At 44.8% G+C, this 67,693-nt stretch overlaps 1 protein-coding gene across 2 annotated transcripts; it reads left to right on the top strand.

Moving 5' to 3' along the window:
• The first annotated feature begins 16,367 nt into the window (after window positions 1-16,367).
• GAD1 (glutamate decarboxylase 1) lies at window positions 16,368-57,934 on the top strand. Of its 2 annotated transcripts, XM_036254151.1 has the most exons (17): window positions 16,368-16,531; window positions 17,962-18,106; window positions 21,568-21,630; window positions 26,634-26,792; window positions 28,158-28,400; window positions 35,606-35,696; window positions 42,988-43,100; window positions 44,457-44,572; window positions 44,657-44,736; window positions 44,960-45,014; window positions 46,705-46,821; window positions 48,449-48,513; window positions 51,470-51,548; window positions 52,577-52,726; window positions 55,180-55,287; window positions 56,596-56,685; window positions 57,517-57,934. In XM_036254151.1, exons 2-17 carry the CDS (start codon window positions 18,025-18,027, stop codon window positions 57,688-57,690), a joined length of 1,785 nt encoding a protein of 594 aa, XP_036110044.1. In that variant the 5' UTR covers window positions 16,368-16,531; window positions 17,962-18,024; the 3' UTR covers window positions 57,691-57,934. The 2 variants fall into 2 exon arrangements, with proteins under 2 accessions (XP_036110044.1, XP_036110045.1); XM_036254152.1 differs by lacking the exons at window positions 16,368-16,531; window positions 42,988-43,100; window positions 44,457-44,572; ... (7 more) ...; window positions 56,596-56,685; window positions 57,517-57,934 and adding an exon at window positions 41,566-41,753 and having other exon boundaries at window positions 17,967-18,106.
• The last annotated feature ends 9,759 nt before the right edge of the window (window positions 57,935-67,693 follow it).

The following is a 67,693-nucleotide window of genomic DNA, read 5'->3' as shown; positions in this document are numbered from 1 at the left end:
CCAGAATCACTCTTAGTCCCTCCATGACCATCTTCAGGTATTTTTATATCATTTGTTTTATGTTCTTTATAGCATATATCAGTACCTGACATTCTTATTTAATTGCTTTTTTTTTTTTTTACCTTCTCCCTTCCTGTTAGAAAATGTAACCTCCCTGAAGCAGGACTTTGACTTTTTCACTATTATATCCCTAGCAACTGCACAAGTACCTGGCAAATAATGGGATGTATATACTGAGTGAATGAATGAAGTGAAAATTAATGAAATGTTTACATTCTTTTATAAAAGACAAATTTATTAAACCTTTGATTTATCAATCTACATTACTTTGCTGATTCTGTATTCCTGGATGAATTTCTGCCACCTTCAAAATAGGTTGTAGGGTAACTGAGGTAAGAGGCAGAAAAATATTCCGAAGCAATTTGTTTTTCAATGTGCCAGTCTGATTTGTGGGTAGGCATTTTTTTTTCTTATATCAGCACATTATTATGTTATAGCCAGAATATTTCCAGCACAGTTTATTCTTTGAGCATGTTGTAGCCTGCTAACATTTAGAGGAAGAAATTCTGCACCATTTGATAGGAGTGACTGCAAGAAATGAAGACAGATAGGTATAATCCTCTAATTATATAAGTAGTTAGATAGCATTGGAGGGCTGGCTAACACAGGCCTCATGGATGGCTGTTCTTTTTATTGTGGGGGGGGGGGGAGTTATTCCTCCCCACCATAGCAAAACCACCATATGTCAGTCTGATGATGCTTACCTGAGTATGGAGATCCCCTTTTCCCACCAAGAAGTTAATAAAATGCCCTACAACTGATATTTCAGACTAAATTAGTTACCCTAATGAGATTTTACTTTTCTTTTAAAGGAATAGGAAAGTTCTGAGGAAGAAACTCTCTGAATAAAAAGTCAAAATATGACAGGCTGTGTTATAGCTAAATCTAAGAATTTACGAGGTTTGCTCATACAGGATGATCATACCCCACTCTTCCCATTTTTCATCCTGCTTGCTCTCTTTAACCAATGTAACTTAGGGTGTTGGCATAACCTGACATAGGTTTGTGTCTGTATGTAGCAATAGCTAAAAGTAATCTGCAAAGTATTGTTTTATTATTTAACCACTGGCTTCTCACAGTAGTTCTAAAATCATGCTGTTATCCCTATATGTTACACGAATTGAATTTGGGATGCTTGGGGATATCCAAGGGTAAAAGTTAACTGGGATATTGGAATTCAGATGAGGAAATTAAGACTCAGGGATGCTAGGTTATGTCCCAGTACAAGGGCTGTAGTGAATCTGTAGCCCAGCATTCCATTCTGCTCCACACATCGCTAAACTCTGGAAATCTTTACATACAGCTAAACTCTAGAAACTGTTTAATATTCCAAACCTGTTCCTCCTTTAAAATTTTATCACATGTTACATTGATGTAAAAGAACCAAAAGTCTGCCCTGGCTGGGTGGTCAATTGGTTGAAGCATCATCCCATACACCAAAAAATTAAAAGGTTGTGGGTTCCATTCGTGGTCAGGGCACGTACCTAGGTTTCGAGTTTGAACCTCAGTTGGGGTGTGTATGGGAGGCAGCCAGTTGGTGTTTCTTTCTCACATCGATGTTTCTCTGTCTCTCTCTCCCTTCCTCCCTCTCTCTCAAATTAATTTTTTTTAAATGTCTTTGAGTGAGGATTGAAAACAAATTTGTTTTTAAACAAAAAATATCCAATAACATGGGAATGTATTACAATGTCCACTTAATTGACTTAAGATGGGAATCTACTAAAATAGTTTCACATATTTATTCAATAAATATTTACTGAAGGCCTACTAGGTATACTATGGAGAACAGAATTCATAAATAACACTTAAATAGTAGTCTTACAATAGCACTGTTGTAGTTGAAATACAGGGTGATCAACGTTGCCATTGAGGAAGTCCACTGTGCTAAGAAAGTACAAGGGAGGGGCACCTAACCCAGGCCAGGCATCCAAGGAAAGCATTCAAGGATTCAGAGAGCGGTGAAGTCTAAACTGAGAAGGTACAGTGAGCAGAACTTAGCTACAAGACAATGTGGGGGAAGTGTTGTGGCACTAGATACACATTCTGAGTCCTGAAAGTAAGTAGGTAAGATTGGATTGCAAAATGAAAATGAACCAGTTAGAGTAGAAACAGATGAAGCTACAATAATAAAAGAGCTGGATAATGAAGGATCATAAGCCTTTATCCTTAGAGTAGTGGGAGGCCATTGAAGGATTTTAAGGAAAATAATGATTATATTTTAGAAAAAATATTCTAGTAGCCAGGTAGAAAAATGTTTTCTCAAACTACAGGTCATGATCCATTGATTAGTTATGAAATCATTATAGTGAGTCATGAGTAGCTGGGTTTTTTTAAAATTAAATTACATAGAATAGAAAATAACACACAGTACAAAAGAATATGGGAGTTACGGTTTTGTGAAACTTTTGCTTTGAGTGTATGTGTGTCCTAGATCTTGATGTGAAATGTAGTTCTTCCTATGGATTTCAATGAAATGTGTGTGTGTGTGTGTGTATCTGAAAGTATAGAGAATAGGCTTGGAGTACAAAACTCCACTGGTACATAGTAATCCTAGCAGTTCATAATTGTAGCCCAGAAAGAGTCAGTCTCAGAGAGATGCGGTGGAATTGGGGGAGTTATTTTATTTTTATTTTTTTTATCCTCACCCAAGGACATTTTTTCCATTTTTTGTTCAGGTAGAGTGGGAGGGAGAGAGAAAGAGAGAGAGAGAGAAACATTGACGTGAAAGGGACACATCGAGTGGCTGCCACCCGCACAACCAACCAGGGCCAGGGACAAACTGCAACCGAGGTACGTGCCCTTAGTGGGAACCGAACCCAGGTCTCTCTGGACCACAGGCTGATGCTCTAACCGCTGAGCCAGACCGGCCAGGGCGGGGGGAGTTATTTTAGAGGTAGAAAGAACTGACAGGAATTTGTGATGAATCAAATATGGAAGAGAGGTAGAGGTCAGGGATGTCTCCCATTTGGATAACTGAGTATATATATGGTGGTGTTATCCCTTAAAAAAGGGAAAACAGAAAGATTTGCTGGAGATGTTGGCAGTTAACTTATACAAGTTGAGCATGGGAAGTATATTAGTTTGCTATCACTGCTGTAACAAGTTACAACAAACTTAGTGATTTAAAACAACACAGATTTATCATCTTACAGTTCTGGAGGTTAGAAATTTAAAATGGGTTTCACATGGTCAAAATCAAGGTGTTAGCAAGACTGCAGTCTTTCTGGAGGCTCTAAGAGAGAACCTGTTTCCTTGCCTTTTCCAGCTTCGAGAGCCTGCCTGCATTTCCTGGCTCGTGGCCCCATTCCTCCACTTTCAAAACCAGCAGTGTCTGACTGAATGTTCTCACAGTGCAGTCTCTCTAGCTCTCTCTCCCGTCTTGTGCTTTTCGTTAAATTAACATGTGTTAAGACTTCCAGTCAAGATGGCGGGTAGGTAAACACGGTATCGTGTCCTCCCACAACCACATCAAAGTTACAACTAAACTACAGAACAACCATCATTCAAAACCACCTGAAATCGAGCTGAATGGAAGTCCTACAACTACGGAATTAAAGAAGCAGCCACATGGAGACTGTAGGAGGGATGGAGGCAGACGGGCTGGTCCCACACCCACGTGTGGTGGATAAAAATCAGGAGGACCTCGGCTGGGAATGTCCTCTCTGAGGACTGAGGGGTCCCTGTCCCACACCAGACGTCCTGCTCAGGGTTCCAGTGCCAGGAAGAGAATCCCCATAACTTCTGGCTGGAAAAACCAGCGGGAACTGAGGCTCAGGGAAGCTGACACGGCTGGAGCTCCAGGCAGCTCCTTAAAGGGCCCGCGCACGGACTTATCAGACTCTCTCCCTCTAAGCTTGGAGGGGAGGCAGCTCGAGGGGCGCCAGAGACACACAGGGAAGAACTGAGCTGTTTGGCTTTGGAGCAAGGGCTGGAGAGAGGGCTTTCTCCTGGGACAAACGTGCTGTCAGAGGCCTTTGTTCCTTTGGTGAGCCCTTCCCTGGAGTGGCAGACAGCCGCCATATCTGGGACTCCAGCAACCTGGCTCACACTGGTAGCCCCGCCCTGGGACTCCCTGAGGCCCCGCCCCACCCAACTTTCAGGCCCACCCAAGCTGTTGCCATAGGATTGGCCTGTCTTGGATCCTGCTTCAGGTTTTTCCTAAATTCTTTCAAACGAGCAGCATCTGGTCTCAGCTAGCCCCATACCTCTCATTAAGTAATACACAGAAACAAACACGGAGGCAGCCAAAATGAGGAGACAAAGTAACAGGTCCCAAATGAAAGAACAGAACAAAACCCCAAGAAAAGAACTAAGTGAAATGGAGATAAGCAACCTAACAGATGCTGAGTTCAAAATACTGCTTATAAGGATGCTCAGTGAACTTAGTGAGGGCCTCAAGAGCATAAAAAAGGACCAGTCAGAAATGATGGATGCACAGTTAGAAATGGAGGAGGCTTTAACTGAAATAAAGAATAATTTACAAAGATTCAATAGTAGAGTACATAAATCCAAGAAGTAAACCATCGATTTGGGATATAAGGAAGCAAAAAATCCCCAATCAGAACAGCAAAAAGAAAAAGGAATCCAAAAAAATGAGGATAGTGTAAGGAGCCTCGGGGACAACTTCAAGTGTGCCAACATTTGCATCTTGGGGGTGCTGGAAGGAGAAGAGCGAGAACAAGAAATCAAAAACCTGTTTGAAACAATAATGGCAGAAAACTTTCCTAACTTGGTGAAGGAAAGAGACATACAAGTCCAGGAAGCACAGAGAGTCCCAAACAAGATGAACCCCAAGAGGCCCACACCAAGACACATCATCATCAAAATGCAAAAGGTTCAAGACAAAGAGAGAATCTTAAAAGCAGCAAGAGAAAAGCGGTTAGTTACCTACAAGGGAATTCCCATAAAGCTGTCAGCTGATTTCTCAAAAGAAACTTTGCAGGCCAGAAGGGAGTGACAAGAAATATTCAGAGTGATGAAAAGCAAGAACCTACAACCAAGATTACTCTATCCCGCAAAGCTGTCATTTAGAATCGATGGCCATATAAAGAGTTTCCCAGACAAGAAAAAGTTAAAAGTTAACCGTTATTATATGAACTGATGAAGGGTCTTTTTGAAGAAAAAGATATGTGAACAAACAAAATGGCAATGAATACATATGTATCGACAATGGAATCTACAAACAAAATGAACAGGCAGAACAGAAACATTCTCACAGATACAGAGAACATTTTGTTGGTTGCCAGATGGGAGGGGGGTTGGGGGAATGGGTGAAAAAGGTGAAGGGATTAAGAAGTACAAATTCATTGCTAGACTGACAAACCTCAAAGGGAAAGGGGTTGGTGGGGTGGGAAGAAATAAACCAAAGAACTTATATGCATAATCAATGGACACAGACAATAGTGTGGGAAAAGGTAGGAGGGGAGTGGGACAGGGGAGGAGGGGGTCAATGGGGGGAAAATGAGGAACATCTGTAATACATACAATAATAAAGATTCTTAAAAAGAAAAAAAAATTAACATGTGTTAAAGAGAACCCTGGGGTATTGATCCAGAGTTTAACAAAGATCCCAAGGGAAAGTGAAATAGGAAAGTTTATTACCCACAGGTCCTGGAGGAGGTATAGCTTATGACGGGAGATCAAGGTGCAGGCAGAGAGTGAGAGGCAGGACCTGGGGTACATGTCTTTGTTAGGGTGTGCAAGTAGAATGCTTTTGGGGTTCCCAAACTAAGGCCAGATTGGTTAATTCAAACCAAAAAGATGAGAGTTTTGGTAAGCCCCGTGAGGGTATTAGTCAAGGGGGTACACAAAGGAAATAGTTGGGAAGCAGGAGAGACTGTTTATCATCAGGGGCTTTGAGAAATCATACCAGAAACTTACCTGTGTGACTCTTCAAATTCACTGATTAGCAACCTTAATTCCATCTATAACCTTAATTGCCCTTTGCCATGTAACCTAACATATTCACAGGATCTGGGGATTAGAGCATAAACATCTTTGGTGGGGAGGGGGAGCATTACTCTTCCTACCCCAGGAAGTATTGGATGTTAAGTTTTTTTGGAATTCATGGTATGCATCTTAGAACAGATACTTTGGCTAGAGATATACTCCTTAATTGAGTCATTAGTTTAGACTCAATTAGGTAACACATAACAGAGATATCTCTTTGATTAGAGATAGTAATCAACAATAAGGCAGAGGTGGCCCACAGAGAAAGTGTAGTCTGAATAGAAGAGGACTGAAAATAGAATCATCTTAAATTATGAACATTTAAGTTATGGTCGGAGGAAGAAAAATTCACAAAAGAGACTGAGAAGTATAGTTAGGAGGAAAATCTGGAAAGTGGACATAGTGGACACCATTGGTTGTCTACTCAACATCCACCCCTCCCTGCTTCTTTGCTAACAGAGCCCTGATTTTGTCCAGATAGTCACTCCCCACACACATAGCCATGGGATTCAGGAAAGACACCTTCAGCCAACCAGTACATGGCTTTTCTGTGATGACTGTTATTGTTCCAAAGGTGGACATGTGACCGACGTTGGCCCAACCAAATTAAGGACTTTATTTCATGATTGGGAAGAGCAGTTCCTCCATTCCTCTGGTTAAGAACCAGGAAACACACTGCCTTACTTGCTGCTGGCAGAGATTTTATGGTGTGGATAGTAAAGCAAAAAGAACCCAGGTTTCAGCCCTGGAATCAGGTGCTCTGGAAGCCAGCCCTCTGAGCTTTACTGTTATGTGAAATAAATTCACTATTGTCTAAACCAATCTGGAATGAGGTTTCTTTTAACTGATGCTAAAAACCTCCTGACAGTGCGTATACCACAGAAACCCAGAAAAGAGTTTCAAGGTCTAGAAAGATCATCTTTGCCAAAAGTTATAGAGAGGACAAATGAGATAAAAACTAAAATTATGCTAAGTGAAATAAGCCAATCAGAGAAAGACAAATACCACATAATCTCACTTATTTGTGGAATATAATGAACAAGGTGGGCTGATGAATGAAATAGACCCAGAGACATAGAAAGGAGTATGGTTCAGCCCTGGCCGGTTTGACTCAGCGGTTAGAGCATCGGCCTGCAGTCCTGAGAGACCTGGGTTCGGTTCCTGCTAAGGGCACGTACCTCGGTTGCAGTTTGTCCCCGGCCCTGGTCGGTTGTGCGGGTGGCAGCCACTCGATGTGTCCCTTTCACATCGATGTTTCTCTCTCTCTTCCTCTCTCTCCCTCCCACTCTACCTGAACAAAAAATGGAAAAATGTCCTCTGGTGAGGATAAAAAATAAAATAAAAAATAAAAAGGAGTATGGTTCAGACTGACAGACCTCAGAGGAGGGGGAACGGAGGCTGGATGAAATAAACCAAAGAACTTATATGCATGTACTAACCAATGGACATAGGCTAGGGGGGTAGGGGACAGGATGGGCAGGAGAGTATCTAGGGGGGGAAAGGAGGAACATCTGTAACAAAAATAAATTAAATAAAAATTGGGGAAAAAAAGACAAAAACTAAAAAGGGTGATTGGATATCAACAAAGAGATGGCTATATATTGGTGACTGAGTGCATTTGAGGTGAGGAAAAGAACAAGGAATTTGACTATGAATGAAAGGAAGCCTTGTTGGAGGACATAAGCACAAGCATATTATGTTTATGATGAGCATGTTTAGGAAGGATGATAATTACATGTATTGATAGGTTATTATGTGTTAGGCATTATGCTAAGCATTCCATATCTTAATGTACTCATAACACCAGTGTAGAATAGACATTATTATCTCCATTTATGTATAAAGAAATTGAGGCCTAGAGAGACACAGCAACTTTCTAAAAATCACATGCTTGGAAATTGGCAGATTCAAATCTAGCTCGTGTGTGTGTGTGTGTGTGTGTGTGTGTGTGTGTGTGTGTCTTTGTCTTTGACAGTCAGTAATCAGTTCTCATCCACAATGACTGACTAGATTTTTGAAAGTGGTAGCACATACATAGGTAACCAATATGTAGAGTTTGTTTGGAAAATCTTCATTCTCATTACGTTTTCTGGAATATAGTATGGGACATTAACCATACAATCTTAATAGTTGGGTAACTTTCATGAGTTTCTTTTGCTCTTTTTAAAAATACTTTAGCTTGTTCCTCTTTCGTCTGAAACTAGGCTTTTGATGTTTCATTCCCTCAAGTCCCTAAATGTATCTTCATCAATAATAAAATTATTCTAAATGTCTTTCCACAGAAAGCATTATTTGAAAATTATCATTCTGTAACGATGATAAATTTCAGTTTCCTGGGTAGTATGTTAGGAGAAAAATCTCTTCCCCATCATGACAGGCACCGAATTCAGTGTCTTCCTGTTGGTATCAGCAGAGGTCAACCAGCGGTGGGGCAGAATACTTAGATCAGCAGACATCATCATCATCCTAACGCTACCTGCTCTTAGCTTGCAACCCACCAATGAAAGAAAATATTAAAAATTATATGTAGTAAATGGAATTAAAAGAATACTTTAAGAAACTTGTCTCAATCTAAAACTTGCTGAATTAAGATCCTTTACAGCCTGTTAAAGCAATGGTTTGAATCTCACATAACTGGCTGCTCCCTTTTAGGCTAACTGAGGACTCCTAGGTGGTTCGGACTCTTTGGGACTTACATTTCATTGTCAACTTATCTGAATCCAGATGCAGAAAAGAAACTGGTGCAAAACGACTGCCAATACTCATTCTGCAGTTGCTAGGTGACTTCCAGATGGCCAGCCGAAGAGGTTACACTGTCTATTCAGCTGCACAAAATAAAAACCAGCGAAACATGCACTGGGGGGTCATAGTGTTCCAGGAACCATTACATGCTGGGAATACATTGGTTTGAAAAATCCCTGCCCTCATGAAGCTTACCTTGTAGTGGGAAAAAAGAAGCAATAAATAACTAAAATATATAATATGTCAAGTGGTATAAGAAAAAACAAATGGATAGGAAGGAAGTATTATGGGAGGGGAGAATGCCATTTCATTTATTTATTTATTTATGTTACAAGAATTACCATTTTAAATAGGATAAAGCAGGTCTCCCTGAGAAAATAACATTTGAACATTTGCACAAAGACCAGAATAAGGAGGAACAAATCCTATGTATCCTTAGGAGAAGAGCTCCCCCCCCCAGTAGAGGAACAATAATTGCAAAGTCCCTGCAGTGGGAGCATGCCTCAAATGTTCAAGAAGCAGCAAGTTTCACTGGGGCAGAATGAGGCCTTTGTCACAAAACCTGCTCCCTTTTACCCCTTCGCAGGTGAATCTGAATATCCCATCAGAAAGTTTTCTCCTCTTGAAATCAAAACTTCTCCATGGGTTAGAAAACCTCTAACTCACTAGAGAAGAGGGCCTCAAGTCCATGTTGGGATGATCAAGCTCTGCTGACACAAATGGGCAACAAAATAAAACACTTATTAGGTTTAGCTTACACATCCATGGAAAAATTTAAATGGGTCAAAGTCGTTGAACTGAAAGGGAGGAACAGAGGCTAGAATTAACATTTATTGAACACCATAAACCAGACACACTTGGACTTGCTGAGTTTTATGGGCATCAGATAAGATAGCCCATAAATCTGATATTAGCCCCCATTTTACAGGTGAGAAAATTTGGAGAAGTAAATAATAGCTGATAAGTAGAATCAAGATTTGAATTTGGATGACTGACTTTAAAGTTTTTGCTTTTCCTCCTGTAATAAGCTGCCTGGAAGACCTCAAGAGGTCCTTGAAAGGAGTTCTTAGTATTCACAACACAAGAAGATTCCCCAATGAGAAGAGTCACAAAACAGTATTACTAAATTATTTCAGATAGATGAAGCCTTATCTGGTCTCATCTGATACCCTACCCTTCCCATTATGGGAGTCCAGAGAGATTAAGTGATTTTTCAAGGTCAACTGGTTATGTGGCAGAGTTGGGAGGCCTCACTGAGCAGTGTGCAGGGCACTGGGACCAAAGGAAGAAGAGTTTTCAGCCCACTTCCCACTAAGTGTGTGGTCTGAGAGGTCCTGAAAACTCTCTGCATTTCATTTTCCTCATCAGTAAAATAGAGGTGATAGTTAAGTGAGAATTCATAGAATAAACACCACATAATTTCCACAAGATTTATTTCTCACCTCTATATTACAAATAACTTCTGTTAGTCATGTTTTGAAGTAAGAGAAACATACACACAGAGAAAGACAGGTCTCTAATACACTCCACTTCTCTCCACTACTACCACCATTAGGCCAGACTGGGCCCCACAGTAAGCAATCCCGTGCAGCCTATGCCAAGACATTTCTCTGGGTCCCACCTTAACTCTCTGGTCGCCTTGGTGTATCCATCAACTACTACCACAAAAATGATGCATAACACATCACCCCGAAACTCATGGGTTTGTAGTTCAGCTCCATTCCACTGGCCAAAGCAAATCACATGGCCTCGCCTGACATCAAGGGGAGGGAGAAGTGGAGTATAAAGTTCTGATCTAGGGAAGAGGAAAGAAAGTTTTAACCAACTCAATTCTCTCCATTCTCTGATGCTTGTCTGTGCCCTGTCCCTGGCTACAAAGTTGAGAAAATATGCCTATAGCCCCAATAAGAAGATATTTAGGGACCACTTGAGATTTCAGCTTGTGCAGATCTAAAGGATCCCTGATGCACCCAAAAGCAAAGAAAACAGGACCTCAGCCTTGGGACTGAGGAGGACAGAAACAATGAGCTCCAGCTGGCTAACTGCTCTGGGAAAGCCCATGGTGGGGAGTTCATATGATACCGGTGAGATTCTGCGGTAAAATTCCAGCAAGGTTACATGTAAGTTCTTACATGAAGGGGACTGTGCTAGAGCAGCAAAGATGAAGACTCCCCTCCCTTTAAGGTTCCAGTTTTCTCCTCTGAGTAACTGGCCAGGATTAGGGCATGGATGCTATCTGAAATAGAAGTTTGTTATCAGATTCTCCAAAACTAAATCAGAACCGTCCAGAACTTTCACAAACAGCAGTCCCATACATCTAAGTCTGAAATAAGGGCTAAATACCTCTGTTTTTGTTGTTCTTTGTTCTTTAATTCTCACCTGAGCATATTTTTCCATTGATTTTTAGATAGAATGGAAGGAAGGGGGAAAGAGAGACATTGATGTGTAGAAAGATACATTGATTGGTTGCCTCCCACATGACCCCAACTGGGATGGGGATCAAACCTGCAACTCAGGTATGTGCCCTTGACCAGAAATCGAACCCATGACCCTTCAGTCTGAGGGCCAACGCTCTAACAATTGAGCCAAACCAGCCTGAACTAAATACCTCTTATTCTTAATAGTCCAAGAGCTTTTACACTGAAAAAAAAAAAAATGGGTAAAATATTCCTATGCCTAGTATACCATTTCGTACTGTTTCACTGAAAGCATCTCGTGGGAAATCATTTTTCTTGCATCCCACTTTGGAAAAGGACTGAATTTGCCTTAGTTTATGTTGAACAAATAATTGAAAAAAAATAGATGCATCCTAAAAGCTTTCTGTCAGAATTGTAATCCAGGTCTGTTATTTCCTTGGTCCCCAATTTTGCAGTGAAACACCTTGCCTCATATCAAAGGGTTCCCTTCTTAAGATTCTCTCTGAGGAGCAGCTCTGTGGGAAATGGATACTCTGCATCCCCTTCTCTTTCACCAACGAGACAGAGACTTTGGATGTTTCAGGTCACTTCCAGTAGCATCTCTCAGCATTTACAAGGAAAAAAAAAAAAAAAGAAAGCCCTGCTTTGTGAAATCTGGCAGGGAATGAATGTGAACTGGTTTAAAGGGCCTGCGGTTTTCCTTGAGGAACTGCTCCATTGTGGGGCCCCTTTCTTCTCAGAATTGTAATCTATCGCCACCTGGTGGTCCCTTTGTCTTCATGTTTGCAATAACCAGAACCGGGTGTCTTGAAATTTGTAGATTTGCCCTAATACAAATCACTCTCCCCCTTGATTAATTTCTTTAATATTATAATATTTTTATCTTCTGATTATCAAGGGGGAAGGGACCGTTTGACTATTATCTGAGCAATTCAGCTCTCTCGGAGAAAAGGTTGCAATTTCCGGAGTCCTTCCCAGCGTTCTGCCCGGAATTCTGCCTCCCTCACCACCCTTTTAACCCTTCCCTGTCTCCGAGGAGTGCAGTGTGGTTTGCTGGGGTAGGGGTGTCGATTTAGCTATGGTCTCCAAAGTCCAGAGCGATTTATCTTTCAAGTACACAAACACACTGAAAGACTTCAGCTCCGACCCAAGAACAGCCGAGTAGAAAGTTAACAACGATTCCCACAGTTCTGGTCTCGGGGGACAGACGTTTAAAACGCGAGCACTGTCTCTCTCTCTCTCTCTCTCTCTCCTTAAAATAGACCTTAGAGAGTCAGCTGAAATGAACCAACACCGTGGCTCTAAATTTACCTTTCCCGTAGGCTAAAAGATGCTAAATACGTCAAAAAAAAAAAAAAAATCAAAATTGACGTTCTTGTTTACTCACCTTGACGCGGACCATATTTTACGCATAAAAATCTCCCCCGCAGCCCGTGTGGGCGCCCCTTTCACGCCTTGCCCTCTTCCCACCCCCTCCTTTTTTCCTTGGCTGAAAGGCTGGCTCCAAATCCGGTTGGAATATCTTTGAACCTCCCGGGGAAAGGTTACTGTGGGCGGATGGTCACGTCCAGGTCACAGCCCACGCTGACCTGAAGGAAGGCTGTGCTCTCAGGACTGAGTAGCCGGGGCTGCAGGGTAGCAAACCCGAGAGTCCGGAGGGGCCGCACTCGCCCACTCCTTCTGCCTCTGGGCGTCGCGCTCCCATTTCTTCAAAGCGCTCAACCTGAGATCAAATGGAAACGAAACAGCTGGGCGGATGCCACTCCCTTCCGGGCTACCCCTCCCAGCCGGTTCGAGTCCCCAGAGAGGATATCATTTTTCCACCCCCCCCCCCCATTGTCAGAGCATCTTCCCCCGGTAGTAATAACAGATCAAAAGAAAAGAGGAAAACACAAACAAAAATATAGATTCCAAATGTTCTAAAGAGCCAAAAGACGATCACAACCACCCTCAGTACGAGTTCTTATGGGGAGGTGGAGGGGGGCAAAGCACTCCCCTACCACCACCTCCGCCGCCTACCAGGGGGAACACCGGCGGTCGTGCCGGAAGGCAGGCGGGCGCCAGCGGTGGGTGGGCCAAGGCTGGAGACTAAAGCGGACCGAAGGCAGGCGCGGGGGACTGGATCTCTGGGCGCTGTCCTCGGTGCTGAAAGGACCGGGCCCTGCCTCCGAACTCGATGGGCTGGAACTGGATGGGATTCCAGACCTTAAATTCCTTACCATCTCCGCTGAGCCCAAGATTCTGGGTTAGGATGAGAGATAACTGGAAAATAAATCAAAGTTCCTAAGTCTGTTACTCTCCCCGCCTAGCTGGAATGCCAACTCCTTGAGTGCAAGGATAATATAAGTTGCTGGGACAGTGTAAGCTCCGTGAGAAGAGTGTCTGGCACATAGTAAGTGATAAATATTCGTTTAATTTCTAATATTTAATTAAGCGTTTTTAAATTAAGGACGAGCCCTTATCCCTCCCCCTCCATAAAGGAGAAAGGGAGCCCTGCCTGGTGTGGCTCAGTTGGTTGGAGCGGTGCCCCATACATCAAACAGTGGTGGGTTCGATTCCCGGTCAGAGCACATACCCAGGTTGTGGGTTCCATCCCTGGTCGGTGTGTGTAGAACTGATCGTTGTTTCTCTCTAAAATCTTTTTTTTTTTTTTTTTAATGGAAAGGGAGGAATGTACTCGGAGCTGGACCGACCCATCTTTAATTTGTGATACTTAGTCTTGTAGACTTCTCTTTCCAACGAGGTAATTTTTTTGGCTAAAACGTTAGGGGTGAGCAGTTTGGACATAGGTCAGAAGAGGGAGTGGTTGGAAATGTATCAGTCTGATGCCACAGGTGAAGGTAAACGAATCTTCCTTTAGGACTATCTCGGGTCAAGGAAGAAGGTTGGGGAGACAGAGAGTGAGCGGGCATCTTCCCATGACAGCTAACCCCCGAGGGGAGTCAAGATCTGTTGTCTGTTCCCTCCTGTCGTCTCGCATAATTGAGCACAGGCACCTGGCTCCAGGACTGGCACAACCATCTTTTAGGGAGTCTCGAGGAGGGGGCGTGGGTGGAATTCCGAGCGTGAACTTCGCATTTCCAGCGTGGCCGAGAAGCTGCTCGGAGGGTGGTTCAGAGGGACGTTTCCTGCACGAAGTGGGCACGCCCACCCTTCCTGGCCCCAAGCTCTGGCCTGGAGCCGCGGTTACCCCCGGCCCGCCGTTCCGAAAGTTTTTGTACCTTTAAAAAGCGCCCAAGCTCTTATTGTAAGGCGGAGAGAGGGCGACAATATTTTCTTTAGTATCAAGGACAACGCGGTTATTTCAAACCCCACAGCAAGATCTCTCTTACTGATCGGACTATATCTTCTCAGGGCGAATCTTCCATCTCCTTTATGGAATTTTCAGTGACTTGTACGATTTTCTGCGTTTCCACTGTGCCGTGGTGAAAAGTGATAAGCCATTAAGAGGGGAGGGGCAGGCCTCGGATGGACCAGCAAGGCCGCAGACGTGTCCATAAATAACCTTTGCCTGGTGCGCCGCAACAGGAAAAAAAAATGGTGTCATCCAGACACACACAAAGATCAACTTTGATTTGCCCTAAATAAAAAGAAGTTGAAGTAAAGGAAAGAGGAGACCATAATTTAGCGTTGAGGGTAGCTGAGGGATGGCTTGAAGGCACAGGAGAGCACAGCCAGCCCCAGCAGGTGTTGGCTCTGGCGCGTCAGTAAAGACCCGGCTAGCACACAGCCTCTCATTTTCTGGGTATCTGGCGCCCTCTGGTGGAAGTTTTCCGTGAACGCCTTTTTTGTGGTGAGGGGCTTTCTGAACCCGGCAATTCATTAAATATGCTTACCTATTGCAAAAGAATTCTAAAAAGCAAAGCAAAGGCGCTCTCGCTCGCTCTCGCTCGCTCTGTGCTTGGGTTCCCCGCGTGGGTAGGATGACATTCCTGCATATTATTAACCTTCAGATGTGATCGATCAGAATTAGTTCTTTCTCCATCATCAAGAGGACTAAAGCCAATAAGGAACAGAATAAAGAAGTAAAAAAAGTCACTATAGTCAAGCTGCTAAATTACTAAAATCCAGAAGGTTGAGGCATGAGAAAACAATTCTATTTTTATTTTAACCTGGGAATTTCAACTTTTTAACTTTCCGGTCTTGCCTCAATGCCTGGATATGCACCAAACCTCCAGATAACCCTCTGTTTACCCGTGAAGGGGCAAGGAAAGAATTATTCAGGTATCTAGAGCACCTGACATCCATTATCCACACTGCCCTACATTCATTATCCAGACCACGCCCTCATCTAGAGATGACCACCTCGGACCAACGCAGAGGCTAAGAATGCAGGTCTGAATTTTCTTAAGAATTTTTACTTAAAAATTTTCTTAAGAACCCTCAGCCTATCTTTCTTCTTGGGAACACTTTGGGGTATCACCTAATTGTGTTTCCGGTTTGCAAACCCTACGACTCTCAAGTGAAGCTTTATCACTTACTTCTAGCCAAAGCCTCTGATTCGTTTACACTAGGTAGATCCTAGGAGGGAGTGCAAGGTGGGTGGGAAACGGGACCCTTTTCTCTGCCCTGACACCGGGTAGCTATGCTCACGTGAGATATTTTAGGGAGACCTTGAGCTGGATGAGAAAACAAGTGAAAAGGAGATGGAGATTCCTTCAAGGGTCTGAGTGTTCCCTCTCATCTCTGCCTCCTGTGCTTTTACAACAATCCTGGCTAAGTAGAGGGCCAGCGAGGACACTGAGCGAGTTTTTCGCTGGCGGGATGGATGATAGACCTGGGGAACTGCTGGGAAAGAAATTGGGGTAAAGCCACTACTCTTGTCTTCTCAAAGATATGGGGGTGGGGAGAAGAGAGGGAGTAAGAAGTGCCCAGCCAAGCAGAATTCTTCACAGGAATTATCTTTTCTCTCGTCTTACCCGACACTGCCTATTTCAAAAAATAGAGCGTGTTGAGTACATTCTGGATTACTCATAGGGCCTTTTTTTTTTTCCGGGCGCAAAATCGTGATCTGGATTTATAATGGCCATGCAAAGCTCCAGAGGTTATCAGACACCTGCAAAGGAACCCCGCCGCTCTGCCGACTAGCTGCCCCCGCGAACCATGGCCGCGTGATTTCCCGGCGGAGCGAGTCCCGCCTCCCTACTCCGCCCCCGCCTCCCCCAAGCCCAGCAGCCGCCTTTCCCAGTCGCTCTCTTATCCTCCGGGCGCTAGCGTGCGGGACGGTGCTAGTGGGAGCGAGGCGGCAGCTGGAGGTGACGCCTGACGGATTAAGCCTGTGGCCGAGCCAGCCCAGAGAGTGGACCGCTGGGCGCTGCGCAGAGGAGCCGCGGAAGCACTTGGCTTGCTGTCGCCGAACCAAGGTGGGTAAGCACGCGGCCGCGGGACATCCTAGTGCCCAGCCTCAGCTGTTCAGCTGGGTCTTCTTCACTCGCAGTTTCTCGGTCAACCGGGCGTCCGCCATCCACCCTCAGCAGCCGAGGACGCCCAGCCTGCCCCAGTCCGGGCTTTCGGCTGGTGCGCCGCACAGAGATCCCCGAACTCGCGCCCATCCTACCCGCACCCTCCCCTCCCCGAGAGATTCACGTCCCAGGGATGCACAGAGGCTGAGGCTCGCGCAGAAGTGGATCGAGAGTGATTTTTCCCTGCGCTTCCCGGCTGCAAGCGCTTGTCTCACCTGAGGGCTCCAGGACAGCAGCAGCCAAAGGCGCGACTCCGAGCGGAAACCTGTTACTTCTCCGTAAGCCACAGTCTACCCCTAGGCCTGCGTTTTTGTGCGAGTGCTCGCGAGGGGCTAGGTATGGGGTTTTAGGCGGGGCGAGCAGGCGGTGGCGGGTGGGCGTTACTCTGCAGGGTCTGAGATCTTCCCAGATTCGCCCTCACTCTCTGTCCCGGAGCCTTCGGACGCCATGGCGCCAGCGCGGGGCGCTGAGCACGGGCGCTGCGCACCAATCCTTGTCTGCCGCCTCCCCGCGCGCTGGGCGCAAATTCGTTTCCCGGGTGACGTTTCCCTTTCTTGCCTCCCTCACCCTCTCCGAGTCTGTGCCGCGTGAAATCCGAGGTCTACAGAGAGTTGGGTAGAGAGGAAACATAGAATCCTGGGTCGAGCTTTGCCCTAGGCTTCGAGATGGCTCAAAGCGGGGTGGGGCTAGAGGGAGACAGGCGAGGTTGCGACCCTCTGCTTTCTGGCTGTTTGGAGCGCCCGGTGACAGTGCTTACCCTGACGAGTCCGAGGAAAAACATAAAGATCCGGACCCTTATTCCTCACCTTGTCTCGCCAAAGTCCTCGGATCCCGGAGCAGTTAGCCTCCTTCTTTCCAGGGAATTGTCCAGACACAACAACGAGAATCAGACACCGAACCAGACGTGCCCGCCCTGTGCACCCCCCACCCCCATTCTCCCGCCCGCCGGCTGCTGGGAGCCCAATGGGGCTTGTCGCGGCTAGGCTGGAAAATCACACACTGGGCCTTCCTTGCCCTCCTAGCCCAGCGCCCGCACCCCTGCGCCCTACACTGGCCTTGGGCTCCTCTAGTCAGCGCTGCGCTCCAGGTCGAAGCCGCTTCGCCAGACTGGAGAGTCTCCCGGAGCTACGTTGCGAGCTCCGGAGTCTTGGAGCTCCAGCGCATGTCCCCCCTTTCTCCTGCGCGACGCAGCCGGCTAGCAGCTCGTCCTCCCGCTTCTCTCCCCCCAGCCCAGACTTCAGGGGGAGCATCCGTGCCCCTGGTTGCTCGGTCGCCTACCTCGCTGGGAACCCCAGAAGCCCTACCCGCACAGCTATCGCTTCTCTTTACAGCCTGTTCCTGCGCTTGACGGGCCGAGGACCCTGGACAGCAGAGGCCCAGGGACAACTGAGCTGATGGCGTCTTCGACCCCTTCTTCATCCGCTACCTCCTCGAACGCTGGAGCGGACCCCAGTACTACCAACCTGCGTCCCACAAGTAGGTTCTGCCCCAGTTTCCTATCAAATCGACTGCGGGGATGATGAGGGCACTGGGACATGAGAAGGCTACACTGGCGGAGAGGGAAGGGGGAGAGCGATGATGGAGACTGGAAAGAAAGGAGGCCCTGATCTGGTCTGGCCAGAGGTCGTTTGACTAACAGGGAAGCGAGGCGATTTGGGAGCACTGGAGAGTGGGATCCACGCAGTGTCGAGTGGCAGCGATCGTTGAAGGCTTCGCTGTGGGGGAGGGATGGGTATCGAGAGTGTTGTTTTTGTTGTGCTGTGAGTGGTTCCTTTGCTTGGTGGGACGTCGGGGGTCAGGGTAAGGAGCGGTGTGAGGAGCAGGGAGTCTCAGCTGGTACAGTTTTCTCTCTCCAGCTTTCGTTAAGCCGAGATCTGACCCCTCCTCCTTTCTCCCTGTGCTGTGCTGAAGTCTATAATCAGAGGAAATTTCGACGTTAATTGCAGCTTTTAGAAAACTCAGAATTCCTAATTGCTCCAAATTTGCCTCGAGCTATTTTGACAAGCGAGGGAGAAGTCAAAGGCGAGGAGGGTGCAAAATCGGTTTGAGGTTGAGCCTGGACACTTTAGACAATTAATTACATCTCAGAGACCCCCCCCCCCAAAGGAGCGGGCAGCATCCTGAGTGGTAAGAGTTGGAGAATCAGGGGTGCCTGGGTGGGAGGAGAAAGCACCCCTATCTTTTCTCGGGGGCAGGTCTACAATTAATGTGTCCGGAGGAAAGGAAAAGGGGAACCTGATAAAGGATGGAGATGGGAGGAATGTATGCTTCCCTACTCCTAGCTCAGTGACCTCTTCAACCCATTCCAGGATCTGTTTTTAATTCAGATTGATTTTCCACTTCTCTATACAGGCACGGGGATGAGAGAATTGTTTTTCTTTTTCCAATTTGGATTGAAATGTGCCTCCCGCCAAACCTATCAGCTCCAGATGCTAAAAGTCCCAAAATCTCGATATGAGAGGCTTAGGGATGGCAGTGTCGTTTAAAGGGCTTATTGCTGCGCCTTTTTTTTTTTTGGTTTTTTAAAAATCCTCACCTGGGGGACATTTTTGCATTTATCTTCGGATAGGGCAGGAGGGAGAGAGGGAGGGAGAGAGAGAAACATCGATGTGAGAAAGACACATCAACTGGCTGCCACTCACAGGACCCCATGTGGGGCCAGAGACGATCGCATCCGAGGTACCTGCCCTTAGTAGGAACCGAACCTGGGACTCTCTGGTCCGAAGACGATGCTCTAATCACTGAGCCAAACTGGCCAGGGCTATTGCTGCGCTTTTATGGCACTTTTTATAAGGTTTCCACCAACAAAAATGGGGGATGTTACACCGAAAGCTACCTTTCCAACCCCTTAGTGCTGCAACTGGCCCCAGGGCTGGAGGCCTTAAGCCCTTAGGCTGCGTTCCAGTTCCTTTTGCAGCTCCCTCTCCCCGCCCCCCAGGCGAGCTACAATTACCCACACAACAAAGAGGGGCTTGGGAGGGCCGCCAGCCCGGTGGCACGTGAGTCTGGCACTGGCGGCAGAGCTGGACATAACAGCGAGGCCTGTGCGCCTTTGTCTATTGCTCTGGCCTTCATGGATTTCTTTTCCAGTCCTCTCCACATTTCCCACCCCTCTTCTGCTGCCTAGCAGGGCTGGGCAGCCGTTGTGTTCCCCCACCCTTGAATCCTGCACCCCCACTTCGGACCTGAGCTCCCACTTCCCGGCTGCTGCCGGAGGTTGAGCACATGTGCCCAGCCCTGGGTCTGAAATGTACTAGAAGCTCTGAACTGAGTTCGCACATAGCCTGGCATACTGGAATCCGTTGAGGCAGAGAGAAGATAGTGGAAGACTCTGCCAGGGAAGAGCATGCACCTATCGGGGAACACCGTTGCGGCCCCCAACAGCCCAGCTGCGGTGTGAGCATCCCCCTCTCAACCTGAGTTGCAGACATCCTCGACCGTGCAGCTGGCTCGCTTCTCTGCTCCGGCAAGGGCTCCTGGGAGGTGGCCTTGCTGAATCTGCTCGACAGTACTCTGCCTCTTGCTCCAGCGACCCCCTCCTCCTTCCTCTCCGCCACTTGCTACATCAAAGGGGCTCTCTCATTCCTTTCCCCATCTGTCTTTCCTTTTCTTTTACTGTTATTCCCAACTCTGAAAGACGGAATAATAGGTCTGAACTCCAGCGCCCCAGCTGAGTGACTTTGGAAAACTCGCTTAGCCTCTCTGAGCCTCAGTGCTTATATTTATACAAAGAGCCTTAGATTAATACTCCTCTTGTTTCATAGGGTTATTATAAAAATTAATTAGCTGAGATGGTATTTAAAGCAAAAGTACTTTATCAGCTTTTTACCTGCCAGGTATTATTATTATTATCAGGGTTTTGCTTTTGCACCGATTTCCTGTCTGTTGCAGGAACTCCATCTGTGACGTGCTGTCTCACCGAGTCGGGCTATTTCTTGTCCCCGCTGGGGCTGTGTGCTCGGTTTAATAGATGTCACTCTCCTTATCACAGCCAACACTCGCGGGGGAGGAGGGGGCTGAAGGCGCAGGGTGGGGTGGGTGGGGGGATGGGAGTGGCGGGAGGAACCTTGCTTTGAAGGATCCGAAGGGAATTTCACGCTGCGTCCACCCCAGCATCTCACACAGCAGGCTGCTCAGCACCCCCGTGCTCCTTGCTGGAAGTTGAACCTGAGGAGTTCGATGATAATATGTCGTCTCCTGGGTCCGAGGTTGGGACCCAGAGGCAAGGTGCCTGATTCCCTTCACTATCTCCAGACCCCAGATGTCGAGGGAAGGGTTAATGAGGGGCAGGTTGGGACGAGGGGACGGGGATGAGGACCGGACACGCACTATTGTCTTCCCGACTCTCCGGTCAGACAGAAGAGCAGTCAAGCGAGTCCGATCATCTAGTCAAATACTATTTTTCACCCAATTAATTCCTGAACTCTTCCGCGACCCCATTTCATGCTAGTTTATTTTAAGCTGCCACTCGGCTGGAGACCCGCCAAGAAATTATGAGATGTGTTGGTCCCAGATGCCTCTGTGTTCCTTTTCCAGGCTACTGTGGTCGCCTTTCGAGTCTTCTTTGGGGCAGAGACCAAGAGACAGGGCCTGGCGGGTGGGTGCTGGGCAGTTCGAGCTACTGAGCCTGCCCCTTTGCTCTCGGGTCAGCCTGCCCGCTCTGACCCTCCCCGGCAGCTCCCCCACACGGGTGGCCTGGAGGCTGGGCTGGGCGCTGGTGCGCGGCCTCTCGGAGACACTGTTCTGTACTTGAAAGTGGGAACAGGACACGAGTCTGCCCTTCTGCCCACAGATCTGGCTCCTTGCTCCTTTCAGGAAAGAGCTTTTAATGGGGAGCACTAGTGAAGACCTGCCCCGCCCTCCCCAGAAAAACCTTTGCCCTCAACCGGGTCTCCCACGGTCCAAGCTTCACTGACCGCCCCTCTCTTGCTTTCTAGCGTATGACACCTGGTGTGGGGTGGCCCATGGATGCACCAGAAAACTGGGACTTAAGATTTGTGGTAAGTGAAAAGGCCGGCTGGGGCAGGGCAAGGCGGCGGCGCGGCAAGCGGGCTTTGCCGGGTTGGAGAGGAAGGCACGTGAAAGGGGATCCTGGCTGCTAGCTCTGGTTTCTAATGTACCTACCGCCCTACGACGGGGCGGAGACAGGGCGGAGACGCTGCTCTACAGGCCTTGACTCTCCTCTGCCCTCCCCTGACCCGGCCAGCAAGGACCTTTCGGCCGGTGTTCCGGACTACTTGCTACTGCTGGGCTACCCTCCTCCGAGTGCCTAGAGGCTGGAGTGAGCACAGCGCCCCCGCGCGGCAGCCCTGCTCCTCTTGCTCGGCGGAGGCCGTGCAGACCCTTCCTTGCTCTCTGCGCTCGCTCGCTCGCATCTAGAAGGTTGTGCATAAAAAGTGAACTGGTCTGGCTTTCCCCGAGAGCAGGCCTATGGGGGTGTATCTGCCTAAGGCGGTGGCTGACACGTGCCCCTTCCCTCTCTACCATCGTGCGTTGAAAGCAGCCTCTCAGGCTAGGGATTTTTGTCCCAGATGCCAGGACAGATTCAGATCTCGTTATTTGGGGCCTCGGAGGCCAAGAAAAAGAATTTCCTGCAGCCTCCGGTGGCCTGGCTGGGGGAGGTGCAGGCAATGCAGACGTGAGGGTTTCTGCCCTTGAAGTGGAGGAGGGGAGGGAAAGGAGCAGGCGAGGGCAGGGGATCGCAAAAGGGGAAGTGGGAGTCAGGTGCAGTTTGTCAGCAAGGAAGGAAAATAGATCTGGGAGCCGGAAAGGACAAAGAACAGTTCTCCGGAGACATGAAGGTCTAAAATGAAAACGCCCAAGATATGGAATTTGTGTGTGTGTGTGTGTGTGAGAGAAAGGAGAGTTGTTCGAAGGGACACAGACAAGTGGCTCTGGCTAGACAGTGAGGACTTGCTTTCCTTGCTACAATTCACCGTCTAAAATCTTTAGCCTTATCGGGCCAGAAAAGACGGGAGTCCCCGCGCAGGGGGTGGAGAGGCGGGGGAAGATTAACGAGGGGCTTCTCAACAAGCCATCCGTCAGCTGCTGTGCGCCAGAGATAGCTGCGGGGCTGCACCAGCACGCTCGGCGCCGCCCCAGCCCCGGGGTGCCCGCCGGAGGGCCAGCGGGTGCTCTCTGGGCCGATCTTCCAGCTTCCCTGCGTCCCAGATCCCGGGCGGCAGCAGGGGGCTTCTTTAGCAGCTTCTGGGAACCACCCTCCCTTGCCGGCGCGCGCCCTCCCTGCGTTCTGGGGCTCTGTCCTCTGGAACGTGGAAGCAGCATTTGTAGTGAGAAAGGGTTGCTCAACTCCAGGCCCAGCCCGGGGGGTTGGCCCTCTCCCTCTCCCCTGCGAGGACGGAGGCTGGGTCCCCGGGCCTGGTGGGGGCAGCAGGCAGAGCCTGAGCTTTGTTCTATAAATAGCCCCTGTGCGCCCCCCCCCCCCTTCCCAGCTTAATGGCGCGTTCGGTGCCAGGTCTCTTCTGCGCGGCTGGGCTTCAGCAGCCGTCATTGTCAGGCAGTCGGGCAAGCAGAACTGAGCGCGCCTCGGGCGCCCGCCGCGGTGGAGGACCGGGTGGGAGAGGCTTGGGTGGAGGAAGGGCTGCTTTCTCTGCGGTCCTGGGCCTGCCTGGTGAGCAGCCCTCACCCACCGAATCCCGCCTCTTGGCCTGGGCCAGGCAGTGCTAAGTGCTGCCCGACTGCAGGCTCTTCGGAAGAGAAGGTCTACACGCCACTTCGGGTAAAGGAGCTTCTCTGGTCCAGGAATAGCGCCCCCCCCCCCCCCCCCCGTATGTTCTCAACTTCCCCTGAGGAAGTTGGGCATTTGGGGGCTAGAGTGTAGAGAGTTTCTTATCTGTTTCTATACTAATTTCAGGAAAGTTGAAACCCCTGTGACAGTAGGACAGGGCTGGTAGTTCATTAAGAATTGCCTTCTGCTAAAATGCATGCTTTTGGTGCCGCAGGTTAGGAGGCTTCGCGTGAGGTTTGATTGTAAAAGAAAAGACAGCCCCAGGAGGATTTATTTTCCATACCCTAGGCCACCTCTGGCTTTCCATTTTCATCTAGTGGAGGCATAGTGCAGTCTTTAGTTTTGACCTGAATCGGTAGCCCTCTCCCTTCCTCCACACACAGGCTCCTCCTCGCCCTTCATCCCAGACTTTCTGTGGCCTGAAAGGTGCCCTCTTGACCTGATCCATTTGGGGTTGGCTTGACCTTTCACCTTAAAATAGCAGAGGACTCATGGTCCTCTTCCCACCTCCTACTCCATTACCCTGCCCCCCAAAACTTTTTCAGGGTCTTGCCAAGATTCTGCCCCCACCCACTCTCCTACCCCACTTCCCTAGAACCCCCAGGAATGAAGCTGCAAGGAAGACCCTGGGTCTCACCAGTGGTACCCTTAGCTCTGAAGGCAGAATCCCCTGGGAGAGGAGTCGGCTAGAAAAAACCCAGGGTCTTGTCAAGAGGAATAACAATTTCTTGGAAGGCATTTTTTCTAAAATACTGGGAGTCTCATAAAAGATAAACAAGCCAGGCCTCTCTAGGCTCTGAGAGGCTCAGGAAGAAACTTCTGCAAGGATGACCAGGTGTTGGATGACACTGAGGTCACTGTGTTGACAACCTCCCTGGCTAGCAAGGAGCCTCTGAGACTGAAGCAGACTGTATTCCCTCTTGCTCTCCACCGTGGCTGTGAGGACCTAGTTTAAGCCTGTAAGTAACTGGTAACCCAGCTCAACAGTCTTAAGAAGCAAAGAGGCAAAACAGTGAGAGCAGAAGGTGTAGTTGGTTTTGGTCAGGTTATGGCACTCTGGCTGGTTTCAAGCCGAGGACAGGTGCACCCTGTCATGACTCTGCCTCTGGGCTCTGGGGAGATCCTGCTGCTGGATCCTTATGCTGCCACCAAACTCAAAGGTCAAGGGAACCCAGTGAGTGGGGGAAGTGTTATTCCAATCACAATATACATTAAGCGTTTATATTATCAGACTAATGGTTGTTGTCATAAATTACAATGCAGTGTAAGTGTGCTATTCATAAGCTCATTGTAGGACTTACAGAAAATATGGATTCATAGTACACTCCAGGGAGTGTGGTCCAGGAATGGGATGCAGGTTTGAAGTGGTGTCACAGTTGTCATCTCTCAGCCCTATCAGGACACCTCTGCGATTTAGAGACGCTATTCAAAGCCTAAGTGGAGGTCCGAGGTCCGAAGCTGCCCAGAGAAATGGTGTTTCTAAGGGTTTTCAGGTAAAGAGACTTATGGCTTTCCCCAGGAGTGGGCCAGAGCCAGCCAGAGGGTCAGGGCCTAAGGGTAGGATTTCAGCAGGCAGGACCTCACCTCCAGTCGGCCACAGGTTTGGTCTTTTCAGAGCCTCGCAAGTCCCAGGAGCCGGGCAGCAGAGTGCATTCAGGAGCCAGGCATTCCTGCATCTCTCTGGCAAATGAGTGCTGGCTCCTGGTTTGGGACTTTGGGGATTTGGAGGAGGAATTCAGAAATTAGGAGAAGAGGTGAGGGAAAAGGTAGGACCCCCATCTTTATACCCAGGTATGGAGCTCTATTGCATAGTACAGCGATGTTCAACCTTTTTGTCTCATGGCACACCAAATTACTAAATTTCTTTGGTACGCCAAAAAATATACTTTTTGCTGATCTGTGCCCCCCAAAATATGTATAATTTTGATTCGTTCATGCCAGAAGGCTATTGTTGTGTTGGCTGTTGTCCCCTTTTTTTTTTTTATCTGACAGGCTAAGGGGAGAGGCCAATGCCCTTGCCTAAACAGTCAGGTATTGCATGTTTTAAAAATTCTTGCGGCACACCGGTTGCAAAGCGCTGCAGTAGTGTATTTCTCCCCTTCTGGTGTCCTTTGGGACCTTAGTGAGAAGTTTACAAGGTGCTGGGAACAATGAAGATTTTGGTGCCTCTGCCTTCCTATTCTTCCCTCCAAAAATAGACCCTGCTCCTGTGTGTGGGAGGACTCTAATCACCCCAGCCTTCCCCCTGCATCCCTGCTTTCTCCACCCATCACCACTGAATTGCAGTCCTGGGGAAGGAAAGCAGAATTCCTCAGGCTAACTTGCCTCTTCTTGAACCTCCTGGGACTTTCCTCCAAGCCTACCTTGTGATGTAAGCAACTCCCCAAGGATGTCGGTATCTACAAATATAGCTTTGGGGTCCCCAAGAAGCTTAGAACTCTCTTCCTCTTTTCAGTAGGGTGCATTTCGGGCTCAGGACTAAGACTGAGGCTGAATTGGAGGAGATGCTGAGGGAAGGAGTAGGCCCGCAGGTCCTGAGCCCAGAGGGGATGTGCAGAGGCACTGAGGGAGGCTGTGTGGAGAGGCTCCAGCCCTTTTGGCTCAGCCTGCTTCTCTGGAGAGATCCATTCCAGAGGTGAGGTGCTTCGAATCCCACCCTGGGCTCAGAGTCCACCTCTGGGGCATTCTTGGATGGCTGTCTAGCTTTATTACAACATTGGCCACCATCTGCCCGACCGTACGCTCCTGAGGGTAAGGGGTCTGTCTCGTTTATCTTTAGAAAAATTACACTCACTTCCATCTATGAGCTGTACTTGGTGACTGAGGAAAGCATCTTCCCTAATCCCCACCGCTGGTCCTCGCCCCGCGCTCTGGGCGCGCAGCCTGTAGGCCAAGTGCTGGCAGCACCCTCTTCATTGCGTCCTTCCCTTAAAACCCCATCCTGGGGCTGCTTACTGGAGTGGAAGCTGCCCAATTGACTTAATTCCGAGTTCACTGTCACATTCAGAGAGGAGAATGGACTTTGCTTACTGTTTTCTTCTCTTGCATGACTGGATCTGTGCCACTGATGACACTTGGCACTGCCCCCCACCCGCCTGAAGGCAGGCAGTGCCAGAGCCCTTATATAGAAAAAGCAGACACTCCGCTTCTCTTGAGAAGTGAGCATGCTGCTTGCAGAGTCGACCTGGCTCAGCAGCCGACCCTCTGAGGCTGGAGTCCCGTGCGCTACCTCTGACCCAGCTTCTTGGGCTACAGGCTTCTTGCAAAGGACCAACAGCCTGGAAGAGAAGAGCCGGCTTGTGAGTGCCTTCAAGGACAGGCAGTCCTCCAAGAACCTGGTTTCCTGTGACAACAGCGACAGGGACGGCCATTTCAGGCGCACGGAGACCGACTTCTCCAACCTGTTTGCTCGAGGTAGTCCCTCCCCACCCCACCCTTATCCCCGTGCCCCCAGCCCTAGTGCTGTCTGGTAGGTTCCCTATTTGAGTCTCTTGACTTTTTCCCTGAAATTTTACTCCTTTTACCAAAAAGGTCATTATTTTCTCTGAACTATCACAAAAATACTTTTCCAGTGTTTGAATCCTTCCTTCCTTGTTGCCCAAATACTCATTGCTTTGGGAGCTGGATAAGGGTAGTCATTAACACAGTCAACTCTCATGACACTTTCAAGGACAAACATGTATTCACAGAATCTCAGAATGCAAAGGACTGTTGCATACAAGGAAATCTGGTAATTCCCTTACTAGCATGTATCCTCCAAGGTTGGCAACAACAGCAAGGACAAAATCACCTTGTGGGAAGCTGTGTGGCTGGACCTCATGACCAAGTACTGTCCTGAAACTCATTTTCCTTTTGGAGATCTTTCATTATTGACTGTTCCCCCACACCACTGGTCTCGGGAGGTGCTTTACCAGTCTCTCTCCCAAACAGCTCCGAGGTAAACCCACCGCCACCCCTTCCGTGAACTCCCCACAAGTCAGAGAGGCCAGACCAGAACAGTAAACAAGACTTTAGTAAACCTCAGAGATAATCCAGAGAATAGACACAGAGCATCACATATAACCACTCTGCTCTTGAGCTATGGCTGACAGCCTCATTTGGGGCCCCCTATGGCTTTCCACCCTAATCCCTAGCCTGACTGCCTAACAGAGGCAATAACCAAAGTCACCTGCAGACGTCCCAAAGTGCAGGCCCAAGGGGATGAGGTTAAAAGAGAGGTAGGAGTTCCCCCTCTCACCTTCCTGGGTCCCATCTTCCAGTTCTAGTTTCCTTTCTAAGGACACCACAAAGGACCGTCCTCTTCAGGGGAGACCTCAGTCTCTACCTACAGAGGCCTTACCCTCCACCATCAACATATCAAGCACATCATGACACCAAACCAAAAGCCCAGTGTCTGAATCAGATGTACAGAGACACCCCTGGGCCAGGGGAGCAAGACAAAAGCCCCTCCATCACAAACCTGATAGGTGTCTGGTTAGCCTGCTAATGGGCAACTATAGTGACAGGATGCTCATGGCTTCTCAAAGCTCTCCATTCCATTTATGAGTAGCCTAACTATCAGAGAGTCTGCGAACCCCCAGGAAATGTGTGTAGAAATTCTGTGTCTATGCCTATGTGCATCTTTGGGGGGAGATGGTACATCAGATTCTCCATGTGTTATGTATCCTTGCAATGAAATTAAGCCTGTAAAGGTATCATGGCTGATACCAGGAATCTCTGGGCCTAGGAAAGACAGATATGAGTCAAGTGATAACCACTCATAGGCTTTCCCCTGCTCAGATCTGCTTCCAGCCAAGAACGGGGAGGAGCAAACTGTGCAGTTCCTCCTGGAGGTGGTGGACATACTCCTCAACTATGTCCGCAAGACATTCGACCGCTCCACCAAGGTGCTGGACTTCCATCACCCACACCAGCTGCTGGAGGGCATGGAGGGCTTCAACTTGGAGCTCTCTGACCACCCTGAGTCCCTGGAGCAGATCCTAGTTGACTGCAGAGACACCCTGAAGTATGGGGTCCGCACAGGTAAGGCTGGACTTTCAGGGGCAAGCTTGCCCTGCACCACACCTTTTCCAGTTGTGAGGATGTCAGACTCCTTGAGGGAGAGACACAGACCTAGTGAGGGCAGCCAGCAAAGTGCTCAGTGACCACACGGCAATGTCGGTCAGTGACAGTTCAGGGAAGGCTCCGACCCTGGCAAAAGCCCATTATCATTTATTGTTGTAAAAGCAGATTGAAAAGATAGACAGTACACGGTATGTGTCAACTTCTGTATAAAGTTTTCATTCTAAGTTTTAAGCTATTCACAACCTAAAGATAGCAGGATGACCCATTTTCATGCCTGTTTCATTCTGATAAATCCTACCTTGCCTATCCCTGAAATTGGGGAGAGTTGGGCCCATTTCTCTCCCTTTCTGTATTAGTTTCCTAAGGCTGCCATAACAAATCACCACAACCGGGGTGACTTAAAACAACAGGAACTTACTCTCTGCCAGTTCTGCAGGCTAGAAGTTTGAAATCAAGGTGTCTGCAGGGCCATGCTCTCTCTGGAGAATCTTGGGGCGGATCCATCCTTGCCTCTTCCAACTTCTGGCGGATATTCCTTGGGCATGTGGACGCGTCATTCCAGTCTTTGTCTTCGCCTTCACTGGCATTCTCCTGTGCATGTGTTCAAATTTCTTCTAATAAGGGCACCGATCTTTGGACCAGAGTTCACCCTAATTTGTTATGGCCTCCTTTTAATTTGATTATATTTGCAAAGAACCTATTTCCAAATAGTCACCCACCAGGAGTTAACATTTGAGCATATCTTTTTGAGGGACACAATTTAACCCACAACACCTACTATCGGGTAGGCCAAAAAGACACACACACACACACACACACACACACACAAGCACACACACTTCAAATTCTATTCCTACCTCTGAAGTTTAAACACCCTAGATCACCAACTCCTATCTCCAGCAAGAGGTCTGGAGGATGCTCTCATGCCTCCTTTTCATGTTACGTGAACCCTTTCTTATCAGCATCCTGGCCAAAGTAGTTACCTTTCTTTCTTTCTTTCTTTCTTTCTTTCTTTCTTTCTTCCTTTCTTTCTTCCTTCCTTCCTTCCTTCCTTCCTTCCTTCCTTCCTTCCTAATAATTTTTTTGTTTATTGATTTTTAGAGAGAAAGGAAGGGAGAGAGAGAGAAATAGAAACATGGATGAGAGAGAACATCAATAGGCCGCCTCCCGCATGCCCCCTACTGGCGACCGGGCTCACAACCTGGGCATGTGCCCTGACCGGGAATCGAACTGATGACCTCTTGGATGGATCAGTGCTCAACCACTGAGACACACAGGCCGGGCGAAAGTGGTTACTTTTCAACTGCCTCAAGTTCAAGGACTTTTTGGATGTCTGCCTAGTGATGTTGAAATCTAGGAGTTGAGCAGTGATTTCTTCTCCCTGCTGCTCAACTCCTAGAGCAGTAGGGAGAAGAAATCACTCCTAAGGTCTTGGGCAGATAGATGTAAAGGAATTGGCAGTTCACGGCATATTGCCACCAGAGGGGAGACCCTAAGGCCACAACTGTTAGCCCCTTGTTCTTTTTTTCTTTTCTTTTTCTCTCCTTCTCTTTTATCATCCCTCTTACTCTTCCTAGTCATTTGAACATATGACTGGGAAGGTTGGTGGGGACATAGATGAGTAAGACTATTAGATGTCAAAAACAAATTGTTATAATGAAATAATGAGGCTGGCCCAAGAGGCATTTTTATTTTATTTTATTTTATTTTATTTTATTTATTTTTTTGGTGGTATGTGCCCCTAACAGGAACCGAACCTAGGACTCTCTGGTCCGCAGGCCGACCCTCAACCGCTGAGCCAAACTGGCCAGGGCTCAAGAGGCATTTTTAAATAAAGAATCCAAACAGCCTTTGAGGTCTGCCAACACCACTGGAATAAGTGTAGCTTCCTTGAGTAACTGTAGGATGGACAGGACTTAATTATATTACAAAGTCTTTGATTTTTAAAGGAAAGCATACTCATCAATTTAGTTATATCTCACCTTGGTGTCTGATGGCTAACCCATTTCTTATGGAGATCAAGTGGTGGTGTTTGGCTGGATAAGAAGAATTGGAATCCTCCATGTATGTTTTAGCTTGACTTGCTTTGGGCCAGTGTTGTTTATTTTGCCAGCTCACTCTACATACACTTTCTCAGAGAGATGAGACCTCGTACTTTTATCACTAAAGTCCAAAATAGTGTTGTCCCTCAAAGGAAAATACATGGATTTGTCATAATAACAACTCCTATTGCCAATAAAACTGAAGCATCATGGACACTTTTTAAAATTTTATTTTTCAATTGCAGTTTACATTCAATGTTATTTTGTATTCGTTTCAAGTGTACAACATAGTGGTTAGACAACTGTATTTTACAAAGCAGCCACCCCGATACTTTCAGTACCCACCTGACACCACACATAGTTATTACAATATCCTTGACCATATTCCCTGTGCTGTACTTTACATCCCTGTGATTATTTTGGAACTATCATTTTGTGCTTCTTAATCCCCTCACCTTTTCCACCCATCCTTCCCCTCCCCCCACAATCCCCTTACCCTCTGGCAACAATCAGTCTGTTCTCTGTGTCTGTGAGTCTGTTTCCATTTTGTTTGTTCATTTATTTTGTTCTTTACATTCCACATATAAGTGCAATCATATGGTATTTGTCTCTTTCTGTCTGACTTATTTAACTTAGCATAATATCCTCTAGGTCCATCCATGCTGTAGCAAATGGTAAGATTTCATGCCCTTTAATGGCTGAGGAATATTCCATTATATACATGTACCAAACTGTTCTATCCACTCATCTATTGATGGGCACTTGGGTTGCTTCCATATCTTTGGCTATTATAAATAATACTGCAGTAAACATAGGGGTGCATATATTTTTTTGAATTAATGTTTTAAGTTTCTTTGGATATATACTCAGAAGTGGAATCTCTGGGTCATAGAGCAGTTCTATTTTTAATTTTTTGCAGGACTCCCTATACTGTTTTCCATAGTGGCCAGTGTTCATTCCCACCAACAGTGCATGAGGGTTCCCTTTTCTCCACATTCTCACCAACACTTGTTGTTTGTAGATTTACTGATGATAGCCATTCTGACAGGTGTGAGGTGATATCTCATTGTGGTTTTAATTTGCATTTCTCTGATGATGAGTGACATTGAGCATCTTTTCATATGTCCATTGCCATCTGTATGTCCTCTTTGGAGAAGTGTCTATTCAGGTCCTCTGCCCACTGTTTAATTGTACTATTTGTTTTTTTGGTGTTGAGTTGTATGAGTTCTGTATACATTTTGGATATTAATCCCCTATTGAATGTATTGTCTTCCATTTAGTAGGTTGTGTTTTAATTTCGTTAATGATTTCCTTTGCTGTGTAAAACTTTTTAGTTTGATGTAGTCCCATTTTCTTTTTTCTTTTTGTGTCCCTTGCCCGAGGAGCTATATCAGGAAAAATATTGCTAAGAGAAATGCCAGAAATTTTTCTGTCTATGTTTTCTTCTAGAAGATTTATGGTTTCAAGTCTTATATTTAAGTCTTTAACTCATGTGGAGTTTATTCTAGTATATAATGTAAGAAGGTGGCCTAGTTTTATTTTTTTCCTTGTATCTGTCCAATTTTCCCAACACAATATATTGAATAGATTCTCTTTACCCCATGATATGTTCTTGCCTCCTTTGTCATATATTAATTGACCATATAGGTGTGGATTTACTTCTGGGCTCTGAAGCATGGACTCTTATTAGTTCAGTGTATGAATTCCCTTAGATATTCACCCGGCAGCCATTCATCTCTGTTCTTCTGAACAGCTTCTGGGAGCAGATATTTGCATCTTAAAGTTTACTATCTTCCAGGCAGTGTGAAACCTTCTGTTACCTCTTAGGGTGTTGACTCTGGCAAAGTGTAATGTGGCTGCCATGTGAAAACAGCTCCTGGATGCTGGTTCTAACTTAGACGTGGCTGCCAAAGCAATAGGGTAAACCCCACAGATAGCTACACACAGTGGAAGCTTTTTTAAAAAAAGGACATTGAGCCCTGGCCGGTTTTGCTCAGTGGTTAGAGCGTCGGCCTGCGGTACAGAGAGACCCGGGTTCAGTTCCCGCTAAGGGCACGTACCTCGGTTGCAGTTTGTCCCCGGCCCTGGTTGGTCGTGGGGGTGGCAGCCACTCGATGTGTCCCTTCACATCGATGTTTCTCTCTCTCTCTCTCCCTCTCTCTCCCTCCTGCTCTGTCTGAACAAAAAATGCAAAAATGTCCTCAGGTGAGGATTAAAAAAAAAAAAAAAAGGACATTGATGCTCAGCCGTAATAGTGAGTTAGGTTTAATATTGAAAACATGCTGATCTGGGTACACTCTGTGAAGGGATGATGACGATATTCAGAGATTTTTCTACAAATTAACAAAAGACTTCTGAAAAAAGACCAGTATATGTAGAGTGTCCATGAACTGACACAGATGCTAATCGGCCATCAGTCACAGTAAACGTGTTGGCTTCCTTAATTTTTCTTTTTAACTTTCTACTATGGAAACTGTTAAACTTATACAAAAGTAGAATAGTATAATGAGCCCTATATACCCAACACCCAGCTTCAACTATTATCAGTTCCTGACAATTCTGTTTCCCCTGTGCCCCCGCCCCCGCCCCCACCCCTCTTCTCTGTTACATGGGTGCACACCCCTGACATAATATTATTTCACCCATAAGTATATTTCACCATCAAGGGCTCTTTAAACAAAAATAACCATTATAGGCCCAGCCAGTGTTGCTCAGTGGTTGAGCATTGACCCATGTACCAAGGGGTCGCCAGTTCGATTCCCGGTCAAGGCATATGCCCAGGTTGTGGGCCAAGTCTCCATTGGGGGCATGCAGGAGGCGGCCAATCAATGTTCTCTCTCATTGATGTTTCTATCTCTCTCTCCCTCTTCCTTTCTCTCTCTCTCAAATCAATAAAGAAAAAAAAATAACCACTATATTATTACATCCAAAACCCCACAAAATTTACATTTCCTTAATGTCAACTATTCAGTCAGTGTTCAAATTTTCCAGGTCTCATAAATGTCAGAAATGTTTTGTTTTATGTCATTCATTTGAGTCAGGACCCAAGTAACTGCCTCACATTGCAACTGCTTGACGTGTCTCATCATCAAAAAAGATTTTCCCTTCCAGCTCTCTTTTTCTTTTCAAGGTTATTTGTTGAAATACTTTACTTTATAACTTTGCTCTTTCTTACCCCCCTCTCCTGACTCTGGGCCACATGCGGCTCAGCCACGTGCCGCTCAGCCACGTCTGTCACCTGCTGTTTTCATGGAATACAGAGTCGACATTGAAATTTGAACTAGGTCATTTTGTTACTTGATATAAATTCTGGTATAAGATTTTGGGGGCATAAGGCTGTAGCCATAAGAGAAAAGTAAGGTTTTAGGGGACTTTGTGTCCTTTATATTTTAACGAAGAAGGAGATACTGTTTCATTTTTATTTGAAAGTCAGTCTGTCTGTCTATCTTTGACCATCTTTTATCTCTGCCAGGCCGCGTGGCTTTGGCACATTGTCAGATAGTGTGACTGAATTTATTTATGATTCAGTCCTGTATTAACATGAAAGGTTTGTTGTTACAGGTTTTCATATGGGTATCCTTTATTTATTTATTTATTTATTTATTTATTTATTTTATTATTGTTTTTTAAATACTCACCCGAGGATATGATTTTCATTGATGAAAGAGAAAGAGAGAGGGAGAGAGAGACATCGATGTGAGAAACATCAATTGGTTGCCTCCATTACATACCCTGGCTAGGGATCGAACACACAACCTGGGTATGTGCCCTGACTGGGAATTGAAACCGTGACCCTTTAGTGCACAGGATGACACAACCAACTGAGCCACACCAGCCAGGGCTGTCATATGTGTTTCTAAATGAATTTCAACAAAATGATGTTGCAGGTGATCTCAGAGATCCTGTTGATCCTGAGCAGAGTAGAGTGAAATGGCGAGCTTACGTTGTTCAGAGTAGTCTACTCGATGTCTGCAGTCTGCCTCATACTTACACTAACCTTAATGTTTATGCTTCTTTTATTTTTTCTAAAGATCAGTATTGTTTTTTGAGAACTGCTGAGATGCAGGATGGGACGGTTCTGATATGAGAAGTAACCGCCCAGATGTTCTGAATGAGTCCCCATCACATGTGGGAAAGAACAGACCTTCTCAGAGAGGGCACTCAGATGAGGGACATCCAAGCACTCGCTTTCTGACAGTTATCTCATAGGCCAGAGCAATTTCTGCTGGAAACACAGCAGTCAGCACATCTCTCTAACGCCGGTCCGCTGTCACATACCCCTAGATCATCTATCACATCGGCTCCTGTGGGACAGCCAAGCCTGCTGATGTGGGGTTGAGTTTTCCTGTGAATGCCAAGTTGGGCAATACTTGCCAAAAATCCTGCATTTGCTGAGAGCATACTCTGGGTTGCAAAGTTACATAATAATAACGATTATTTTACCAACAACTCAAATGAGTGAACGAGGCTGTGTCTGCCCATTTCATAGAGGAGATGCCAGGTCATCTCAGCAATAAATTTACGTTTAATGGTCACTCGGTTCTATATAGGCAAACACACCAGTGCCGGACATCATATTTGCCTGACACAGAGACCCAGACAGTGGCGGTGTGCCTTCGGCATCGCCACCGTAGCTGGCACTTCTCCTGGGCTCGGCTTGGGCCACAGAGCCGCAGACGGTCTCTGAGACCTGCCGCCTCACCTCCATTAGGAAACCTTGACTTGGGGATAAAATCCTTGAGATGTTAAATTAAAGGTTGAAACATTTATGGGGAGACTCAGGACCGCTACATTCTGAATTGTAATTTAAAAAGTAAATACAACAAGAATTTTATCTGGAAATTAAGGTATAAGAAAGATTATTAGTTTCGTGACATTGGATTTTTTTAAATTTAAAAGCATTATGCTTTAGAAACATATAACTTTGGGGGACATCGTTCATGTTAAAAGTTGGTATAGGGTGGGTCAACCTGATCTTCCTTCTCCATAGCCTTGGGCAGCCCTATTAGACCCTGGGGGTGCAGGTCCCGTCGATGTGGCCTAGCAGAGCAGGCTTTGCTTTGAAGATAGCTTGAAAAATCTGGGTTTGCCTTGATGCTTGCCTGTTACTTACCTCTCTAGGTCATCCTCGATTTTTCAACCAGCTCTCCACTGGACTGGATATCATTGGATTAGCTGGTGAATGGCTCACATCAGCTGCCAATACCAATATGTAAGTCCCTCACATTATTTTCATATAAACAACCGTGGTGTATGATTATGGCTTGTGACTTTAAAATTTCAATTCCAATGGCTCTATAATTCATTACAATTACCCTAGTCATCTTTTCTCTTTCAATCTTTTAGGCTTATCCCCTTATACATGTAGTAAGTTTATGCTGATTTAATAGTAAATAACCGATGAAATATTTTTAACTGAATGATACAATTTAATAAAAGTATAGTTATAAGAAATAATAATTCTAGCTTTCAAAATTTAGTGTGAATTTCATGTTAAAAGACTCCATATATAGCCCTGACTGGTTTGGCTCAGCGGTTAGAGCGTCAACCTGTGGTCCACAGAGACCTGGGTTCGGTTCCCGCTAAGGGCATGTACCTCGGTTGCAGTTTGTCCCCGGCCCTGGATGGGTTGTGCAGGTGGCAACCACTCAATGTGTCCCTTTTATGTCAATGTTTCTCTCTCTCTCTCTCTCTCTCTCTCTCTCTCTCTTCCTCCCTCCCTCCCTCCCACTTTATCTGAACAAAAAATGGAAAAATGTCCTCGGGTGAGGATTAAAAAAAAAAAAGACTCCATGTTAATGGTGTGTCTAAAGAGGTCATGTTTTAGAGTATGATCTTGGTCCATTTTCCCATCCAGGCATATTGGAACTTACATTTCGGTTGTATTTCCTTTATCGTTAAAGCTGCCATAAATCCACAAACTAATTCGATCAACCTATTGCTTAACTAAAGATTCCAAAACAGCCCTGGCCAGTTTGGCTCAGCGGTTAGAGCGTCAGCCTGCGGTCCGGAGAGACCCGGGTTCGGTTCCCGCTAAGGGCACGTACCTCGGTTGCAGTTTGTCCCCGGCCCTGGTTGGTCGTGCGGGTGGCAGCCACTCGATGTGTCCCTTCACGTCGATGTTTCTTCCTCTCTCTCCCTCCCACTCTATCTGTACAAAAAAATGGAAAAATATCCTCGGGTGAGATAAAAAAAAAAAGATTCCAAAACAAAATTCAGCTGGTCGTGATACATTCCTTTCAAAATCATTATTCGTTTTTCTGAATTTTACTTTTTTCCCATACTTGTTTGAGTAGGCAAAGCCTTTTTTTGTTTCTAAGTTCTTGTAAAAGTATATGAAATTGACTTTAAGGTCGTGGGTGAGGCTGGGTACATGTACTACCTGACTGGGGCTGGGTGCATGTATTACCTGGCTGGGGCTGGGTGCATGTACTACCTGGGTGGGCTGGGTGCATGTACTACCTGGATGGGGCTGGGAGCGTGTATTACCTGGCTGGGGCTGGGTGCATGTACTACCTGGCTGAGACTGGGTGCATGTACTACCTGGCTGGGGCTAGGTGTGTGTACTACCTGGGTGGGGCTGGGTGCGTGTACTACCTGGGCAGCCTTCTGGCAGTCACCTCACAGTCAGTTTCCTCTACATGCACAACCTTTTCAGAGACAAGGACAGGTGATAAGTTGATAGTGTCATCATAGCCTGCTGAGTATAAGCTTTCCTCTCAACACTAGGATGATGTTTTACCACTATTTATACACTCGGACAACGGCACCACATTCTGTTAAAGTATCCAGGAGAAATAATGAAAAGAGTTTCTTACAATTATTCTAAAATAACTGCCTAAGAATTATATGGATTTTAGTGACTGTGGAAATATTTAGAAGATAATCACCCATTTTTTACATTTAAATGGTAAAGTAGATTTGAAAAATAAATTTAGATGAAAGGGTGGTATTATTTAAAATGAGAATTCCGTTGGACATCAAGATAGACTGTAAGTTCAAGGTCCTCTTATCTTCTCCCAGCCACGAAACCTGAAAGGACACTTTAAGATTACTGTTGAGTCGTGTGTGCTCCAAAGCTGTTTAATGCTGTGTCTCAAAATACTTAACTATATTCAGAAAAGTTTCTATTAATGAAGGATTCTGGCTTTGTTTGCTAATTTAAAACAATGACAAATTTTTAAAAGCAAATGTGACAAGTGAAGCCTTTTGTGCTAAGAGGCGTGAAAGATTAAATGGATTGAAATTGAAAATGGTTTTCATGCTCCCTGCTTGCAAGTCACGGTTAGCTTCACGGAGTGTCCACGTTGGATGGCTGGGGCTGTGAGGGGCAGACAGGAATTCGGGTCAAAGATAGAGTTGCTGGGATGTTCTCCTCAAACAGAAAACTCGCCTTTGTAATTTTACTGTAGTATGATTTGTGAAATAAAAATATATGAGCAAGCACAGACATCGTGATATACTAATTATAATGTGAAAAGGCACTAATGCTTAATTGGAGCATCTCACACTAAGGAACACTTTTAATTAGAAAGTATGGCTTCTAAAAAAAAACTTAATTATTTGGAAAGTGAATTAGAAATATAGAGGAAAAGATACATACCTGTTAAGGCCCAAATACCCATATTAATATAGGCCTGTGTTCACCCAGTGCCTTTAAGTGTGTATTCTGTAGGCCTCTCAGCGGCAATTTTCTAATATATATAGCCCAATCTCAAGGTAAATAAAAGGAACACAGCCCTTTGAACCATTTATGACCAGATATTCTCCTGAAAGGCTTTTCTTCATCCAGAGAGTTCTCACAAAGTCTCCTTTTTTTGTATGGGTTCATAAAAATCGAAGTCCCTTATTCTTCCCTTACCCCGGCTGTGTCATGAAACACTAAAATATGTCCCAGCCATCTGAGGTCAAGGCCAGTCCAACTACATGGCACACAGTAATTGCAGCTGTACTGAATGAACAATGGGTGTTTATAAAATATGATCCGATTCCAACAGATCAATAGAGAAGGTTATTTAAAATAGTGAAATAGCTTCTGTCAGTTGGAGACAAGGCATTGTCTGAAGAAGTAATAACTATTCTCCAGAAATTATTCTAAGCCAGTTCCCCTGGAAGATCATGAAATGTGGCCACACTGTCAGGAGCTTCTACAGAAATGTGCCCCTTTGTGACAGTTTCTCCTCCAACTGGGAACAATATTCAAGATAAGTCTGAGAACAGATGGCAAAAGGCTCTTTCTTTGGCAGAGTAGAAATTAGTGATATACTCATTTTTTTGACCTGCACCAGCATTAAGTTTGGGTGGCACTGGCGATAGGAAATAATAACTGTATTCCTCAGAAATGCCCAAGATCCTAATTCAAGTGGTAAAGTGTTAGGTATCTGACTGCTGGAATAAAAAGAACCTTTATGTTCATGCGTCTACACCTGCCTGTGCATATATCGTTGAGATATATTCTTCCAAGCAAGGACCCAGTGAAGATCCAAAGAAAGCTTCACAAACGTATGGTTGTCCATGACATGTACAACTCTTTTCTTCCAAAACAGGCCACCAAGCACAACTGTGCAGGGTGAGCAGTGCCCACAAGTACCTGAGCACAATACATAATCTTTATGGCGAGATCTATCACAGCCATTTGTTATGAGGTTATGATTTCAACTCTCTAGTGCTTTATTTTCATAGAAATTACACAGGAGAAGTTTTCCGTGGGAGTTATTGGTCATGTTATACCCCTGGGCAGACGGGGAGGAGCCTGCTGTGAGCAGTTCTCGTTTGTCACAGAAAAGCAGTGTGGTGGGAAGGACCTGGAATTCTGACTGGGAAACATACTAACTGCGAGATCCTAAAAGTAATCACTGGATTTTTCTGAACCTCAGTTTCTTCTTCAGGAAAATGGGGGATAATAATATCCACCCTACAGAGTGGTTCTGAAGGCTGAAAAGGGCACCAGTCTGAGGTGCCCAGTGAAAGCAAGGTGCAGGGGACACACACCCCCTCAAGGAAAGGCAGCCACCCCACAGGTCACTGTTGTCATTTGAGACCCCTCCCTTCAGCCTCCTGGCTCTTGTTTCTGTCTCTCATCATCTCTGGACACCAGAAGGGCTCACTAAGCTCCCCTCAGGTGTGTTAGCTTTTAAGATGAAAATAGGCCACCTGCCACATCTGTACAGAGGAGTGTCGAGATGGTCAGCATAACAATGTCTTTCTTTTTCTCATTAAGAACCTTCCAGTTTGGCAGTCACCAGGGATCCAGATTCCTTGTGCCATATTCATCCCTATTGTAGCATGTGGCTGTCATCCTCAGAGTTAGTCTCTTGATGGCGCAGGCTGGCTGCTGGAGCTCTAGCGCCACACCCCTGACTCAGACCTCAAGGAGGGAGGGGACAGACCTCAAGGAGGGAGGGGACAGTGGGAGGGAAGAAGGGTAACGTGGATCACACTCTTTCTTTCCAAGAAACTTCAGGAGCTCCACAGGTTTCCTGCAGCATCTCTTTAGCCAGAATCTAGTCCCGTGGCCACACCTAGGGAAGCTAGGAAGCGTAGTCTTTGATCTGGGTGAGTTGCCACCCCAAATAAAATTGAATGAAGCAAAAGAAGATTGATACTGGTTAGCAAACAGCAGACTCTGCCCCCGAGAAATATAGCTTCTTAATCCATTTCTCTGGGTTCTGAGTGAATCCCTCTGGAAAGATGAGTTGAGCCACGAAAAAAAGGCTGACTCATTACCATACTCAGAACATCGAAAGTCCCAGAAGTCTTCCTCAGTGTCACTCGTGACTGTTTTACATCCTTACATCCAATCCCATGTTCTTATGCTTCAACTTAGAGCTTTTTGCAGGTTTAGTTTCTTGTTCTATGATTCTGAAATATAATCTTGTACTCTAGCATCTAACCAGCTTCTTCTGAATCCATATCTGACCCCTGATCTCTTGACTTTATCTGCTTTTGTCTGTCATTTAGGGAAGGGGTACCTAACCTGGAGTCAGGTGGCAAGAGAGGTGTCTCCTACAACTGTATACCAAATGATGTACATGTCCTCATTTTCTTCCTGGCAAGTCCTAAAGGGGTCTATGACCCCAATTAAGTTAAGAATCACTGCTGTAGGGTGAACTCAAGGCCTTCTATAAGGTTTTGGGTGCAGGCAGACTACCAGTTGTAAACACAGCCCAGGATGGGGAGGCAGGGTCACAGAAATGTCAGACACAGGGAGCACCATGTCAGCCCATTTGTCAGGCCTGGCTGAGGATCAGCAGCTGTGGACCAATCTATCTGCTTCCAAGAGAGGATGTCAGGACTAAGGTCATGAATCAGGATAAACTGGTCTGAGCTGTGAAAAAACTGGTCTTTCAGACCCAGGCAAGAACTGTCAAACAGGATGCATTGAAGGCCAACAGCTTGGTGCTGGATTCATCCTCATAAGCTTCTTCCTCAAGGTTGGAAATGGTGTCTTATAACATCTCTGTGTCCTCAGCATGTAAGGTGCCACCTGACAGAGAGTAGTCATTCAGTAGGCATTTATTAAACAGAACTGAATAAAAGGTTTATGAATTGGATACCTGGCACAAATAAGGAATCTGAAAAAGATAAGATTAGATAATCTCATGATCAAACTCTCTAGACTCTTTCTCTTGTTCCTGAGAGTAATGGTCTTGCTCCTTCCTGGTCCTTAAGTAAAAAGATTAATTCTAAGGCTAAGCCTGGGGCCTAAATTGATTCAAATCATGAACTAGACCAACCCCCTGGCCCTAAGTCCCATCCCACCTCCCTTCCCCATGTGCTCCTGCCTGGCCATCTAACACTGAGTTGACTTCAACTCAGCTTCCATCCAATCCTTGGTAAGATTCTGATACTATTGTATATAATTTCACATTCCTCGCCTGTTGTGAGATTCCAGAACACAGATTGCCACCAGTACCTATTCACCATGCAAACATTTTTGCTATTCTAACATTTCCAAAAGTCAATGGCACTGTTAACACATTTGTTCAAGAATGCTTAGAAGAGCATCATGAGTTTGACTCTTGGTACACTCAGCCGCCCCGGCTAAACCAGGAATCCTTCTCTTCTTCTTCCTTTATCAGGCCATCAGACATGAGGGAGTGTTGGTTGCTACGGTGATGGGGCTCAGAGCAGAACCAAAGCATGATTGTGACCTCCGAGGTGATGGTAACTGAACACATGATTTCCAAGGGTCTTCCTCCTAACTTTCAAGGGCCCAACTAAGGAAAATGGACATATTCTTTTTGGAGACAAAATTCTTCTACCAACAGATGTATCCCGAGGATCCTCTTTTACAGTCGTGTGATTAATGTGATTTCTTTCTTCTCCATGATTAAAACTTACTAGCCTCACCTGTGACTTATATACAATTGTTATCTCATCCTTGCAAATAGATTTTCTAAGTCATTAAGCCAACAAGAATTCCCATTAGTCCTCAGCATTGGCATTCAGCTCAAACACCCTATCCAGTGATAAGGTCTCCCCATAGACTCGGCTGAGTCGATCTAGGCATCTCTCTTCAGTGAGCATGGTCTGAGCTGAGCCCACGGACTCCAATGCTTGGGGAGATCAAGCAAAAAGAAGAAAGACAAAGAGCCTCAGAGTCAGTAAATGTCGTTTTGTTTTCTGGCTCAGTTTTCTGTGGATACACTTTCTCTGATTTCTCTTAAGCCCTAGGCATGGCACCATGATCTTGTTTCAGTGACCACCTTACCAGACCATGCTCTGTTTGGAATTGCTTTGAGGAGAGCATGGTTTGCTACTTTTAAATCAGTTTGTTAGACGACAAAGCTAACCTACCAGTGTATCTCATGCCCATAGTTAGCTGTTTATGTCAATTGACCATCTTCTTGTTATTTATAATTGGTAATTAGAAAATCATCACTTATAATTATTCTTGACAGATATCGACTTCAGAGAACTAAGAAACATATCTGTCCTTGAGGATTCTCAGTAGAAAAACCATGTAGATAATTATATTGAGATCTTTAAAACCTGGGTCAATATTTCCAATTATCTTCACAGTTAGCTTTCAGATATTTACATTATTTTTAAAAGATAGAGTTTGGCTCTGGGTTTTGTAGATTCTACAAGTGTGAAATTGGCAGTCAGGTTTTTTTCAATGTTTCAAACCAATTTTATATAGAACTTAGAATACTTTTTTTTTTTCCAGTTAACATTTGCATCATCCTACAGTCTTAGGGTGAAAGGGACCCAGAAAAGTCATTTTCTTTTTTTATATTTCTTTGGGTGGACCACACTTAAGACATTTCATTTAATGAGAATCTATTTTGTTGATGAAAAATCACAGAGCAGTTACTTCAATCACCTCTTTAGGTAGCCCAGGCTGGTTTCTGACATTTTATGATTGGTGACTTAATGCATTTCCAGGAAATGAATTGTTTTAGTGTTTTGCACCTCTTTTTTGTACTAAACCAGTCATCTGTATTCCCCAAATAAGTGGTTGGCTTCTTTAGTTTCATTCATTTTTACCACCTTTCCAGGTTTACTTATGAAATTGCTCCAGTGTTTGTCCTCATGGAGCAAATAACACTTAAGAAGATGAGAGAGATAGTTGGATGGTCAAATAAAGATGGTGATGGGATCTTTTCTCCTGGTAAGTTTTGCTTCTCTTTCCCTGCCTCTCCTCCAGGTTTGTAGTGTGGATCCTTAGGACCCTTTTGAGAACACTAACCACAGAGTGGGTTTGTGGAAGAACAATGACCCTTAAAAATATTTTTTGGGATACTCTGCCTTCCTATCTTTGTCAGGGTGAAGTCTGGCAAGAATGCTACATTCTATGTGTATTAATCAACAAAGGCTGTGCCTAAACCTGTCCAAACCGACAAAGTCTATGTCTAAATTATGCTAAGTCTCTGGTTTGTGAATAGCAGGTAGATTAAGCTGAGGATCAGTGATTCAAGATTGTCAATTGACTAATCGATTTCTGCCAAAATAGTTTATCTACTTTGAATCTCTAGTTCAATATGGATACGATAATAATTTTTATAACAAGGACAGATGTTTTTGGAGGTAGGAAAGAGTTTGGATTGGTGTCAGGGACAATGTGATTGTGTACAAGAGGAAAAGAAGAAATAAGAATTGCACTTATGCCCAGCCAGTGTGGCTCAGTGGTTGAGCATCAACCCATGCACCAAGAGGTCACCTGTTCGATTCCCAGTCAGGGAACATGCCCAGCTGTGGGTCCAGTCCCCAGAGAGGGGCATGCAGGAGGCGGCCAATCAATGTTCTCTCTCATCAATGTTTCTGTCTCTCCCTCTTTCTCTAAAAATCAATAAAGAAAGAATATTTTAAAAACAAACAAACAAAAGAATTGCACTTGTCCAGGCAATTCAAGCCAACCACCAATTTGCCTGTTTAATTGTCTGGTAATTAATGCAAAAGTGATTAGTTTGTGTGGCCAGATATACCTAGTTACCTCAGTTCTCCTTGTGGCTTTATTTAAGTAAACACAAGTTTGGTTTCACTTTAATCAACTTAGATCTCTCCTCAATGACTCAGTTGGGCTGTTCTTTGAGGAGTAGCCAGGCAATGTCACTGTTTCCTTCAGTAGGCTCCATTATTCTCTCTTTCTGACTTGGGGAACAAATTCATCTTTGTTCAGTAACAGATGGAGCAGAGAGCGGAAGCAGGGAAGCTGTAACTCACCTGTCTCTTTACAGCCACTGCCACCTCTTATATTTCTGTCTAGGCTTCAGGTGGGGCGGGCACTGGAGTACGTGACTCTCCTCCAGCCAAATCGCCTCGATGGCTTCGGTAGTGTGACTGCTGTTTCCCCAGAGCAAAGGGTGCAGAGGGAAGCCCTGGTAATAGGGAAGCCATTAAAACCTATCAGGATATTGTCCTTCCCCTTTCTCACCTCCCTCATCTCTTGAGACACCAGCAGAGCCCTTGCTGGTAGAAGCACTAATGAAGGAGCTCCAACGCCTCCCATGTGTCTGCTTGCTGACAGGGGGAGCCATATCCAACATGTACAGCATCATGGCTGCTCGCTACAAGTACTTCCCGGAGGTCAAGACAAAGGGCATGGCGGCTGTGCCCAAACTGGTCCTCTTCACCTCAGAACATGTGAGTTGGGTGCTCTTGCTCATGGATTGTGGTGTTTTCCAAGGGACTGTCTAACATCTAATCTCAAGCCTCTGTTTGTTGCAGAGTCACTATTCCATAAAAAAGGCTGGGGCTGCACTTGGCTTTGGAACCGACAATGTGATTTTGATAAAGTGCAATGAAAGGTAGGCAGGGGAGAGTGACTATTAGGTTCTTGATGTATTAAATGTGTTCATCTGTTAAATTTGTTTTATTGTGCTTAAGGACTGACTCAGTACAGTGTGCCAAGCTGCTAATGGTCTGTTGAAAATATCCGATTAAATTACTTTTTGCTGCGGCTGAAGTTTTTTTCATGTGCAGTCTCATTGATTCTTCATTTTCGTTTCTCTCCTTTTATAATAATTACAGGGGGAAGATAATTCCTGCGGATTTAGAGGCAAAAATTCTTGAAGCCAAGCAGAAGGTATGTACTCTGTGGTACATCCAAATTCTGGTGGATACGACTTTTTAAAAATACCTTCCTTCTGCTGTAGACAGTAAAAAATTTTGCTAATATAAGAAATTATTTTATTATGTTTCTAAAAGTCTATTCCCAGGTGTTTATTTTCAACTTGTGAGATGATTTGGCTTTAAGGCTGTGTATATACCATATCAGTTTTTTTTTTAAATGAAAAATTCAGTCATTAAACCACTTGTCCTGTATTTATTGTGCCAAATGATTAGTTTGATGTGCTTTAATAAATCCACTACCCAAGCACCATGAAGATACAGCCTATTGAGGTCTGCACTTACTACTTGTTAGATATAATCTCATTTTAACAAATATTATTTTAGCTTAGGATTCTTTATTGATTTTAGAGAGAAGGGAGAGAGAGAGAAACATCGATGAGAGAACATCAATTGGCCGCCTCCTGCATGCCCCCCACTGGGGATCGGGCCCACAACCTGGGCATGTGCGCTGACTGGGAATCGAACTGGGACCTCTTGGTGCATGGGTTGACGCTCAACCACTGAACCACACCAGCCGGGCTAGCTTAGAATTCTTTCTAACAAAGTAGTTCCATGTCCTGAGAGATGGCCCATGATACTTGGTGAATCTGCCTCAGTAAAGTCTATTAAACACAAAAAATAATCGCACAGAACACACATTTCCATAAGGCACTGGCACGTAGCTGTAGGCCGTTTACCAGCTCGTGTTGGTCACACCCTTGTGCCTCCTTCTCTCACTGTAGCTGTTTGCTGGGGTCTCAGTAGGGGCGATGGGTGGGGATGTCATTAGGACTGAGCAAGGAGCAGAGGTGAAGCTGAGCTGCAGTATAACCTCAGACTCACAGATTTCCCCCAGTCTGATGGACTCCACTCCCTCGCTTACTTCTTGTTCACATCAAAATTTTACAGTGTCCACTACTGCTGACATAATGTATAGACCAGTTTTAAGCAATCAAACAATGCTTTGGTATTATTATTACAACGGCATACTTAGAATAACACAGCGGCTAAAACGTGCAATGTCCAGATGCTATTCAGAAATGCCTGCCCAGCACTTTAAACGTATTGTTTCTCTTCCCTGCTTTGTTGTTCACCATAGAACATGTCAATATCAAACATACTGTATATTTTGCTTATTTGCTTTTGTTTGTTGCCGGTCACTGCCCACTAGAATGTAAACTCCACGAGGACAGGAACCTGCATCTGTTCTTCTCACTGCTGTATTCCCCACATCTGCAACAGGGCTGGCACATGAGCGTCTCTCAAAAATTATTTGTTGAATAAATGAGTAAACAATACTGCTAGATAGACTGTCTGATATCACAGCTGATCTGTGACTAAATGCTACTGCGATTCATCTACTTCCTGTGGAAAGGAGGAAGGTTAAAAAGACTAATCAGTCCTGGCCAGTTTGGCTCAGTGGTTAGAGCATCAGCCTGAGGACCGGGGAGTCCCGGTTTCGGTTCCCGCTAAGGACACGTGCCTCGGTTGCAGTTTGTTCCCAGCCCTGGTTGGGGTCGTGTGGGTGGCAACCAGCCAATGTGTCTCTCTCATATGGATGTTTCTCTCTCTCCCCCACTCTATCTGAAGATAAATACAAAAATGTCCTCGGGTGAGGATTTAAAAAAAAAAAGACTAATTCGCCTGTCTCTCTTGCCTTGTAGGGATATGTTCCTCTTTATGTCAATGCAACTGCTGGCACGACTGTTTATGGAGCCTTTGATCCGATACAGGAGATTGCAGATATATGTGAGAAATATAACCTTTGGCTGCATGTCGATGTAAGTGTTATAACTCACGGAGTGGCCCAGCCCAATCCAAGGTGCAAGCAGCTCTGCTTTGGGACTTACCCCAAGCTTCAACCACGCCCCAGCTGGCTCTCTCCACACCCATTACTTCCACTCTTCTCTGGCTCCCAGACTGGACGTACCAGAGGCCTGTACCTCCTCTGGGACTCGTCCAGGTCCTTACGGCCAGTTGCTGTCTTCTGGGATTCATTTTAGAATCTGGTCTCTAACTCTGCCTGGTTTGGTTCAGCAGTTAGAGCTTCGGCCCACAGACCAAAGAGTCGTGGGTTTGATTCCAGTCAAGGGCATGTACCTTGGTTGTGGTTCGTCCTCAGTTGGAGTAGTGTGGGAGGCAATCAGTCGATGTGTCTCTCTCACATTGATGCTTCTCTCTCTCTCCCCATCTCCCTCCCTCTCACTCTATCTGAAGATAAATAGACAAATGTCCTCAGGTGAGAATTTTTAAAAAAAGAATATGGTCCCTATCACCTTTTCTGGTAGCTTTTGTCTGGACAAATAGCTACAGAGAGAAATATAACAGATTTCAGAGAGAAAAACACAATGTATAGAAAGTGGCCATGGCTCAGCTAGCTGCCTTCAACCAGCCATCTATGATACTTTTCTTTAAAAAATGCATATCTGGCCCTGGCTGGTTTGACTCAGCGGTTGGAGCATTGGCCCTAGTACTAAAGAGTCTCAGGTTCGATTCCAGTCTAGGGCACATGCCTGGGTTGTGGTTTGACCCCCGGCCCCAGTCAGGGTCCTGTGGGAGGCGAGCAATCGGTGAGTCTCTCTCGCATCGATGTTTTTTTTCACTCTCTCCCTCTCCCCTTCCCACTCTATCTGAAGATAAATGGAGGAATATCCTCAGGTGAGGATTAAAAAAAATATACATATCTGGTACCCGTAGGAAAAATAAGACAGTATATGGTAGGTGTTATCGACTAAGAGGTTTAGTCCCAAATTTTCCCTGGAGCACAAAAGATACATTTTCATGTGTGACTGGCTGTGTTTTTTTTCCTTTTGGTCTCACTCCACTCTCTTATGGATATAGCTTCTCACACCTGGACAATTGGGTGATCTGTAGTACTATTGAACAAATGACAGACAAAGCTGTCCTTGTGTCTTGTGGTGTCCCAAGCTATTCAGTACATTTGTGTGACGGGGTAGCCACAAAAATGTCTTGACGTTGCAGGGGCTGTGGTGGGACATCCAAGCCTGGCAGGGCTGCTGCTTTCTGAGTTTGCAGAAGCTCTTAGAATTCTGCCCTCTGCAGAGTCAGGTGGCAGCCCAGTCCTCTGTGTCACTTCCAGAGCCACCTGGGGGCTCACTGCCTGTCTCTGCCTTTTGGGAGCACTCTACGCCTTTGGGTCTTGGCACCACGGGCTCAGACCAGATTTACTAGGAGCTATCTGACTTCAACCTGGAGGAACTTTCAAAGACATGACAAACGATGAATTACACCAGCCACTGATTGAATGACCAGTAGGGGTTCCTTTTTTCAGAGAAACTGGTGTTTTTCACCATTTACTTTCTCATGTTTTAGTAGAGGTGTGGAATGACTGGTTTGGATTCTTAAATGTCACAACTTCCCCTCCCTGTCTGTGCTCTGTCCTCACAGGCTGCCTGGGGTGGTGGGCTGCTCATGTCCAGGAAGCACCGCCATAAACTCAGTGGCATAGAAAGGTAAGGGCCAGATTCGGGGCCTCCTTCCACTTGGCATCACACAAGATGTGCCCTGAGTCTGCTGGTGTCCCCAGCATCTTATTTCAACCTGACTAAGCTCACTTTTGCTCAGGAGCATTTATTGGGCACCTGTGGCGTGCTAGGCATTGGGAAATCAAAAATGACTGATTTCTCAGTCAAATGAGACCTCACCTCACTGAGTTCACAATTTAGAGAGAGACAAGTAAACAAATAGTTACCACCCAAGGTGATAAGCGCCACAATGGATGTGATTGCCAGGGGCCCAGGTAGGAGAGAAGAGAACACATGCAATAGGGTGATTCGGAGGTTACGTGAGAGTTTGCCGAGGGCACAGGAAGGGGTACTGTGCATTTCACTCTTCTTTGTCCTTAAGCTTACTGCTGGGGAAAGGGTAGGACACTCAGCTCATCCAACTTATTTATTTTCTTTTTCACCATTCAAGCTCAGTGGGTGTGCTAAGCCAAATATGATTTTCACCTGCCTCCAATGTATTGATCCCAATTGACCCCACTGATTCAGCAAATATTTACTGAGCACCTATCATGAGCCAGGCAGACATGGATGTGAATACTTGTTCACCTGCCTTTAGTCAGCCATGCACAGCATTTTTCTATAAAATGCATACCTGGTGCATGCAGGGAAAACAAGGCAGTACATGGAAGGTGTTATCAACTGAGATTTACCTTCCCGAAGCTTACATTCCTGTGGGCTGGATGTTCATAAACAAGTGTATTTCATAGTAAAGAAAACTAAAACAGGGTTAAATAACAGCGAGTGACAAGGCATGCTGTGTGAGGCAGGGCAGTCAGAGGCCTTTCTGAGGGGGTGACATTTCAGCCGATAAAGGGAGATAGGACGCAAGGATACAAGGAAGAGTATTCTAGTGGTTTAAGAGCAAATACAAAGGCCCCGAGGCAGGACTTGGTTCTTGGTAAGTTGGAGGGCCATCAAAGAGGCCAGGGTGGTTGGAGCAAAGTGACAGGTGAGAGCAGATGAGGTTGGAGAGTGGATGGGGAGCCAGCTTCGGGAAGCTCACCAGGGCTCTCTCACCGAAGGGGCTCTGGCTTGCGGTTTTGTTACCTCTGCTGTGCCTCGTCCCTTCCGGTCCAGTTTTGAAAGGCCGTTGTCAGGGTGAGTGGGACTGACTCTTTGCAGCACAGCAATTCGACTGTGACTTGGAGGATAATATGTTAGATATGGATGAGCCAGTCCAGCTGCGCTTCACACTTCCCGGGCAGTCTTCGTTTTCCCTCCTTGGTAGGGAAACATGAAACATTTTGCACTAGTCTTTTCCTTATCCAACTTTTTAAAGCACATATGTCTTCTGAAGGAAATGGAATCCATATCATGTCTTGTTACTTTCCACTTGTAGCAGCAAAGAATCATGTACTTCAGCCCTTTAGGACAGTCCCAAAAAACCACTTAATTTGAGGCATTTTATGAGATCTAAATGTGATTTTTAATGACTCGGGGGGATAGCTATGAGAAAAGTGGTTAAATCAACTACCTTTTTAATACGACTCGACATCCTGGTGTGTTTTAATGAGATAAGTACTTAGTCAACTTTTCTGGGAACTTCTCATAGGTCTCTTTCACAAAGGTTTTCTTTATAATACACCAAGGGGGACAGGACTTCAGGCCTTTCTCGCTTGTCTTTGAAATATAATGTACACCCTATCATCACAGTATGCACAAAATTATTTCCCCTCTAAAGGACTTAGGCGAGATAAAGAGGCTAAAAATTCACAGCAAAGATTTAGCTCTAGGGAGAGCAGAGTCAGTATAGTTCGGAGCCAATTGTCCTGTCCGGAGAAAACACCCCTCCCAGGTACCAAAGCGCAGGGCCCAGCTGTGGGCCAGGCCATTGGGAAGGAGTCTGTAAACCACCGAAGCAAGTTACACAAGTCTTCATCATCATACATTACCCCTAGTAGTTTCCGTAATGTCCTAGCTAGTGTGCTACTTAACCATTTAATTGTGTCTGACAGAGTGATGAGGTTGCTAAGAGACCATGCTTGTTAAACTATCGCTGCAGCCTAAACTGGCATTTAAGCAAAGCTGCTAAGTAGTCGAAGTCTAGAACTGTCTAATTGATCCTTGCTTTTCAGTGTCACTCTTCATACCCCCTCAGACGTAGGTAGGTTAGCATCCCAGTCCATTTTATAAATAAGAACAGGAAGGCAGAAGAAGCCAGTCTGCTGTCTAGAGGGAGGCAGCCTGGTGGAGGGTTAGAGGCACTGGCTGTGCAATTCGACTCCCTGGTCTTGAATCTTGGCTCCAACGCTTCCTAGCTGTTTGCCTTTGGGTGATATATTTAAGCCATTTGTGCCTTAGCTTCTCCATCTAAAATAGACAATAGTTCCTACATCATGGGGTTGTTTGGAGAACTAAGTATTCAAGGCACAGTTATTAGCAACATATATTTAGTAACTCAATTTCTCCTTTAGTCAATTCTGTGACAAATACTCCCCATTTTACAGATGGGAAAACTGGGGCACAGAGAAGTTATGTAACTTGCCCAAACTAGCAGGTGTCAGAACCAGGATTCCGATTTGGACAGTGTGGCTCCAGACTTTGGCATTTTTAACCATGACACCATGCTGGGCAATGCCCGTCAAGCTCCCACGGGAATAAGACACACAATAAATTCTTCATACATGTTAGCTATTATTAATAATAGCTGTTTAGTTATATAATAATAGTTTATAATCGTTTAATAATAGTTATTAATAACAGTTGTTTAGAAGGGGCAGTCTGCAACTTAGTACTCAGACAGCCTGCAAAACAAGTGTTTACCAGTTGGTGAGTCAAATTGGGGGACTAGGCATCAAAACCATGGACTGCCTAGGGTTGCGATAGGTATTTTCCTGAAGAGGACAGTCGCCTCTTGCTGATTCCTGCACCTTCTTCTCAGGGTGTCATGTGTTTCTTTCAGGGCCAGCTCAGTGACCTGGAACCCTCACAAGATGATGGGCGTGCTGTTGCAATGCTCCGCCATTCTCGTCAAGGAAAAGGTCTGTACTCCTCCAGAGAGGAGCTGGTGACCCGCACATCCTTAGAAGGCACAGGAAGAGCATGGGGTCTTTTTACAGTGCTTGGTGACAAAGGCACACAGTGGACACCCCGTTAGTGTGGCCATTGCTGCTCCTTCCTGCCCTTGCTAGTGTTTAGCTCGCCTCACGCCTCCCCTGGGCTCTTTGCTCTCTGCTGCCCTTCCTCCCCTGGTGCTCGGGCCTGCAGTGACCGGAACCAACAGGCATCCTTTCATCTCACATTCCTCATGTTTGCGCAAGCAAAAGTGACAGCTGTTGGAACCTCAGTAAGGACAAAAAAAGTGGTCACTGGGACATACTTTAAGTCCTTAGCATGCATTTGTGGTCCCAAGAACTGAGACAAAATTGACATTTACACACACGTCATCTCAGAGTAACAAGGACTACTGACCAAAAAGCTTCTGTACGTGAGTTAGTGGTGCATTCCCTTCGAGAAGCATCTGCTATCAGGACCCTGGCCTCCAAGGAAACGTGTGCACGCTGAGGCATACGTCCCTGACCCGCAGGAGCCCGAACCTGCCTGCGCTTTTTATGCCACTCCTAGTTAGAGTCCTGTCAGCTCCATGGGACGTCCTGGAAGAGACGGGAAGACTTTTTAGGGGATGCTTTGGGGGAGGAAAATTCTTCACAACGTGAGGCTGTCCCACTCACTGCAGGAAGCTTTTGTCTCCTGCCCACCGAATGCCATAGCACTTCCCAGACTTTGAAACAACCCCAAACACCCATATTTCCAAATGCCCCTCAGTGGGACAGTGGGGTACTTGTTGGCATCTGAGCCAAAAGACGATTTTCTAATCAGAGTGACAGAGGGAAAGGGGCCAAGGTTTTTCCAAGAGCAATTTTAGAGAAGAATGTGAGAACAGGTGCAAGACCTCGTAAGACATTAGAAAGGTTGCCTGTGACCCCAAGTCCGTCCAGCCCCGTCTCAAAGCCATCCGCAGCTCTGACCGCTGAATACACCTGCACGCCTGTCTTGATTTCCATGATAGGGGATACTTCAAGGATGCAACCAGATGTGTGCAGGCTACCTCTTCCAGCCAGACAAGCAATACGATGTCTCCTATGACACTGGGGACAAGGCAATTCAGTGTGGCCGTCACGTGGACATTTTCAAGTTCTGGCTGATGTGGAAAGCAAAGGTACGAAAAAGGGAATTCAGGAAATAGAGCACAAATGTAATTTGCACAGGCTGGCAAAAGAGAGGCAAAGATGTGTCACGGAGAACTCACTGTATGTTCAGTCAATACCCAGATAATTGAGTTAACTGTATTTTCTTTGCAAATGAAATCACTTTATTTCTCATGTCAAAGTCTCCCTTTCTCCATTTAGTCTCCTCAGTTTGAATTAGTATGAAGTTTTCTTATAACTTTCTCTCAGAACAACTAAAATTGATGCCAAAATATGGACTTCCACGGCAATCCTTAGGGATGCTGAAGTTATTTAGTGCAGATGTGCAGAAAGAGATAAAGATAAAATTACTGCCCTGGTCAGTTTGGCTCAGTGGTTAGAGCGTTGGCTCGCGGACTCATAAGTCGCTGGTTCGATTCCGGACAAGGGCACGTACCTCGGTTGCAGTTTGTCCCCGGCCCTGGTTGGGTCGTGCGGGTGGCAGCCACTCGATGTGACCCTTTCACATCAATGTTTCCCTTTCTCTCTTCCTCTCTCTCCCTCCCACTCTATCTGAACAAGAAATGCAAAAATGTCCTCGGGTGAGAATTAAAAAAAAAAAAAAAAAAGATTGGATCTAACTAATACTACACAAGGCTTTTCAGTGAAATACCTAGTCAAATATTTCTTCTGTAGGAAGAATTTGACAGATTATTAGATGTTTCCCACTGTTTGGTCATTTTTGTCTTCATATAGAAATAGTCTGAATTTGATGTCTGCCACAAAGTTATTAAAGGTATTTTAAGCATATAAATAGCTGTAAGCAACAAGAGAAAGAGCCCTGTCATTTAGAATATAAGAACCACACGGTCTCAGCAGTTTGCATCTTTGTTTTGCCTAAAAATAACCTCTTGAACCATCTGCTGGGAGCTTGGCGCCTAGAGAACTGGTTGCTGAGGGGCCTGGGCACGCGGTCTCCCCAGTGGCAAGTGGCCCGGCTGGCGTGCGTGCCCAGCACTGGCTGCTGCTCTGCCTCGTGGTCTGCTCTTGTTAACACTGGCCCACTCAACAGTCTCCACTCTGCTGCTGTTAATCAGCCCTGCTGGCTTTCGAATCTTGTGCTCAACCAGTTTGTCAATAGGTGGAGCTTCTTCGGTCTCGGGGCATGTATGGAGACCAGTGGCTTTCCTACGTGCCCGCCTGCCCGTCCCCATGAAGGGATCATGCTGTGCTGCATGGGAGGTAGCCTGCCTGGCAGCATGGGGGACTTGTCTGACCAGGACTCGCTGCTGGGAAGGTGGGTTCTAAAGTAGTGTTCCTCACACTATCTGTGGTGAAGAGCCAGTTGGGCATTTTAAATCTGTAGATCAATACAATAAAGATGAATTGCTAGAAAAATGAAATAAAAAAAACATGCAAGATACAAATGCCATTTTTTTTAATCCTCACCCAAGGATATTTTTTCATTTATCTTCAGACAGAGTGGGAGGGACAAGGGAAGAAGAGAGAGAGAGAAAGAGACTTCAACATGAGACAGACACATGGATTGGATGCCTCCCACACGACCCCAGCTGGGGCCAGAGATGGACGAACCACGACCGAGGTACATGGCCTTGGCCAGAATTGAACCCGCGACTCTTTGGTTCGCTGGCCGACGCTCTAACCGCTGAGCAAAACCGGCCAGGACACAAACACCAATTTTTAAAATTAGATTCAGTAGACATTAAAATTATTCTGTGACATTGCTATAAAAGTTTCTTATTGCTTAATCTCTCTTTTTTTTTTTTTAATCCTCACCCGAGGACATTTTTCCATTTTTTGTTCAGATAGAGCGGGAGGGAGAGAGAGAGGAAGAGAGAGAGAGAGAAACATCGACGTGAAGGGACATATCGAGTGGCTGCCACCCGCACGACCAACCAGGGCCAGGGACAAACTGCAACCGAGGCACGTGCCCTTAGCGGGAACCGAACCCGGGTCTCTCTGTACCGCAGGCCGACGCTCCAACCGCTGAGCCAAACCGGCCAGGGTTTATTGCTTAATCTCAATCCCTGTACTCATTTTATTGTGGACCAGGTCCAGTTTGCACTATCATAAAGCAAACCAGAAAAAGGCTCAGGTCCAGGCTGCAAATAACTAGCAGGAAACTAAAAGCCCTGTTGAGAATGACTGATGCCCAGAGTCGAGGATGCCTTCCAAGAACAGGCACACTTGGCTTTTCTATATGCAGAGCTGTGAGCTGTGAACAAACTGTGCAGTTAGATCTTTTCCTAACCACCTCCAAGAATATTATGTCTATTCCCAGTAGGCAGGGACAGCACAGCCTTCTCAGTGCCCATCACGGGGAAATATATCCTCTCACCAACAAACTCCACCTCCAAGAATATTATGTCTATTCCCAGTAGGCAGGGACAGCACAGCCTTCTCAATGCCCATCACGGGGAAATATATCCTCTCACCAACAAACTCAACTTTTTTTTTTAAACAGGGAACAGTGGGATTTGAAAATCAGATCAACAGATGCTTAGAACTGGCTGAATACCTCTATGCCAAGATTAAAAACAGAGAGGAATTTGAGATGGTTTCCAATGGTGAGGTGAGTTACTATCATGGAGTAGATGTACACACAGCATTTCCAGAAAATCTGTTGAGGGAAGTTCCTAAAGCCATGTTTTCCCACGTTGCCAAAAGCTGTTTCGGAGTTTTCATTCTTATGCACCATCCATTTAATTTTCTGTGTTCGCGAACTTTTCTTCCAGTCACATAGGGATGACTTTTCCCCTTCACCTCTTTGCAGACAAGAGGTTTCTCCTTGGCAGGTCTGAATCCTCTGCCATTTGGGGTGGTCTTATTATTATGTTGAACCTCCAGGATAAATCATTTCTCAGTTTCAAGAAGCTTATAGGATGGGTATCTCCTTGTCTCCCAAGGTTGGTTATAAAATAAAGTTCGACCTTACATAGATTGATTATGAGGAGAGCAAGGTACAATCATCTCTGCCCTGAGTTCCTACCTATATGGTACACAGTGAAGTATTTGTCATACCAGTATTGACTGAGTATCCACAGTGTGCCAGGCCCCATGCCAGGAGCGGAGTTACATAGTAGTGACCAAAACAGATACCGTCTCTGCCCTGACGGAGCTTGCGGTTGGCTAAAGGGAGTTTCTGTCATTGAACGGGAGCCAGGGTTGAGTAAAAGAAAATCCACTCACAACCCAGTATCATATAACACCACCTGCAGTCAGCCTAATACATCTGTTAGGTAGTCTAGACTAGTGGGAACACACTGGACAATCACCAAATGAGGAAGAAAGAGCCCTGAGCAGTTCAAATCCCTGATACGGCGCTCATGCATTTCACCCGCGGGACCTCACTCGGACCGTTCACGCTGTTTTAGACATTCTGTTAGCAGATTAAAGACAAGTGTGATGTCTCTAGCCAGTCAGAGGAGGAACAATGGTGGCAAACAGCAACTAGGAAGGAAACTGAAAAACAGTATGTAGCAAGAATACAGGAAAACTAAAAAACATAGGAGTCTTCAAGGGACACTAAAGAGTTCTAGGCGTCACAGTTAGTCCTGTCTTATGGGTTAGAACCAGTATTAATGTTCATTGTGATAACCCTGAGTCAAGAAAAGATTCGGTATCAATATAATAAATTCAATAAAAGATTCACTTATCAATAAAATAGTGTTTTGAGCATCTTGGAGCTATGAGGCACTACAAAACAGATAATACCCTTTTTTGAAACTACCCAAATGTAATTATTTTTTAACATTTAAATGTTTTATCTTGTTTTGTTTTTTGATTTTTGGGTCCACAGGGGTTTGGGAGGAGTCTTCTCTCAAGTTCTCATAATGTTCTGTTCTGTTTGTATATTTGCTTGTTTGTGAAATCTCTGCAGCCTGAGCATACAAACGTCTGTTTCTGGTATATTCCACAAAGCCTCCGGGGCATGCCGGACGGACCTGAGCGAAGGGAAAAGCTACACAGGGTATGGAATCTCTCCTTTGTCTCGTCTAACCCTTTGTGTTTCTCTGGCTGATCAAACATCCTTACTCTAATGTGTCTCTCTAATGGGGGAGAAGTGAAAATGAAACACTTGGGGTGGTGAGGAGCCATCTTGTTACATGCTTCTTGGGTCTGGTTGCCCCTTTACTGTGGTTCAGATACAACAGGAACCTCCAAAGGATGTCCTCCTGTCTGAGGTTGGTGTTCTTCAGTGAAGAAAGGGCCATGTGCAGGGCAATGAATCCTATACACGTTCCTAGGAACTTCCATATTAAATTATGTCTGTTACACTATCTTCTACTAAGCTCAAGGCTACTTTAATGCTGATTCATTCTGATTGTTGACTTCTATGTGTTGTTTACATATTATTGGTACTTGTCGGTACATTTCATTTATACAATGTTTCATTCATCCAGCCATTCACCAGATCCTCACTGAGCACAGTCTCTGTGCCAGTCTGTGTGCCAGGCAGTATCCTGGGGTCTGGGTTGTACAGAAGCCTTAATTTGTGTAGTTGCCCGTAAGAGTTTTTTGGTTTTGATTTTGATTTTCTTATCATTGTTCTATGACTGACTTTCAAAATTCAGTCGCACAGCATTTTCTGAGGGAATTTATGATTGGGCAGACTTGAAGAGTCATTGGATCTTAGCCACCGAAGACACCTAGACATAAAATATTTCTTTGTCTTTATGTCAGTATAAACACTTAGGGTACAAAGCAAACAGCTCTTTTCTCCAACAAAAAATGGGTTGCATTGTTAAAAAAAGTGGCCTTAATACCAGGCTTGAGTTTTGTTTTGTATTTCCATCACAAGGTGGCTCCCAAAATCAAAGCCCTGATGATGGAGTCTGGCACGACCATGGTTGGCTACCAGCCTCAGGGGGACAAGGTCAACTTCTTCCGGATGGTCATCTCGAACCCGGCCGCCACCCAGTCTGACATCGACTTCCTCATCGAGGAGATAGAAAGACTGGGCCAGGATCTGTAATCGCCCAGAGAACAGGCGTCTGTGGGGTGTCCCCTTCCTTTCTGACACTCTAGAACCCTCTGTACGTTACTAAAACAACAGGCCATTTCACTAAGGGAAAATATATCTTGAAGAATACTGTTAAACCCTTACTTAAGCTTGTTATAGTTAGCAGGAAATAATGTTCTTTTTAAAAAGTTGCACATTAGGAACACAGTATATATGTACAGTTATATATACCTCTCTATGTATATGTATATGTATATGTATATGTATATGTATATGTATATGTATATGTATATGTATATGTATAGTGAGTGGATGTTAGTAATAGATTACAGCATGTTCCTACTCCAAAACAATTAACGTTACCTGACGAGCCAAACACGCTGCACACCAGCTCGCCCAGCAACCCCAAGAAAGATGTTTCTCAAAATGCCATGTTGTAGGAACCAAGGGAAATTCTGTTAGCAGGGGTTGACCTTGTTGTCATTGTTTTTCCCACCTAAAGTGATGACAGATGAGAAAAAGTACCACTCAATGACAAGAGTCACACCCTCCCTATTAGTATCCTGTTAGGGAAAAATAGTAGCGGAGTCATTGTTCCAGGTGTAATGTTGCTGTATTTTTAGAGATTAATTTGTGTAGATTGTGCACATCTCTGTTGTCTGACCTGGGGGGGGGGGGCACATATAATGATTTAAATGACTGTTTAATTGTAGGTAAATGAAATATTTGCTTATTTATATTCAGAGATTTACCATGTTAAAGAGGTGTCTTGTATTTTCTTCCCATTCGTAATGTATCTTATTTATATATTAATGCAGTAAGTTCTGAAAATTGTTTATGGTATTTTTGTGCATTTGTGAGCCAAAGAGAAAAGATTAAAATTAGTGAGACTTGCATTTATATTAGAGTGCCCTTAAAATAATTTAAGCATAAGTTTACTGTCTTTAAGAGAATTCTGATACTGTACATAGAACTGTATGTATGGAAATCCCATTACTTAAACAGCACCTGCTCTTCTGTTACCCTCTGTGTCTGGCTGTATGTCAGTGTTCTCAATGCTTTTCTGGTAACTGTTGGATAATAACTAGATCTCCTGTAATTTTGTAGTAGTTCATGACCAATCCCTGTGACTCGCTTAGCTCAAACCTAAGGCAACATTTCCGAAGACCTTCTGAAGATCTCAGATAAATTGACCAGGCTCACCACTGTTTCTGAGGAAAGGAAATTCACACTGTGCGTTTTAGAGTATGCAAGAAGAATATAAACAAATAAAAATACTCTCCATGGAGAATTTAAACAAAATTTTCTTCCAGTTTGTGTTTCATGCAGAAAGAGATTTTCAATTATAGTTACTTGGATCACCACAGCCCGTTCACTACCCACCAGCTGACTTTAGGTGGTGTACTCAGTACCCTTATTAAGCTGGGACTCAACCCACTGTCATGATTTCCTGAGCCCTATATCTATAAAATTATCATGATTGTAATTTTTTTTTTTTTTTATCCTCATTCGAGGACACTTTTCCATTTTTTGCACAGACAGAGTGGGAGGGAGAGAGAGGAAGAGAGAGAGAGGGAAACATCGATGTGAAAGGGACACATCGAGTGGCTGCCACCCGCACGACCAACCAGGGCCGGGGACAAACTGCAACCAAGGTACATGCCCTTAGCGGGAACCGAACCCGGGTCTCTCCGGACCGCAGGCGGACGCTCTAACCGCTGAGCCAAACCGGCCAGGGCTGTAATTTTTTTTTTTTTTTTTTTTTAATTGCAGTTTAAGCCTGGGGAAAGAAAAGTCATTTCTTTCTCATTTTCCTATTTGCATCTTGGAGTTTCATTCATTCAGTCACTCAACAAGTGTTTCTTCCTCTGTACTAGGCACTGATCTGGGACACATTTCCCGTCTAGGGGGAGCTTGTATCATTCGGTGTCTGTGGTATCCGAATCCCTCTGAGACCATAGAATCGTGCCCTCCTGCTGCCTGTGCTTGGACAGTGGTCCCGGTTCACTTCCTCAGGAAATATGTTTCGGTGCTGGCTCATTAGGAAACAGAGCCCATTTTCTAACATTCTATTAAGCTGTAACAAGACTCTCTCAGTTGTCTGGAACACGAGGAGATCCCTACATAGCACAGGGAGGGACTGGATAAGAGTCATTAGTGATTAGCATGCTGATTGCATGTGTAACCATTGTATCAGACAAACTGGGCTCTATAGGGAGGTGATCATAAAAAGTGGGCTCTATAGGGAGGTGATCATAAAAAGTCACTTTAGCCCTGGCCGGTTTGGCTCAGCATTAGGGTGTCGGCCTGTGGTCCAGAGAGACCGGGGTTCAGTTCCCGCTAAGGGCACGTACCTCAGTTGCAGTTTGTCCCCGGCCCTGGTTGGGGTTGTGTGGGTGGCAGCCAGTCGATGTGTCTCTCTCTTTCTTCACCCCTTTCTCCCTCCTATTCTATCTGAAGATAAATGCAAAAATGTCCTCAGATGAGGATTAAAAAAAAAGTGTACAATTCTCTGGCTTGTAGTATATTCACAGAGCTGTGCATCCATTACCACAATCGTATTTTATCACCCAAAATAGAAACTTCATACCCATTAACTGCCATTCCTCATTCCCACAAATGTACACCCTCTAGCCTCTGGAAACAACTAATCTACTTTCAGTCTGTAGATCTACCTTTTCTAGACCCTCTATATAAAGGGAATTACATAATTGATGGTCTTTTGTGAAAGGCTTCTTTCACTTAGCATGTTTTCAAAGTTCATCCATGTTGTACCATGCATGAGAACTTCATTCCCTTTATTGCTGACTACGCATTTCAAAGTGTGAATATTACCGTATTTTATTTATCCATTCACTAGTTAATGGACACTGGGGTTGTTACCACCGTTTGGCTATTGTAAATAATACTACCATGAGCATTTGTGTATGAGTTTGTGTTTTAATTTGCTTTGTCATGAAGCACTTTTGAAGGATTCCATTGGAGTCCTCCACCTCACTGCACATGAGGCACCCAAGGTCTCTCCTCCTGCGACCCATTCAGACCCTCAGTTTCCTTGGCCTCTGTCAATAATCTACCTGCTTATATCTTGTATTGGAATCCCTTCTCTAGGCAGTACTTTTGGAAGATCTCTTTTATGTAAAAATCAATTATGTATATTACATAAGGTGGGTTTTTAAAACATAAATGAATATAAGGTCCTGGCTGTGTAGCTTACTTGGTTAGTGTTTGTACTGATACACCAAGGTTGAGGATTTGATCTCTGGTCAGGGCACAAACAAGAAGCAACCAATGAATGCATAAATAAGTGGAACAATAAATCGATGTTTCTCTCTCTCTCATCAATAAATAAAAAAACTGTAATAGCCTTGGCCTGTTTGGCTTAGCGGTTAGAGACCCGGGTTTGGTTCCCGCTAAGGGCACATACGTCATTTGCAGTTTGTCCCCGGCCCCGGTTGAGGTTGTGCGGGAGGTAGCCACTCGATGTGTCTCTCTCACATCGCTGTTTCTCTCTCTCGCTCTTCCTCTCTCTCCCTCTCACTCTATATGAACAAAAATGGAAAAGTGTCCTCGGGTGAGGATTAAAAAAAAACCTATAGCCCTGGCCAGTTTGGCTCAGCGGTTAGAGCGTCGGCCTGCGGTCCGGAGAGACCCGGGTTCGGTTCCCGCTAAGGGCACGTACCTCGGTTGCAGTTTGTCCCCGGCCCTGGTTGGTCATGCGGGTGGCAGCCACTCGATGTGTCCCTTCACATCGATGTTTCTCTCTCTCTCCTTCCTCTCTCTCCCTCCCACTCTATCTGTACAAAAAATGGAAAAGTATCCTCGGGTGAGGATAAAAAAAAACAAAAAAACAAAAAAAAAACCTATAATAAACATGAACGTATAAGATAAAGAATAACAATAACATAATGCTTGAGTACCCACTACTCAGCCAAATAAATAGAACATTCTCAGTACCTTAGAGTTTTCCAACCCATCATGAACCCTTCTTACCTGGATGCTCTCCCTCCCCAAGAAATGATCACTATTCTGAATTTTGTGTTAGTCACTCTTGTTTTTCTGGATTATAGTTTTATCACACAGATATGAATCATTATTTAGTTTTACTTGGTTTGTACTTTATAGAAATGAAATAATATAGGATACATATACTTCTGTGGCTTGTCTTTCTGTTTAACATAATGATTTTTGAGGAGCCAGAACTAACCCATTGGGAGCCTTTGTGCAGTTAAAAATATTACAAAGGAACCTCTTCCTTCAAGGACAGGCATCCTTGTGCCAGCTTGGCAGGTGGAGCATGTAATAGGTTTTAGTGTCTGCTGAATCTACTCCACAACTTGCAAGCACAGCCTTATGTGGTAGCCTTGTATTTTTGAGATTCCCCTTTGATGATGGTTCCAGCTGTAATTCATTCATTTTTATGAGGGTCATGCTATTTTATTGTATGAATATACTTTGGTTGGTTTGTCCATTCTATTGGGAGTGCATGTATAAGTTTTTTTTCTGTTTTTTGCCTGTAAGGAAATGTTGCTATGAGCATTCTTGTACTTGTTTTCTGGTGTACAGTTACAAAAATGTTTCTAAGATTTATACTTAGAAGTGAAATTACTGGGCCAGTCCAGCCAGTGTGGCTCAGTGGTTGAGCATTGACACATGCACCAAGAGGTTGCAGGTTCAATTCCCAGCCGGGGCACATGCCCAGGTTGTGGGCCTGATCCCCAGTGGGGGACATGCAGGAGGTGGCCAATCAATGTTCTCTCTCATCGATGTTTCTATCTCTCTCTCCCTCTTCCTTCCTCTTTCTCTAAAATCAGTAAAGAAGAAAAAGAAAGAAAGAAATTGCTGGGCCATAGAGTACTTATTGAACTTTATTGACTAAAGCAGAGAGGTCACACCAAGCTGCACTTCAGCTAGCAGCATACATTGCTCCATAACCTCACCATCACCTGGTCTAAAATTTTTGCCACTCTAGTGAGTATGGAAGAGAATATTATTGTGATTTTAATTTGTCTTTCCCTGGTTACAACCGAGGCATCTTTTCATTTTTATGAACCATTTGTGTTCTCTCTCCTATGAAATGCCAAAACCATGCTCTTTGTCCAACTTTCAATTGAGTTGTTTGCCTTTGTCTTATAATATTTAGAAGTTCTTTGGTGAATATCTTCTAATTTGGGGCTTGTCTTTTTGTTTGATTAATGTTCTTTTTTTAAAATATATATTCTTAAATTTAGAATTTATCAATATTTATCTTCATGGTTTCTGCTTCTTTTGTGTGTCTTCTTTAAGAAAGTCTTCCCTGCCCCAAATTCATAAAGATATTCTCATATATATATAGGTTTCTGGGTTCTATTTTTTTTTTCTTGACATTTAAGTCTTAATCCACCTTGAATTTATTTTTCTGTTTGGTTCTTCTTCAAGAGTGAAAGGGCTATTGTTAGCTCTTTACTCTTCCACATACATTTTAAAATCAATTCATCAAATTTCACACACACAAAAAAAATCTGTTGGAATTTTTATCGGAATTCCATTGACTCTATGGGTCAGTTTGAAGAACATTAACATGTTTTCAATATTAAATATAGTAACCAGAAGCATAGTATATACCTCCATTTAGGTCATCTTTAATGTCTTTCAGTAAAATTTTATAATAGACATGCACAACTTTTAACAGATTTATTCCTCAGAGCTTTATATTGTTATTTCAAATAACATATTTTAAAAATTATATTTTCTAACTGTTGATGTTATATAGAAATGTAGTTGCCTTTTGGGTAATAATTTTGTATTCAGAAAACTTGCTAAAACTCAAATAATTTTGATTTTTTAGTGGTTTCCAAATAGAGAAATATATCATCTATGGATAATGACAGCTTATTTACTTATTTCTGTTCCTCATACCATTTTTTTTCTTTTTTAAATCATTTTTTATTTTTAATTACAGTTGACATACATCATTATGTTAGTTTCAAGTGTACACCCCAGTGACCAGACATTACATAACTTAATAGGTGATCACCTCAATAAATCCTGTACCCATCCAGTCCCACGCCTAGCTATTAGAATATTATTGACTGTATTCCCTATGCTGTTCTTTACATCCCAATGACTATTCTGTAACAACCAATTTGTACTTTTTTTTTCTTTATTGATTTTAGAGAGAGAAAGGGAGAAGAAGAGAGAGATAGAAACATCAAAGAGAGAGAACATCAGTTGGTCGCCTCCCACTTGCCCCCCACTGGGGACTCAGCCCAAAACCTGGGCACGTGCCCTGGCTGGGAATCGAACCAGCGACCTCTTTTTTTTTTTATCCTCACTCGAGGACAGTTTTTCTTTTTTCTTTTTTTTTTTTTCGTTCAGGTAGAATGGGAGGGAGAGAGAGGAACAGAGAGAGAGAGAGAAACATCAACATGAAAGGGACACATCGAGTGGCTGCCACACGCACAACCAACCAGGGCCGGGGACAAACTGCAACCGAGGTACGTGCCCTTAGCGGGAACCGAACCCTGGACTCTCTGGACCGCAGGCCGACGCTCTAACCGCTGAACCAAACTGGCCAGGGTGACACATCCTTGTCTTTAAGTTGCTCATGTGTGTGCACACAAGTGAGTGGACTGGGTGTTCATAGAAGAGCAGACAAGAAAACAGATAATTAGAAACAAGTTCTTTAGCTGAAGCACTATTTACAATAGCTAAGATCTGGAAAGAACTTATTGTCCACCAGTACACGAATGGATAAAAAAAGCTGTGCTACATATACACAATGGAGTACTATGCATCTGTAAGAAAGATCTCTTATCCTTTGAGCAACATGGAGGGACCTGGAGAGTATTATCCTAAGTGAAACAAGCCAAGCAGAGAAAGACAAATATCACATGATCTCATTTATTTGTGGAATATAATGAACATAACAATTGAGGAACAGCGTAGACCCAGAGACATGGAAGTAGGGTACAGACTGACAACCCTCAGAAGAGGGGGTGGCAGGGGAGGAAAGAGATAAACCACAGAACTTATATGCACGTACGTATAACAGATGGACATGGACAACAAAGCTGGGGACGGGTGGGAGGTTTGGGAGGAGGGTGTCAACGGTAAAAAATGAGAAACATCTGTAACAAAAATAAATTTATAAAACAAACAAACAAAACAAAGATGGAGATGCAAAGTAGAACAATGAGGCAAGGAATTTAGACAGCCCCCGAAACTGGAAAGGGCAAGGAAACAGTTTTGCTGCACCTCCAGAAGTGCAGCTCTACCTCCAAAACAGTCAGACAGTAAATATATGTTGTTTTAAACCACTGCGTTTGTGCTAATTATTTACAGTAGCAATAGGAAACTAATATAGCCCTCCAGACAAGCTCAGCTATTGTTCAAGAATCTTGGGTGAACATAGTCTATGCTTTCAAGATGGGGCCCCTATTCCATCTGTTGTGTCAAGGGCAAGATTCCTTAGGCTTCTCACATGTTGCTTTGCTCATGAAATCTGTACTGTCCAGGGCTTCATCACTCCTTCTCAGGAATCCCATTAGCCTGTTCAGGGTCAAGAATCCATCCCTTTTACCCAGGGGATGGAATGCCCTGATTGGCTATACCTGAGTCAGATGACCATCTCTGGAATCAGAGGGTAGGCACACCTCTCCAAATTATATTGGGAAAGAATGAAGAAAGGGTATTCTCTTTAAGGAAAACTAGAAGAAGAGAGAACAGGTGCTGGGCAGGCCTAAAACACAGATGTCTATTATGTAGACTAAGAAGATCAGGACAAAGAGTTTTGAAGTGGTTTTATTGGAATATTAAAACAGCCTTGTGTTATAAAAAATTCCACTCTTTAGCCCCAAATATAGTGAGCTTCCCTTTATTAAATTGTTTGGCAACATCATTTGGTCAGATTAAAGGATTTTAAGATCCTTGCAAGTAAATTCAATGCATGTGTCTGGTTTCCTTTATCTGTAAGAGATAACGGAAGTCCCCTAACGCCTAGGAGCAGGGCCCCTTGATGTGGCTGGAGCATTTCCTGTTAAACATCCTGCCTAACCTAATAGTTAGCTTTTCCAGCTTCAAGGCAGCAAATCACCAGAATCACCGTGCTTTCAACGCAGCCTCACAAATGATGCCCCAGAAGCAGACAACATTAGAGAGCCCGTTTTCAGAGAAGGGCTGTTAATAGGCTTTAGTAAACAAAAGTTCAAATGCAGGCAGTTCAAGGAAAAAGAAAATGACCCAAATGAAAGGTCTGAGATGTAAGAAGGAATTATGCACAAACAAACAGCAAATATATAGGTATATCTAAGCAAAAGTCAATTGAATAAAACTATTAATAATATACAAATTGTACAGTTAAAAAAGAAAGACCTAAAATACTGGATAACAATGAAATCTATATTGGAAGGAGGATGATCAGAGTAAAAATACTCTAAGGTTCTAATATGATTCATGAGAAGAGTAAAATTACTAACTTTTAAAATGGGTAAGTACTCATGCTAATAATGTATTTAGGGTAAGCAATAAAAAATGGAGAGTATAAGTTATGAGTAGTTATACTCACATAAGTTAACATTGAAGAATAACAGAAACAAAACACAAACCTCAATTAATCCAAATCTTTCACAAGAAAGGAGAAAAAGAGGAACAGATAGATCAAAATAAGATGGTAGAGTTAAATCTAAATATATCAGTAATCACAATAAATGGAATTCTTCAGTTAAAAGACAAAGATGGTCAGATGGAAAAGATGATAAAATCCAGCTATTTATATGAGACACACCTAAAACACAAGGATTCAGAAATATTATAATTCAAAGAGGAGAAAATATATACTAGGCAAAAACTAAAGAAATGCAACATAGCCATATTAATATCAGACAAAATAGACAAGAAGGCAAAAAAATAAAATGAGTCACTACATAATGATAAAGTTTTAAATCACCAGAAAAATATGGTAATTAAAAACTTGTTTATACCCAATAACAAAGCAAATACTAAGCTACAAGGAAAAATCAACAAATCTACCATATTTAGAATTGAATAATAAAATATTGTGTGAAAACTTAGTATATAGCTCATGTAATCATTGGTGGGGATGTAAACTGGTGCAGCCACTATAGAAAACACTATGGTGTTACCTCAAAAAATTAAACATTGAACTGCCATTTGACCCAGTGATCTCACTTCTAGATATATACCCTAAGAAGCCTGAACCACCAATCAGAAAGAATATATGTACCCCCAATTGCTTGGTTTTCAGTGTTTCTATGTCTTTACTCATGGTGTTGATGTCCTTACTCAAGATTATGGCTCTGAATTCTAGCTCTGTTTACTAGCTTAACTGCATTTCATTTATCTCATCTTAGGTAGAAGTCTCTTCTTCTTTCATTTGGGATTTGTTTCTTTGTTTCACCATTTTGGCTATCTCAGTGGGTTTTGGAGCCTGCCAAATTTTCCCTCTGGTTGTTGGTGTTTTGATGATTGTGGCTCCCTCTACTAGGTTTGGATGAGTGAGAGAGGACCCATGTTAAACACCACTGTCTAGTCTTACTTTCCTGGGTAGATTTGCAAGCCCAGGAATGGTTCAGTTATCCTCTAGCTTTTTGCCTGGAGGCTATTAGTCGTGGTTACTTGAAGAGCTTTGGGTGCTCAGTTGAATGAAAAACTCCCTCAGGTGTTCAGTGTAAGAGGATTTCCAGAGGTTTGGGCAGACACTGGTTGTTAATGAGCCTCAGTTTGCATTTCAATGGCCACAGGGTGAGGTTAAATTTCTGAGGGATGGGCCACCGCCTCTCCCCAGAGCCCTGGGAAGGAGCAAGATGGCCACTGTCCTGTGTGGCCGAAACTCAGCAAAAGCTCTGAGCGCCCTTCAAATCCCGAGTGTCCCCCCACAGTTCCAGTCCAGTCTGCCCTCCCTCTGCCGAAGCCCAAGGTGAGTGGCTGTGGCCTCTGTCCCCGCTCTGCACTGTGGAGTGGGCTTGGGATTTTAACCCCGAGGGCGCTGCTCACAGCTAAGGCCGCTGCCGACCGT

The sequence above is a fragment of the Molossus molossus genome, unplaced genomic scaffold (assembly GCF_014108415.1).
Source record: "Molossus molossus isolate mMolMol1 unplaced genomic scaffold, mMolMol1.p scaffold_m16_p_11, whole genome shotgun sequence".
Taxonomy (NCBI): Eukaryota; Metazoa; Chordata; class Mammalia; order Chiroptera; family Molossidae; genus Molossus; species Molossus molossus.
The sequence above is the reverse complement of the archived record's forward strand: the minus strand, read 5'-3'. Positions and strand labels throughout refer to the sequence as shown.

Excerpts from the sequence above, each read along its gene's own strand:
- GAD1 (XM_036254151.1), top strand. The coding sequence starts at position 18,025 with ATGGCGTCTTCGACCCCTTCTTCATCCGCTACCTCCTCGAACGCTGGA. Across the intron at positions 35,697-42,987 it reads TCAGCTGCCAATACCAATAT|GTTTACTTATGAAATTGCTC; the intron begins GTAAGTCCCTCA and ends CCACCTTTCCAG. Across the intron at positions 44,737-44,959 it reads TTGATAAAGTGCAATGAAAG|GGGGAAGATAATTCCTGCGG; the intron begins GTAGGCAGGGGA and ends TAATAATTACAG.